Source organism: Tachyglossus aculeatus, chromosome X5, assembly GCF_015852505.1.
Source record: "Tachyglossus aculeatus isolate mTacAcu1 chromosome X5, mTacAcu1.pri, whole genome shotgun sequence".
Lineage (NCBI taxonomy): Eukaryota > Metazoa > Chordata > Mammalia > Monotremata > Tachyglossidae > Tachyglossus > Tachyglossus aculeatus.
Window position 1 is genome coordinate 4,199,903 of NC_052097.1, and position 72,089 is coordinate 4,271,991.

The following is a 72,089-nucleotide window of genomic DNA, read 5'->3' on the forward strand; positions in this document are numbered from 1 at the left end:
CTGTTCTTCTCTGGGATCTACTTCCCCAATCTATTCTCTAGCGGCATCACCTTGAGGGGTGACATCCGTTCTCACTTGCAATAGCCGTGATAAGTCATCTGGGGGTGAATAAGCAGGTAACTCTGATTTTGCAGACTGCTCGGTCGTAGTAATAGTTTTTATTAAGCATTTCCGCTGTGCAGAGCGCTGTACTAAGAGCTGGGAGAGCAGGATTTGGTTTTAACATTGCTAGCTGTGATTATGATATGATTCCACCGTTTGGGGGTTTTCTGTGGTTCATTAGTGGCACCCTGCCATCCACTTTTAATTAAATACAAGAATAATGATAATAATGATCCTGGCATTTATTAAGGGCTTACTATGTGCTAAATGCTGTAGTAATGCAAGGTTGTGAAATCAGGAAGAGTCCTGCACAGGGCTCTCAATCTAAATTATTCCACTACCACCTTTATGGCGATGATTCCCAAATCTCCATCTCCAGCCCTCACCTCTCGCCTTCTTTGCAGTTTCACATTTCCTCCTGCCTTCAGGACATCTCTACCTGGGTGTCCCACTGACACATCAAACTAAACACGTCCCAAACAGAACTCCTTATCTTCCCACCCAAGCCCTGTTTGCTATCTTTCCCATCACTGTAGATAATACCACTATTCTCCCTATCTCACAAGTCCATAACATTGGCATTGTCTCTCCCATTCAACCCACATAATCAATCTGTCCCTAAATCCTGACAGTTCTATCTTCAGGACATTACTAAAATCCGCCCCTTCCTTATGGCATTTATTAGGGGCTTACTATGTGCTAAAAGCTGTGTAATGCAAGGTTATGAAATCAAACACAGGCCCCTGTAGGGGGTCTCAATCTAAATTATCCCCATTTTATAGATGAGGAAACTGAGGTCTAGAAAGGTTAAGTGATTCGCCCAAGGTCACTCAGCAGACAGAGCCTACTCAAATCTCAAATCCGTGTCCCGCCTCCCAGCCCTGCATTATTTCCACTCAGCCACGACCTACAGACCAAACTTTTTCTCACCAATTCACCTCCAGCTTCAAGTATGTGCTATGATCTGGGCAGAAAAAGAGCCTGTCTTTTTCTTTTTCAAGTATAAGCTGATGCCCACATTTGGTGGATAAGGCACAAAAGAAAGTTACTGTTCTGAACCTATCTGTGGATGGAGGACAGACAGTAACCCAAAGCAATGCAAACAAGAAAACGTTTAGGGAGTAAAGATGCTTTGTAAACAATAAGTTGATTTTTCTGATAGTATTCAAGGTGTGTGCTAAACATGGGTCAAATACGCAAGTGGGTGTGAAACAAATGAACCTTCAGTGAGCTATGAACCATCCGATGAGAGAGGAAATGAGATCACTGTCCTCTAAGAGATTACACCTTACAAGTAACCCCCGCATCTTCAGAGTGGCTACACGTTTTCACGCCCCACCCTTTGAATAAACACTTTTCAAGAGAAGATTCTCGCCCCAAACACTGTACTTCACTCAGCCACACTGGACCGGTACCTGAAACAGCCAAAAAAATAAAATAAAATAAAATAAATGAATTAGGAAGGACAAGTTTTGGGTTGAATAGGAGAGGGATAAAACAAACACCTATGTTGATCACACACTCTTTGGAACTTTAAACCTGTTCTCATGGACTTGCGAAAAAAACCACGTACAATGGGCTGGGGTCCTATCTGCTGGGACACCTTAGTTAAGCACTTTATTCCTTGGAAACAGAGTGTTAGGCAAAAGAGCAAGTGCAACGAAACCATAAGAAAGTATGTAAAGTGCTCTCTATTTAAATGATGGTACAAAGACAGAGAGAGAGGCAAAGACGGAAAGCCAAAATAGCACAAAATCAACAATGCAGCCACCCCCTGGCCTGGAAATCCTCCGTAATTAATAATAATAATAATAATAATAATAGCATTTGTTAAGCGCTTACTATGTGCAATGCAATGTATATACCAGTCCACCACTTCAAAGCCTTCAAAGCCTTACTAATGTCACATCTCCTCTGACAGACCTTCCCTGATTAAGCTCCTTTTTCTCTGGTTCCTTCTCCCTTCTGCATCGCCTCTGCGCTTGGACCTCTGACCATTGCACATTTGATAATTTCCCCACCCTCAGCTCCGCAGAAGTTATGTACAATCTTCAAATGGTATTTAATAAATCATTTATTTATACTAATGCCTGTCTCTCCCCCAACCCCGCCACAGACTGTAAGCTCACTGTGGGTAGGGAATGTGTCTATCAGCTCTGTTTTATTGCACACTCCCAAGCACTTAGTACAGTATTCTACCCATAGGAAGTGCTCAATAAAGACCATTGATTATGGTGATAGTCCTCACTCTTCTCAATGGCTCCAATTAAATGCTTAACTGGGATTTCCCATGGCACTACATCTTACACAGAGTCATTCCCAAATGTGTGAGCAGGACAGCGATAATGGAGTGAAGGAATTCTTTCACTCAATCGTATTTATTGAGTGCTTACTGTGTGCACTTGGAAAGTACAACTCAGCAATTGCTAACCGAGTCAGCACTGAAGAGCCCTTCCAGACCCGGGCCTTAAAAATTATTCCCACTTTCCTACTGAGAGCAGACTGTAGGCACCGCCGATCCTAAATAGGACCCCTCAGTCCTAATCCCTGGACAGTGGCTTCCACTGGGATCAGAACCAGAGAGCCTTTGTTCACAACCACAGTCTTCTTTGTTCTTCAGAAACAGCCAAAAAAAAAAATAAAATAAAATAAAATAAATGAATTAGGAAGAACAAGTTTTGGGTTGAATAGGAGAGGAATAAAACAAACACCTATGTTGATCAAACACCAGTTTCTTCTTAGTTCACAGTCTTCCAGACTGTGAGCCCGCTGTTGGGTAGGGACCATCTCTATATGTTGCAAACTTGTACTTCCCAAGCGCTACAGTGCTCTGCACACAGTTAGCGCTTAATAAATATAATTGAATGAATGAATGAGCAACCAACTTTCAGAACTTAATACAGTGCCGGCACATAGTAAGCGCTTAACAAGTACCACTGGAAAAAAACCTTTGAAATCCCTAGACCACAGATCAGCATTTACCCACGGAGACGATGTGATGAACCGAATAATAATAATGATCGTATTTGCTAAGCGCTTACTATGTGCCAAGCACTGTTCTAAGCGCTGGATACATACAAGACATCGTGCAGCTAAAGCGGGGATAATCAGAGAATCAAACAATGGGAATAACGACGGACCATGTCCCACGCTAAGTAGCAGGTAGCCCCCGGATAATCAGATCAGACAATCTAAGAGGTGCAGAAAGAAGAAACCTTATCCTCATTTGACAGATGAGGAAGCTGAGGCTGATCAATGTACTGGCCAAATTGGATCGCTGTTGGCCCACCCCCCTCTTTTTCCTCATTACTCCTCCTGAATTAACCGGAGAATTAGTAGACACATCCTCCCTTTGCTTTTGAAGGAGGTTTAACAGAATAATGAAAAATTTGCAAGTAACTTGTTCCTGTGACTCTTCTACCCAACCTGTTTTTGTGTTAGCACAGGGAAGAAGAAATGACTCAATTTGCTAGGAAACGACTCAATTTGCTGGGAAACTTTTTCACCTAAAATCCCTGGACAGTATTTTCCTGTCTCAATAATATGAGACTGGACTTGTTTGATTTTAAGTCCCCTGTGGGCAGGGAACACATCTTGTGTTTCTGTTGGATTCTTATTACAGTGCCCTGCCTTCCCTAAGTGTTCAGTAAATTACTGTTACTGATACTGCTAATGATGATCTGACCTTATTGTTTGCCCTAGATGGGCTTTCAGTAGCTAAATTTAAGGTGTTTGGGTGAAAAGCAGAGGTGAAAAATAAAGAATGATACATATCTTGCTTTAGGGATGCATTACCATGGAGACTCAAGCCTCGCTTTTGGCTTCCTTATATCAGTGGAGATTTTTCCGTGTGTTCTTGCTAAGAGTTCCTTGATCTGAATCTCCGGAAAATAAGCAGCAGGCCATTTCCTGATAAGGCTCTAGCTGTTGGAATTCCCTTTCCCATGAATAAGATTTCAATGAGAATGCTAAAATGGAGCTGGTCCCTTTTTCTCATTTTTTTAAATGGTATTTGTTAATCACTTACTACATGCCAGGCCCTGTTCTAAACGCTGGGGTAGATACAAGCTAATTGGGTTGGACAAGGTCCCTGTCCCACATGGGGCTCACAGTCTCAGTACCTATTATACAGATGAGGGAACTGAGGCCGGGAGAAGTGAAGTGACTTGCTCAAGCTTGTACAGCAGACAAGTGGTGGAGGTGGAATTAGAATAATAATAATAATAATAATGGCATTTCTTAAGCACTTGCTATGTGCAAAGCACTGTTCTAAGCACTGAGCACTGTTCTAAGTTCTCAGCTAAGAAGTTCTTAGGCCTTTGCTCTGTCCACTGTGCCAAACTGCTTCTCTAGGCTTGCTAGAGTGACCCAGGTCCTATTACAATGATTTTTCCAACCTCAGACCGGGGAAGGCTTATCCCGATGATGCCTGACAAGGATTTAACGGGTCACCTCAAGATGGGTGTCCTGGCTCTTGCAGGCCAGGAGAAAATATGCCTTGGTGTGACAAAAGTTCCATAAAGGGAAATATAGGTCTCTTTCATCCGCTGAGAGGACAGATCCCAAGAGCCTTCCAGGGACCAGGAGACCTCTGGAAACCAGTATTTCAGAATGGAGCTGAGATTATTATTTCCTGTGGTTTTCGCAAGGGATTCGGGGAACTCAGGCCACTGTGCCCCTGTTATTTGTTCTTTTTTTTTTTTCAACTCCTCCCTTGGAAATATTAAGAGTCCATCAAACTCTTCTAGACTGTGAGCCCACTGTTGGGTAGGGACCGCCTCTATATGTTGCCAACTAGTACTTCCCAAGCACCTAGTACAGTGCTCTGCACACAGTAAGTGCTCAATAAATACGATTGAATGAATGAATGAATCAAACTACTGACTCAGAAAAGAGGGCTCAGGTGGCTTGGAACTGGTCTTACCTTGTCCAAAAACAGCGTTCATGTGCACTTTCTCGACGTCCAAGTACCCCAAACTCTTACAGACCACGGCCCCGTCTACAGCATCCCAGTGGTCGTCGCACACGGTGCCCCATTGGCGTTTGTAGTAAATCTCCACTCGCCCCTCGTTTGGGCTTCGGCCCCCGGCTAGGCGAACCGTCGAGGCCGCAGCTGAAGAAAGAGTGACACGAGGAGCGCTGGTTAACGGCGAAGGATTTGCATTATTGAAAGTTCCAAATAGTGTGCGGACCTGGGTTCTAATGCCGCCTCTGCCGCTTGTCTGCTGTGAGACCTTGGGCCAGCCGCTTCGCATCTCTGGGCCACAGTTCCCTCCACTGTAAAAGGGGGATTGACACTGTGAGCCCAAATGTGGCACATGGACTGTGTCCACCCTGATATTTTGTATGCACTCCAGTGCTTATAAAGGTGAATAGCACATAGTAAGCGCTAAATACTATTTAAAAAAATTCATATTAATGTCTGCTGACACCTTTAGACTGTAAACTCATTATGGGCAGGGAATGTGTCTGTTTATTGTTATACTGCACATTCCCAAGTGCTTAGTACTGTGCTCTGCACACAGTAGGACTCAATAAATATGATTAAATGAATGAATGATTGATCAAATGGCATTTAAAAAAAATCCAGAACTACGGGGTCTGGTTGTATATTTTTAACACCACCAATAGTGCAACCAAATGATAATAATAATAATAATTATGGCATTTATTAAGCGCTTACTATGTACATAGCACTGCTCTAAGCACTGGGGAGGTTATAAGGTGATCAGGTTGTCCCATGGGGGGCTCACAGTCTTAATCCCCATTTTACAGATGAGGTAACTGAGGCCCAGAGAACTGAAGTGACTTGCCCAGAGACACACAACTGACAACTGGCAGAGCCAAAACGATCATCTGACCATGTCCCAAGAGGGTCATACCCTAGCCCAAACCCGATGATCAAAAATCACTTCAACTAGATTCAACACTTTAATGTCCACTGTGACTTGAGGCTCTGTATACTGATATTGATGAGAAATGTAGCCAGTTCCACTGCTTCTCTAGATACTTCCCCGAAGAGAATTGTTTCAAGCCCATTCACCAGGGAGGAAAACAAAGAAGCTTCAATTTCAGCCGTCCTGAACAGGGAAGCCGGCATATTTGCAGCTATTAACACAAGTATGATTACTTCTCTTGTTTCTCTCAAAAAATAATTTAATGCTATATAACACATTAATGCGATCCAGGCCAGGCACTCCTAACATATAGGAGCGGAAAACTTATTGGCTATTATGCTGTTCAGACTTTCAATTACAAAATACAACACCTGGGTGACCCAAACCATTCACAGTTTAATTGACTGAGAACAGGGGGGACTGCAAACTTCTGCAGGGAGGGTGATAGGCTGAGAACAAAGAAGTTGGCTTTCATCACCCAATCCAGACTCCGGAAGTCCTATCGAAATGGAAACACATACACTCAAGTGTGGTCAGCCCAATGCATATATTTTTTTTTTTTTTGTTCCTTTTCTGGACCAACAGCAGATCACTGTGCTGGGTGCGGGAAAAGTCGAAGTTACAAATCCCTGCCCTCGAAGTGCTTACAGCAAAATGAAGAGGGGAGGCTGACAGAAGTTCGGACATAGGTAGAGTCGACATTTTTTTTTTTTAAATGGTATTTGCTAAGTGCTTAATATGTGCTAAGCACTGTCCCAAGCGCTGGGGTAGATATAAGCTAATCAGGTTGGACATAGTCCATGTCCCACATCGGACTTACAGGCCACATAGCATTGCAAGGTCACATAGCAAGCAAGTGGTGCAGCTGGGATTAGAACTCAGGTCCTCTGACTCCCAGACTCTTGCTCTGCCGCACTGCTTTTCTGTCATCCACTCAACATTTGTCGACTGTCGGATGTGAGTTGGGCTCTTGCATTGCATTTCTAAAATACTGCCATCTGGAGCGGAGACATTTGGTTTAGAAAAATGAAAACCTATCTGGAAAGATTATTTCCATTAGGGCACCCTTACGTCCAGCTACCAGTTAATCAATGATATTTATGTAGCATCTGATTCATTAATTCATTCAATCGTATTTATTGAGCGCTTACTGTGTGCAGAGCACTGTACTAAGTGCTTGGGAAGTACAAGTTGGCAACATATAAAGACGGTCCCTACCCAACAGCGGGCTCACAGTCTAGAAGGGGGAGACAGACAACAAAACAAAACATATTAACAAAGTAAAATAAATAGAATAAATATGTACAAATAAAATAGAGTAATAAATACGTACAAACATATATATATATATATATATATATATATATATATATATATATGTACAGGTGCTGTGGGAAGGGGTAAGGCGGGGGGTGGGAGGGGAAGAGGAGGAGAGGAAGGAGGGGGCTCAGTCTGTACAGGGCACTGTATTAATTGCTTGGGGAAGTACAACAGAAGCAAAAAGCACACTCTTGCCCTCAGGGAGCTTGTAATCTAATGGGGGAGAGTGGCAGATATATCCAATTTGCAAAGGGTGGGAGAGGATGAAGGGCAAAGCTCTACTGGTAAGAGCAGGAGTATGGAAACATGACCATGAAAAACGAAACAAGTAGGAGAAGCTCAGAAATTTCTACAACACTTTACCCCTCAAGAGCCCTCCCAGGAGATAAACACCTTTGAATAACCATGACAACAAAAAAGATGATGATGATCGTAATAATATTACAATCCATAGATTGTAAGCTCCTTGTTGGCAGGGATCATGTCTGCCAACTCTATTGTAGTCTTCCAAGTACTTAGTACAGTGCTCGGAACATAGTCACTTAACTTCTCTGTGCCTCAGTTCCCTCATCTGTAAAATGGGGATTGACTGTGAGCCCCCCGTGGGGCAACCTGATCACCTTGTATCCCCCCAGTGCTTAGAACAGTGCTTTGCACATAGTAAGTGCTTAATAAATGCTTAATAAAGAAATAAATGATTTCTGGGGAGACCAGGTGGTTTAGTGGATACAGCCTGGGAGTCAGAAGGACCTGGGTTCTAACCCAGCTCCACTACATTTCATTCATTCATTCAATGATATTTATTGAGCACCTACTGTGTGCAGAGCACTGTACTAAGCGCTTGGGAAGTACAAGTTGGCAACATATAGAGACGGTCCCTACCCGACAACAGGTTCACAGTCGAGAAGGGGGAGACGGGTCACTTCACTTCTCTGGGCCTCAATTACCTCATCTGTAAAATGGGGATTAAGAGCGTGACCCCCAAGAGAGACTGTGCCCAACCTGATTAACTTGCATCTACCCCAGCACTACAGTGCTTGGCACTTAACAAGCATCGTAATTACCATTATTATTGCCGATTTCCACTTCGGACATCCCTGGACAGTACCCGAAGCTTTTGCGGATAAAGTCATAGCCGTTGCAATTTGTTCCAACTCTCCTCGGCGCGGCGTTTTGGCCGCCACTCCCGGGCCCGGGCTTCAGTCCTTTGGTTACCACAGTGTTTTGTTTCATTAGTCTGACATTTTGTCCTGACCTCTGATTTGCTCTGTTTAGCCGCTGCCCATATTTCTATCGTAGGCGGGTCTGTTCGGCTCAGACTAACTCTTTGATTTGTGATCTGGTCACACTCGCGTTGCTTTATCTAATGTGACCCCCTGCCTCCATTTCTGCTATCGCCCTGCCAGTAATTGGTGAAGGGGCCAGAGATCCTGGGGATCAAAACAGGGCAGGAGGGGGAATTTGGGGAGACGGAATCCGGGTTTCTAAGGATGGGGGGGGGTGGTCTCAGGCAGGGCTGTTGGAGGAATAATAATAACAATAATGATGGCATTTGTTAAGCGCTTACTATGTGCGAAGCACTGTTCTAAGCGCTGGGGGGGATACAAGGTGATCACGTTGTCCCATGTGGGGCTCACAGTCTTAATCCCCATTTTACAGATGAGGTAACTGAGGCCCAGAGAAGTTAAGGGACTTGCCCAAGGTCACACAGCAGACAAGTGGGGGAGCTGGGATTAGAACCCATGACCTCTGACTCCCAAGCCCGGGCTCTTTCCACTGAACCATGCTAATGGGAGAAAGGGAAACAGACACATAGAGATGCCCAGTTTGTAATAATAATAATAATAATGATGGTATTTTTTAAGTGCTTACTACGTGCCAAGCACTGTTCTAAGTGCTACGGTAGATACAAGGTCATCAGATTGTCCCACGTGGGGGCTCCCCATTTTACAGATGAGGTAACTGAGGCACAGAGAAGTGAAGTGACTTACCCAGGGTCACACAGCTGACAAATGGCGGGGCTGGGGTTAGAACCCACGACCTCTGGCTCCCAAGCCTGTGCTCATTCCACTGAGCCAAGCTGCTTCTCCTGTACCTAAGCTTGCCCTCTAACTGAGAAGCAATGCGTGGCTCAGTGGAAAGAGCCCGGGCTTTGGAGTCAGAGGTCATGGGTTCAAATCCCAGCTCCACCAATTGTCAGCTGTGTGACTTTGGGCAAGTCACTTCAATTCTCTGTGCCTCAGCTACCTCATCTGTACAATGGGGATTGTGAGCCCCCCGTGGGACAACCTGATCACCTTGTAACCTCCCCAGCTCTTAGAACAGTGCTTTGCACATAGTAAGCACTTAATAAATATTATTATTATTATTATTATTATTATTATTACTGGAAAAAGCAAGGGCCTGGGAGTAAGAGGTCCTGGGTTCTAACCCTCGCTCCACCATGTTCCTGCTGTGTGACCTAGGGCAATTCACTTTAATAATAATACTAATAATGGAATTTATTAAGCGCTTACTATGTGCAAAGCACTGTTCTAAGCACTTGGGAGGTTACAAGGTGATCAGGTTGTCCCACAAGGGGCTCACAGTCTTCATCCCCATTTTACAGCTGAGGTAACTGTGGCATAGAGAAGTGAAGGGACTTCCCCAAAGTCACACAGCGGAAAATTGGCAGAGCTGGGATTTGAACCCATGACCTCTGACTCCAAAGCCGGCGTTCTTTCCCCTGAGCCATGCTGCTTCTTTTGAACTTCTCTATGCCTCAGTTCCCTTATATGCAAAATGGGGATTCAAGACCTGTCTCTCTCCTACTTAAGACTGAACCTCATGGTGGACCTAATTATCTTTTATCTACCCCAACGTCTAGTACAGTGCTTGAAATATAGTATGGGCTTAACAAATACCATAGTTGCACATGACTCTACTGCCTCCAACACTTCACTCCCAGGGTTCCCCTTCCCTGATCCCTCACTGCCTCCCAAATCCATCAGTTCTAGGTTTTCGCTATCTTCAAGACCACCTTACAACCCTACCTCCTCCAGGAAGCCTTCCCTGGTCAATTTATTTTGTTTTGTTGTCTGTCTCCCCCTTCTAGACTGTGAGCCCGTTGTTGGGTAGGGACCATCTCTATATGTTGCCGACATGTACTTCCCAAGCGCTTAGTACAGTGCTCTGCACACAGTAAGCGCTCAATAAATACGATTGAACGAATGAATTCATACATGCAGCACGTTAATTCAACACCACCCTTAGCTCTTATGTATTTTATTCCTATCTCAGTATTGACTTTTGTCTTCTGCCTTTATGCTATTCAGCCCAGTGCTAGAAAAGATGTTCTGCACACAGGTGGCGTTCAATAAATACCGCTGATTGATTGGTTACGAACAGGTCTTTACAACCAAACTCAGGTATGTGAGCAGAATGTGATAGTAGTCGTGGTATTTTAGCAAGCCAAAGACCAATCAATCAATCAATCATATTTATTGAGCGCTTACTGTGTGCAGAGCACTGTACTAAGCGCTTGGGAAGTACAAGTTGGCAACATATAGAGACAGTCCCTACCCAACAGTGGGCTCACAGTCTAGAAGGGGGAGACAGAGAACAAAACCAAACATATTAACAAAAGAAAATAAATAGAATAGATATGTACAATCATATTTATTGAGCACTTACCGTGTTCAGAGCACTGTACTGAGCACTTGGAGGAGTATAACAGAGTTGGTAGACATATTCCCTGCCCACAGAGAGCTTACAGTCCAGAGAAGGAGACGAACATTAGTAGAAATACGTAAACTAAGGATATGTATGTAAAGTGCTGTGGGGTTGAGGGAGGGGTGAGTAAAAGGAGGAAATCCAAGTACAAGGGTGATCATCATCATCATTAATCATCTTTATTGAGTGCTTACTTTGTGCAGAGCACTGTACTAAGCACTTGGGAAGTCCAAGTTGGCAACATATAGAGACAGTCCCCACCCAACAGTGGGCTCACAGTCTAAAAGAGGGAGACAAAGAACAAAACCAAACATACTAACAAAATACAATAAATAGAATAGATATGTACAAGTAAAATAGAGTAATAAATATGTACAAACATACATACATATATACAGGTGCTGTGGGGAAGGGAAGGAGGTAAGATGGGGGGGATGGAGAGGAGGACGTGTGGGAGAGGAAGGAAGGGGCTCAGTGTGGGAAGGCCTCCTGGAGGAGGTGAGCTCTCAGTAGGGCCTTGAAGGGAGGAAGAGAGCTAGCTTGGCGGATGGGCAGAGGGAGGGCATTCCAGGCCCGGAATGATGATGGGTGATGCAGAAGGGAGTGGGAGAAGAGGAAGTGGGGGCTTAGTCAGGGAAGGCCTCTTGGAGGAGATGGGCCTTCAATAAGATTTTGAAGGTGGGAAGACTATCCATCTGTTGGATACATAGAGGGAAGGGCATTCCAGGCCAGCGACAGGATGTGGTCGAGAGGTCGGCAGAAAGATCTATGTGATTGAGCCAAAGTGAGTAGGCTCCAGAAGTACCCACACCAATCCACTTTATTTAGCCTTGAGAAAACAGTGTGGCTTTCTCAGATCAAGCTGGAAATTCTCTGGCACAGTAGCACGTGGAAATGGACTTCCTGCCAGAAACTCACCTATCCTGCTTCCCCAAACCTTCACTGGGATTCCGTTCTGTACCAAATGCACGGAAAGAAAGAAGGAAAGACCACAGGTTTTTGGTACTTACGAAAGACGCTTCCCGATCCTCTTTCCCCCTTTTCTCCTTTTGCCCCTTTCAAGCCGGGATTTCCTATCCAAAGAGAATGAGCATCAGAACTTCAAAAATGACATCTGCGGGTCCACAAAAAATACTCGTCCTGAATAGCTGATCACACCAAACCAGGACCCAGCGTGGCCTAGTGGGAAGTGCTTGGGCGTGGGTGTCAGAGGACCTGGGTTCTAATCCCTGCTCTGACAGTTGCCTGCTGGGTGACCTTGGGCAAATCACCACCCTCTCTGTGTCTCAGTTTCCTCGGCTGAAAAATGGAGATTAAATACCTGTTCTCCCTCCCCCTTAGACTGTGAGGCCCATGTGTGGGACTGAGAGATGCCCAGTGCTCAGTTCAGTGCTAGGCACATAGTTGATGCTTAACAAACCATATTAGTATTATAATTATCATTACTTAAGCGCTTAGTACAGTGCTTTGCACACAGTAAGCGCTCAATAAATACAACTGAATAAATTAGTATGTTCCATTGTACTTTCCCAAGCACTTAGTACAGTGCTCTGCACATAGTGCACGTTCCCTGCCCATAATAATAAAAGTATATTCTAAGAGGAGAGACTGACATAAATATAAATAAACAATTTATTATGTAAAGAAACTGAGTCAAGGTCTAAAATATATACAGTTGCTCAGTGCCAGCAGTAGTTAATTGAACATTTGGACACAGTCCATATCTCACATCGGACACACAGTCTTAATCCCCATTTTACAGATGAGGTTACTGAGGCACAGAGAAGTTCAGTGACTTACCCAAGTTCATACACAAGACCACTGGCAGAGCAGGATTAGAACCCAGGTCCTCAAACTCCCAGGCCTGTGCTCTTTCCACTAGACCAGGCTGCTTCTGATATGTTGTCATGGCTTCCCCTAGGGAACGTGCGCTATGTGCAGAGCACTGTACTAAGCGCTTGGGAAAGTACAATGCAACATACTGAGTAATTCATTCAATTGTATTAATTGAGCACTTCAGACATATGTTCTATCAAGTGCTGAGTAACCTCAGTAACCTCATCTGTAAAATGGGAGTTAAGACTGTGAGTCTGATGTGAGATATGGACTGTGTCCAAATGTTAAATTAACTACTGCTGACACCAAGCAACTGTATATTTTTTAGACCTTGACTCAGTTTCCTTACATAATAAATTGTTTGTTTATTTATATTAATGCCTGTCTCTCCTGTTAGAATATATGTTTATTATGGGCAGGGACCGTGAGCTATGTGCAGAGCACTGTACTAAGTGCTTGGGAAAGTACAATGCAACATACTGAGTAATTTATTCAATTGTACTAATTGAATGCTTCAGACATATGTTCTTCCAAATGCTGAGATCTTGGGACAACCCTGAGGTAATAATTATGATAGTAATAACAATAATTTTGGTAGTTGTTAATCGCTTACTGTGTGCCAGTCACTGTATTAAGCGCTGAGGCGGATACAAGCAAATCGGGTTGGACATAGTCCCTGTCCCACATGGGGCTCACAGTCTTAATCCCCATTTTACAGATGAGGGAACTGAGGCCCAAAGAAGCGAAGTGACTTACCCAGGTCCCACAGCAGACAAGTGGTGGAGCCGGAATTAGAACCCAGGTCCTTCTAACTCCCAGGCCCGTGGTCTATCCATTAGGTCATGCTGCTGGTCCTGGGACAGGTGACCTCCAACATCTCTAAAATGGTCCTATCAATCGTATTTATTGAGCACTTACTGTGTGCAGAGCACTGTACTAAGCGCTTAAGTCCTACCACATGACAGCATGACCTAGTGGATAGAGCAAGTCCTGGGAGTCAGAAGGTCATGGGTTCTAATCCTGGCTCCACCACTTGTCTGCTGGGGGTCCTTGGGTGAGTCATTTCACTTCTCTGGGCCTCAGTGACCTCATCTGTAAAATGGGGATTGAGACTGGGAGCCTCATGTGGGACAGGGACTGTGTCCAACCTGATTGGTACGTATCCACCCCAGCACTCAGTACAGTGCCTGGCACATTAATAAGTGCTGACAAGTATCACAGTTCTTCTTCTTCTTACTATTATTATATAATGTTTATAGACAGCCTCGCTTCCTATGCCAGGGACCAATACTTTGATGATAGGGAATACGGAGCATGGTAGTTTTCTATTCCGGTCCCCCCACCAGTTTCTAGCTAGATGGATGTCCGTCACAGTACCTGGCGGTCCTCGAATCCCAGGCGAGCCAACGGATCCTCTAAATCCAGGATAGCCACGAGTTCCTTTTTCCCCTTCAGAACCCAGTCGACAACGTCAGAACAGAGGGACAGAATGGAGACAGAAAGGTCAATTGGTGTGAATTCTTACTTTGGGGGAAAATCTTTTGGAAATCGTGCCCATCCCGCAGAGTTCCGTTCCTCTGTGGAGGCTGCTTCAGGAGAATGTCCCGGGCCCACGTCCCATTACTCAGAAGCCTTGCCGCTGGTTGCCATTTTTAAACATAAATTCCACACAAAGGGCATCCGTCTACGACTAATAAGGCCCGGAACATTCAACGCAGGGTCGTGGGGGGAATGTGGAAAAAAATCCAAACTACAACACGGGTTTTGCCATGTGAAACCAGAGCACTGGCCAGGGAGGGAACCTTTCTCAATGACAGTTTCCTGAAACCACAAGGTCCATCTGGGCTTACCAAAGAGAGGGCTTCGTACTCTTCAAAGTGGCTCAAGGGACGATAAAGTTTCAAATGATAAATGAATCCCCAACCATTGCTGAGTTACGTGCTTTGCACGCAGTTGAATAAATACTATTACCATCAATCAATCAATAGTATTTATTAAGTGCTTACTATGTACAGAGCACTGTACTAAGCGTTTGGGAGAGGATAATATCACAGAATTATTCATTCATTCAATCGTATTTATCGAGCACTTATTTTGTGCAAAGCACTGTACTAAATGATTGGGAGAGTAAACTATAACAGTAAGCAGACACACTGAAGGTCCACAGTGAGCTTAAAGGCTATAGGGGGAGACAGACGTTAATATAAAAACATAAATAAATTAGCAGATACTTTCCCTTCCCATAAGAAGCTTATGGGCTAGAGGGGGAGATGGACATTAATATGAATTAATCATTTATAGATATGTGTATTAGTGCAGTGGGGTTTGGGGGTGGGGTGAATATCAAATGTCCAAAGGTCACAGTAGCATTACTAGTAGTAATACTCTGATGCACTGTACAAAACTCATTAATAGGCTTTATGCTGCTAGGGCTTTATAATAATAATAATAATGATAGTATTTGTTAAGCACTTACTATGTGCAAAGCACTGTTCTAAGCACTGGGGACAGACAAGGTGATTAGGTTGTCCCACATCCGGCTCACAACCTTAATCCCCATTTTACAGATGAGGGAACTGAGGCACAGAGAAGTTAAGTGACTTGACCAAAGTCACACAGCTGACAAGTGGCAGAGCCAAGATTCGAACCCATGACCTCGGACTCCCAAGCCTGGGCTCTTTCCACTAAGCCACGCTGCTTCTCATTCCATCTAATAAGCTCATAGTGAGGAAATGCAGGATCTGGAGGGGAAGATTTTGACAAACACTCTCTATTCAAAGAGAAACCTGTCTTTACAGCTCCTTCTAGATTTGTAATAAGGTGGCAGATGCCATCCCTTCTTGATGGCCCCTACTTTGGCTTGAAAGTCCCAGCAAGCCCCAAACTGCACGACTCCATCATTTTTGACAGCACAACTAAAAATGAAACAAAACCAGAAAAAAAACCCAGCAGATAGATTCAGGACTCTCTTTTGTTTACCTCATGAAAGTCATAAATTGTGAATTCCTTGGATGCACCCGGAAGTTTTAGAACGACTACCCAAAGAGCTCCCAAGGTGCTTTACTCCCAGTGGAAAATTCATAGTCAGGTTATGAAACTTGAGAAAGAGTGGTCCATAATGGAACCACTGGCATACCTTAGATAACTGAGGAAACACTCTGAATTCTTCTAGATAAGACTCAAATGCTCCATTATCCAGATCCTCAGAGCTCAAAGCCAGTCCAGAGACTTTTCCAGAGCCAACTTCTTCCAGTCGATCAATCAATTGCATTTATTCAACGCTAAGTCTGTGCAAAGCACTGTACTACGTGTTCGGGAGAAGACGAATTTAACGGAGTTGGTAGCCATGTCCCTTTTCCTACAACGAACCCCGACAGTTCCCTCGAACGAATGCCACCCGCCTCTTACCCTCTCCGAATTCTGCCCTACATCCCACGGATATGATTTTTAGAATTTCTACCTCATCCATTGGCTTTTTAAAACAGGTTGATGGGAAGGTCAGGTAGAAGCCAAACTCATGCTTTTCATAAAAAAAAATGGCTTTTTTGATGAAACCAGGGCTGGTCAACAAATTGATCACACGCAGAGAGAGAACACACTATGCAATCAAAGCAGAGAAAAATAAGCGGCAAGTATATGGGCTGCTTTCTCTAGCAGGGTGAACCATTCAAGTTCTAATCACACTGTACACTGTAGCCCTCGCCTTCAGACACCAAGCAAGGTTTTTTGGTTCTTGGCCAGGAATAAAATTATCTTCACTGTCTCCTTTAGTCTCTTAAAGAGCGGGGTAAGTTCACGGCATCTGCTTTCTTCTTTGCCCTCTATTATGCTGTTTCATAATGTTGTTTTAGATAGTACGGGATAAAACAAGCAGGAGAAATGGTAACTAGTAGACGGAACCACAGAAAAATACACAGAGCGGCTGACAGCAAAGGTGAAAGTCATTTGTATTCTACTCAGCGTTTAAATCCTGATCCAGTGGGTTGAAACCGATTTACTCCTGTGCAACTCACTGCAAGAAAAACATAATCTAATTCAAGTTGGACTACCAGGTATTTGAGAGATAATGCTGGGTTGTTGTTGTTTTTTTTAATAAAAGTCACCTGAATACATACTGCAAAGATGTCCTTCTTGTCTGCAGCTTCTCAAACACCCTAAAGCATTTTGTTTTGCCCTATGTTTGGATAGGGATCAGAATTTTGATATTCTGTACCACCCCAGGCAGAATTATTAGTTAAACCAAGCTGTTTGGGTACACAGAATAGAGAAGCCGTGTGGCTTGGTGGATAGACCATGAGCTTGGGAGTCAGAAGGACCTGGGTTCTAATCCCAGCTCTGCCACTTGTCTGCTGTGTGACCTTGGGCAAGCCACTTGACTTCTCTGGACCTCAGTTCTCTCATCTGGAAACTGGGGATGAAGACTGTGAGCCCTATGTGGGACAGGGACTGTGTGCAACCCAATTACTTTGTATCTACCCCAGCATTTAATAATAATAATAATGATTTTGGTATTTCTTACATGCTTACTATGTGCAAAGGACTGTTCTAAGCGCTGGGGAGGAAACAAAGTGATCAGGTTGTCCCACGTGGGGCTCACAGTCTTAATCCCCATTTTACAGATGACGTAACTGAGGCACAGAGAAGTTAAGTGATTTGCCCAAAGTCGCACAGCTGACAAGAAGCGGAGCTGGGATTTGAACCCATGTCCTCTGATTCCCAAGCCCATGCTCCTTCCACTGAGCCACGCTGCTTCTCTGCTTCTGCTCGCTCCTTCTCTGTACTACTCTTTAGTACAGAGTAAGCACTTAACAAATACCACAGTAATTAAAATATGTCTTGTCTACGTAAATGTGATTCAACTCCTGTGCTTCCCTACAAATTGCCCAAATTTCATTTAAAGTGACTGAGGAACTTCGGGTTTAGACCATTGAGGGGGGTCAAGAACTAGATTCGGTCATCCACCCCGAATCTGTTGATGCCACCAGGACCCTTTGGGTTTAGGCCTGGGTTAGGGGTGGTTTAGGCTGAGTGAAAGGTTGAGAGTGGGTGAGGGGTTAGGATTGAGGGAAGGAGAAATAGCAGTATTTCCTAAGCGCTTTCTGTGCCTGCAGCACTATACTATATGTATATAGTACATAGTATATGTATATTCATTCATTCATTCATTCAATTATATTTATTGAGTGCTTACTGTGTGCAGAGCACTGTACTAAGCACTTGGGAAGTACAAGTTGGCAATATATAGATTTTATATAGTATATGCATATAGTATATACTATACTATAGTATATGCATAGTATATGTATATAGTATATACTATACTATATATGGAGAAGAAGCATGGCTCAGTGGAAAGGGCCCGGGCTTTGGAGTCAGAGGTCATGAATCCCAGCTCTGCCAACTGTCAGCTGTGTGACTTTGGGCAAGTCACCTAACTTCTCTGTGCCTCAGTAACCTCATCTGTAAAATGGGGATTAAGATTGTGAACCCCACGTGGGACAACCTGATCACCTTGTATCCTCCCCATTGCTTAGAACAGTGCTTTGCACCTAATAAGCACTTGACAAATGCCATTATTATTATTATTATTATTATTTTCTGCACCTCAGTTACCTTATCTGTAAAATGGGGATTAAAATTGTGAGCTCCCCGTGGGACAACCTGATCACCTTGTAACCTCCCCAGTGCTTAGAACAGTGCTTTGCATGTAGTAAGCGCTTAACAAATAACATCAGTATTATTATTATTTTTATTACTAAGCACAGAGAAAGAAGACGGATGGGAATTACACACGGTCCCTGTCCCTTGGGGGGCTCACAGTCTAAGAATAAGAAACAGGGTGAAGGAATTGGTGGTGGACATACATGGAGAAATGAAAGAAGAACATTATAGTGGACTCTCCCAAGCGCTTAGTACAGTCCTCTGCACACAGTAAGCTCTCAATAAATACGACTGATTGAATGAATTAATAAGAGAATAACAAAGTGAGTGAGGTACGGTGGGTAGAGGAGCAGAATTTCAGGCTCCTCGCAGTTCAGAACCAACAGCCACCACTGCTGCCACAGTGAACGCGACAGTAGCTGCCTCCATTTCCACAAGTCTTCTCGCGAAGGGTTGGTGATGGGTCAGTTGGTTTCCAGCCATTCGCAAACGGCCCATCGCCGAGCCAAAAGGAGACCCATTGGTAGGACTCCAGGCCTGCCCGGCCCCCTGTCTTTTCCCAGTATTCCCGGGGAGGGGACCCTACTGGCCCCTTTCCCCCGGCCCTCTCCCATGGATCCACTGACCTTTCTGCCCTGGAAGTCCAACCGCACCCATATCTCCGCGAAAGCCTCTGTCGCCTTTCTCGCCCTTGGGTCCGGGTGGCCCTGGGAAAAAAAGATGGTTGTGGGGGTTAATTGATGCCCTACCCGTTTCACATGATAGCTCTCTCCCCAGCTCGTCATCCCTGCCATGTTCCATGGCGGCTCTCATCTAGTAAGTCAGCCAGTCGATTATACTTATTGAGTGCTTACTGTGTGCGGAGAACTGTACTGACCACTTGGGAGAGTACGATAATAACAATATAATAGAAATACTCATGCCCTGTGCTTATCCCTTGAGACTACTTGGGTCTGTCGTTGACACATCTTCTGGAGACTCTCTCGGCCCTCATGTGCCAAATGTGCAAGCGGACATTTGTGCATGGGAAGGGAAAAGAAACCCCACAGACCTCTATCTGTCACTCAGTCAATCGATCACATTTATTGAGCGCCTACGATATGCAGAGCACTGTACTAAGTGCTTGAGAGAGCACAATGTAGTAGAATTAGCAGACCCGTTCCCTGCCCACAGTGAGTTTACTGTCTAGAGGGGGAGACAGGCATGAATATGAATAAGTAATTTGAAAAATGTAATTTAAAAACCTTCTTTGGGTTTTGAGAGAAAGTCTCCAAAGAAAAAATGTGGGCAAAGGAGGATCTGTCCCTAGAGAAGCAGCGTGGCTCAGTGGAAAGAGCCCGGACTTTGGAGTCAGAGGTCATGTGTTCAAATCCCGGCTCCACCAATTGTCAGCTGTGTGACTTTGGGCAAGTCACTTCACTTCTCTGTGCCTCAGTTCCCTCTTCTGTAAAATGGGGATTAAGACTGTGAGCCCCCTGGGGGACAGCCTGATCACCTTGTAACCTCCCCAGTGCTTAGAACAGTGCTTTGCACATAGTAAGCGCTTAATAAATGCCATCAATATATATATATATATATATTGATGATATATATATATATATGTATAAAATATCTGGGACTTTTTGAGGATGATATATATATGATATATATATATATCATATATATAATATCTGGGACTTTTTGAGGAATGAAGCAAGCACTTAGTTCAGTGCTCTGTGCACAGTTAGGCACTCAGTAAATACAATTGATTGAATGATTGATTGAAGCCTAGATAATTGGACTCTAGAGAATATTCTAATGGAAAATGTGCGGGAACGGGAGTCAGAAGACCCACGCTGTCATTCTGGCTCCACCACCTGTCTGTTCAGTGACCATGGACAAGTCATTTCATCTCACTGACCCTGAGTTTCCTCACCTGTAAAATAGGGACAAATCTGCTTGTCTTTCCCTACCTCATAGCGCTATTGTGAGGGGAGATGAAAATAACTTAGGGGAGAGTGCTCTGGACAATTAAACACGCTCTAGAAGTAAAAGGGCTAATCAAGGTACGTGAGAGAAAGAGAAGAAACCTGGCATGACTGAAGATGGGTTTAAAGCAGTTAATCAGCTTGTCCCATCCTACCTCACCTAACTGCTCTCCTACTCCATCCCAGCCCGCACACTCCGCTCCTCTAGCTCCAGCTTACTAAGCACCGTGCCACAATCTCATCTATCTCACCACCGACCCCTTTCCCACGTCCTCTCTCTAGTCTGGAACTCCCCCCGTGCTCCATATATGCCAGACCACCACACTCTCCTCCTTCAAAGCCTTATTAATGTCACACCTTAATGTCCAAGAAGCCTTCCCCCATTAAGCCCTCTTTTCCCGGACTCACTCTCCCTTCTGTGTCCGACCCAATTTGTTTGTATCCATCCCAGTGCTTAGTATAGTGCCTGGCACAAAGTAAGGGCTTAACAAATACTACAATTATTAGTATTGTTAGAGGACCTGACTCTGTGCATCTGCTTCAGTCCTTCAATCTGATCAGCCCGTGGGTGGGTGTGGGAGTGGACATGTCTCCGAAAATGGACACCTTAGCCAGGGATGGATCTGTGATCTTCGGACATTTGATATTTGCCCCACCCTGACCGTGCAGGATTTATGGACATACCTTTAAATAATATCTTATAAACTGTGGTATTTATTAAGCACTTACCAGGCACTGTCCAAAGCACTGGGGTGGTTACAGGCAAATCAGGTCAGACCCATGTGGGGCTCACACGTGGGACTCACAGTCATAGTAGGAGGAAGACCAGGTATTGAATCCCCATTTTGCAGACGTGGAAACCGAGGCACGGAGAAGTGAAGGGACTTGCCCGAGATCACAGCAGAAAAGGAGCAGAGCCAGGATTAGAACGCAGGTTCCCTATCTCCCAGGCCTGATCTCTTCCCCTCCTTCAAAGAGGGACAAAAGAACAGCCTTTAAGTCCATATCTGTAGTGATTCATTTATTTCTCTTAATGTCTATCTCCTCCTCTAGACTGTATACTCATTGTGGCTGGGAACTTGTCTACCATCTCTGTTATACAGCAGTGCTCTGCACACAAAAAGTGCTCAATAAATATAATTGACTAACTGCCTGGTAGTGTTGGAGAGTGACCCCAAATGATCACTGCTTCCCCCTCTCCCGTTCTCCCGTTCACGCGCCTTCCATTTTAGAGATGCCCCAGAGAACAAACGCCTTTAGCCAATGAACGGAGATTCGAACCGGGTTCCCTGAGGCCACAGCAGCACAGCGAAGAGGAACCAAATAGAAATTAAGTCACCCGGACTTTCGATTGCAAAACTGTTTTCGGTTCTCCCTCCTTATTTTTAATCTTAGGCCGTGACTATGGGGATAGGGAGAGACAGCAGACAGTTCACTGGCCTTGTGGGTTTTTAATCAAGCAGACCTCCCCTGCTTCAGTAGTAGCCCTGGGTGAGTGATAATGGGTAAAAGCGATGCCTTTGGACAGTGTGATCCGATCTTCCCTCCCTTCCAATCTCTTAGAACCTGGATGCTCTGAGATGCTAGTTGCTGGATCCAACTTCCCAACCTCAGTCCGAGCAGAAGAGAACCTGCGGTCTTGTTAACAATAATAATAAGAATAGAAATTGTGGGTTTTTTTGGTGAATTAGTAAGCTATGTGCCAGGCACTGTATTAAGTGCTTGGGTGGATACAAGAAAATTGGATTGACACAGTCCCTGTCCCACATGGGGCTTGGAGTCTTCATCCCCTTTTTAAAGATGAGGTAACTGAGGCCCAGAGAAGTGAAGTGACTTGCCCAACATCACACAGCAGACAAGTGGCAGAGCCGGAATTAGAACCCACATCCTTTTGACTCCCAGGCCCGCTGCTTCTATCAGCAGTCTTGTCTCATGGGCTTGGTCTAGTGGATTGAGGGCAGAATTGGAAGTGAGAAGGTTATGGGTTCTAATCTGCGCTCTGCCACTTGTCTTCTGAGTGACCTTGGTTCAATCACTTCACCTCTTTGGGCCTCATCTGTAAAATGGGGATTAAGACTGTGAGCCCCATGTGGGCCTGGACGACAGGGGACCTGGGTTCTAATCCCGGCTCTGCTCCTTTTCTGCTGTGACCTTGGGCAAGTCCCTTCACTTCTCCGTGCCTCAGTTTCCGCATCTGCAAATGGGGATTCAATACCTGCTCTTCCTCCTACTAGGACTGTGAGTTCCTTCTGGGATGGAAATTGTGTACCACCTGATCAACTCTGTGCCTCAGTTCCCTCATCTGTAAATTGGGGATTAAGACTGTGAATCTCACATGGGACAGAGACTGTTTCCAACCCGATTTCCTTGTATCTACCCTAGAGCTTAATACAGTGCCCGGCACATCATAATAATGATAATAATAATAATTAGGGTACTTCCAAGTGCTTACTATGTGCCAAGCACTGTTCTATGCACTGGGGCAGATACAAGTTAATCAAGTTGGACATGGTCCCTGTCCCACATAGGGACACAATATGTGCTAAATAAATCTAACTGAATGAATGAATTTTGCGCCCCCCAAATGCTCAGTACAGCGCATCACCCCCAGAGGATGTCCAGTAACGCTATTCCTACGATTCCTTACCTTGCATTAGAGTAATATTTTTCAAGGCCATCGAGTGGTCCCAGTCCTTTAATCTCAGGTCACTGGTGATGTTGTCCAAGACACTCATTTCTCCCTTAATTTCCTGTTCCAGATTCACCTGTTGTTCTCTCAGCATCTGCATTTCGGCTGACATATTGTACACATGCCCCCTCAGTTTGGTGATTTCCTGGTGAACACAAGAATGTGGCAGTCATGAGTCAAATACTGGACAACTCCTTTCCTTCCGGGGTGGGGTCACTGTTCGAAAACAGAGAGGGGTTATCCATTGGATTGTGGAGTGAGTTCTGAAAGGCTGTGCATTCAGTCAATCACTGGTATTTACTGAGCGCCTATTGGGTGGAGAACACTGGAGAGCTTAGGAGAGTACAATATCTGAGCAGCAGATCTCAGATATTTTATCATCTCTAGCATTGGCTAGATTGATTGAAACTGATTCAGAGAGGCTCTGCAGAAGCCCCTGGTGACACAGTAATAGAGAGAAAACATATTTGCATATGTTGTAAATACATATTTATTGTACATATTTACTATTCTATTTATTTTATTTTGTTAATATGTTTTGCCTCGTTGTCTGTCTCCCCCTTCTAGACTGTGAGCCCCCTGTTGGGTAGGGACCGTCTCTATATGTTGCCAACTTGGACTTCCCAAGTGCTTAGTACAGTGTTCTGCACACAGTAAGCACTCAATAAATACGATTGAATGAATGAATGAATTGGCGAGCAGCCAATCGTATTTATTAAGCGCTTACTGTGTGCAAAGCACTGTACTAAGCATTTGGGAGAGTACAGTGTAACAATATAGAGGACTGTGGCCTAGTGGAAAAAGTTTGCGATGGAGAGTCAAAAGACCAGATCATCTCTGCCACTCACCGGCTTGGAGGTCACTCAATCTCTCTGGGCCTCAGCTTCCTCATCTATAAAATGGGTTTAAAATATTGGCTCTTCCTATTTATAAGCCTATGAACCCCTGGGATGCTTTTATTAATAATGACACTTATAGTCACAGTATTTGTTGAGCACTTACTATGTGTGTAGCACTCATGTAGACCCTGGATCGGTATGAAATTATCAGGTCAGACATAGTCCCTATCCCACACTGTACTCCCAGCCTAAGTAGGAGGGAGAACAGGTATTAAATTCCCCATTCAAATGAGGAAACTCTGACCCAGAGAAGTTAAATGACTTTCCCAAGGTCACACAGCAGGCAGAGCCAGGATAAGAACCTAGAAGACTCCCACACTTACGCTCTATCCACATCCTCTGAATTACCACAATCTCCGCTTACAATAATGGGGAAGACAAACATGCAAATAACCACAGAAGTAGTCAAAATAATAATGACTGAATACAAAACCGATCAACTGATATGCGAGATTGCTGTGGTTTGATTTTAATAATTATGGGTTGATGTATGCTGGAGTAGGCTGAAGGGTTCATACCACGGACTAATCTGGGCAGGCTCGCTGGAGGAGGTGGGATTTGAGATGGGCTGGTGGGAATCTAGGAAGGCGCAGGGCGAGGCAGAGAGAGCCAACTCTGGAGAGCTTCAGGGAGGAGGAGCAGGAGGGTGGAGTAGGGGTGTAGGGGACTCTCAGCTCTGTTTTTTGGGGTGCTGGGTGTCATCGGACAATGCTGCAGAGGCTGGGCTGAGTCTTTACTCTGCTGGTTCGCTGCGGCCACTCAATTTCCACTGGGAGGTAAATTCATTCAATCGTATTTACTGAGCACTTACTGTGTGCAAACACTGTACTAAGCATTATGAGAGGGCACCAGTGCAAGAGACCACCCCTTACCTCTTTGTATTCAATGACGTTCTGCACATACAAGCCATTCCAGCTCTCTAGGGTGAGTTTGAGATCCGTAAGACTCTGATTGAGCGTCACCAGAGACGTGCTAATCTCCTCAACTGCTTTCCCGTTGGCTTGGACTGAGGCAGACAAGGTGCTGACCTGAAGGAAGACGTCTTGAAATCTGCTTTCGCTCATCTCCCTGAGAGCGTGAAACTCCCCCAAGCTCGTGAGATTCGCTTCTGCTTCCACGATATCCCGAGTCTCTTCCTCCAACGCGCTCACGTGCTCTAAGGTGAATTCTCGGAACCGTTCCTCGTCGCTGTTTTCTTCCCTGGAGGACCCACCTAAGAAGCGTTCAGAGGTGTTGAACTCACTGACTGAACTGTTGGTGCTATTCTTCGTTTCCAACCGCTGCAATTGAGCTGCGTAGTAATAATAATGGTAACATTAATAATAATAATGATAATTGTGGCATTTGTTAAGCGCTTACTACAGTCTCATTGTGGGTAGGGAATGTGTCTGTTATTGTATTGGACTTTCCCAAGGGCTTAGAATAGTGCTTAGCTCACATCTGTCAACAACTGTCAACATCTGCAGGTGAAGTGAAACCAGTAGGGAGGGCCCAGGTATATTTGGAGCACTGAAATCAATCAATCAATCAATCGTATTTATTGAGCGCTTACTGTGTGCAGAGCACTGTACTAAGCGCTTGGGAAGTACAAGTTGGCAACATATAGAGACAGTCCCTACCCAACAGCGGGCTCACAGTCTAAAAGGGGGAGACAGAGAACAAAACCAAACATACTAACAAAATAAAATAAATAGAATAGATATGTACAAGTAAAATAAATAAATAAATAACTAGAGTAATAAATATGTACAAACATATATACATATAAACAGGTGCTGTGGGGAAGGGAAGGAGGTAAGATGGGGGGGATGGAGATCTCCCCGCTTAATGACTTTTACATGTTTACTTCTCTCTCGTTGTGAGGTGGACTAGAAATTCAGGGATGGATGGTATATTTCAGCACCTGCTGTTTCCTTGCCCAATATAACCGAAGTGGCAAAGGAACTGTCAGCTGGTTATTATTCTTACCAAGCAGGCACAATGGGGCCTGTAGTAGTTGTGAAATGGGTAATAAGGGAATAGGAGCAATCTGCCCATTTTTAGCTCATCAACATTAATAATCACCTTTTGGAGTTTCTGTGAAACAAAACCACTTCCGATCAATCACTGTCAGCCTCAGGAGGAGCTGGCTCTGTGACTGGTCTTTTCTGACAGTTTCGGGATTTTTTGCCTCTTGGAGCTTTTGAAGCCTTGGAAATGACTTTGCTGAATCTATTTCAGCTCAAGGCTAGGAGCCGGTGCGAATAATAGTGATTATGGTATTTGTTAAGCGCTTAGTATGTGCCAGGCACTGTACTAAAGCGCTGGGGCGGATAAAAGCAAATCGAGTTGGACACGAGTCCGGCTGTCTGGAGTGAAGTGATGCAAACATAGAGGGTAGGGACCGTCTCTATATATTGCCAACTTGTACTTCCCAAGTGCTTAGTACAGTGCTCTGCGCACAGTAAGCGCTCAATAAATACAACTGAATGAATGAATGAATGAATGAATGAATCTATCCTGCCACCTAGCATGGAATGATGTCACCATCTTTTTCCTAGAGGAGAAACTGATACTGGCAAAGATGAGGGGCTCATCCCAGACCCCTCAAAATTTCTGGTTCTCAGGACCTGGATCACATCAGATGTAGATGCCTCTCACGCTTTCTTTTTTTTGTAACCAAAAGTCTTCTCAATGTACAATGAAGACAAAGTGGAAACAGAGATGGGTTTCAATCTCCTTTGGACCAGGAAGGACAGAGAGATAATAGAGCAAATGTTATCCACTCATCTGTGGTCTCTACCTTCAAAACCCCCTTCCTCCAGGAAATCTTCCCAACACCCTAATGCCATCAATCCGCAAGCCATTCTTAGCACTTTAGGTTCCTATTTATCTCATCTATTTCCTCCTACCAAGGTTCTCTTGCTCTCTGCTTCACCTTTATCCCACTATCATTCCCTGTTTGTGTCTGTCTGTCTTTCCGTTTCCCCCCATTATGTTGTAAGCGCCCCAAGGACAAGAACTGTGTGTCTTCTTTCTGCAGTAGGCTCCATAGAATTCAGTACAGGGCTCTGCACTGAATAGGCTTTCGATACAATGTTAAGGGATCAATCAATCAATTGCATTTATTGAGCACTTACTGTATACAGAGAGCTGTCATTACGGAGATTACAACACAACAGAGTTAGGAGACACATTCCCTGCCCACAACAAGTTTACAGTCAAGGGAGGGGGAATTGAATTGAAGAGATTTAATCATCAATTAAAGAGAAAGAGACACGCCACTTTATAAGGAGGGATTTGTGGGAAATAAGCACCAAAACTCTTGCACCCAATTCTTCGCTGGAAGGATAGGTTTTGAGCTGAGCCTGGCTAGGATTAGGTACTATGACTCAATAGTATCTTTTTTAAGTCATTTCCTAGATGGAATTTATTTTAGTGTCTGTCTCCCCTACTAAATTGTAAACTCTTAAGGACAGGGATCACATCTTTTTCTTATGGCATTTATTAAGAGCTTAATCTGTGTCAAACACTGTTCTACTAATTCTCTTGTGCTCTGCCAAGTGCCCATTACAGGTTTCTGCATACAGAGGTGCTCAGTAGATAAGATTGATTGATGGATGGATTGAATTTTAATAGCAATGAGAACATAAAGGTTTAACAGACTGACAAGTCTTATTAAGAAAAGTAGACAACCCTTTCATGCCATCACAAGTGCAGACAACAGTTTGAAGTTTATAGCTTATACTGTGATTGGCTACAGGACTATTCTAAATTCTTCCTTTTCTAAGCTGCTTTAAAAGGGAATTTAAAACTTTTTGGGAAAATGTCTCTCCATCTGTTCAATCCCATGATTTTACCCAATACCTTTGTGAGTCGAGTGAGCTATCAGATATTCTTCTACTGGCTCCTCATATTAAAATTATTTCTGAAGACTCTTATGGTGACCACTCTTCAGAAACTTACACAGGAATTGACCTGTTGAATGAAAAATCTGACCTTCTTGCACCCTCCAAAAGAGTAGATATTTAAAGCCCACATCTATGAATTTGGGTGGGTTACGGATTAAAAAAGGATCATTTTGCAAATCTGGGGGGGGCACTTTTTTAAAAAATGGTATTTGTTAAGCACTATGTGCCAGGCACTGTTCTAAGTGCTGGGGTAGATACAAGGTAATCAGACTGGACACAGTCCACATGATGATAATGGAATTTGTTAAGCGCTTACTATGTGCGAAGCATTGTTCTAAGCGCTGGGAAGGTTACAAGGTGATCAGGTTGTCCCACGTGGGGCTCACAGTCTTCATCCCCATGTTACAGATGAGGGAACTGAGGGCCAGAGAAGTGAAGTGACTTGCCCAAAGTCTTCCAGCTGACAATTAGCGGAGCCGGGATTTGAACCTATGACTTCTGACGCCAAAGCCCGGGCTCTTTCCACTGAGCCACGCTGCTCCTCATCATCTCACCCCCATTTTACAGGTGAGATAACTGAGGCCCAGAGAAGCAAAGTGCCTTGCCCAAGGTCACACAGCAGACAAGTGGCAGAGCCGGGATTGGAACCCAGGTTCTAATTTAGAGCCCAACTTCACCTTCACCTTCACCTTCACCTTCACCAACTTATCCTGCTACTTGTTTTCTTACAGATTGTACCCAGAGACCCAGCCAGAGCAGGACATGACATGAGAGAGAGCAAGTGTCCTCTGAGCAAACCACTAGCACTATAATCACTTCCTCCCCTCAGGTTCTCTGTCTCCAGGTCTCCTTGCCTAGAACTGTTTAGGATAGGATGCTTAGTGATCGTCATCATCTTTCATGGGATGTTTAATGTGCTCTTTAATGACTTCAACTTTAAAGACTGTCCTCTTTTCGTGCTCCTGAAGTCAATCTCTTAACAACCCCCAGGGCTCTGTCTCCTCCCTATCTCTGTCCCCACAAGAACCCACAATTTTGACTGGACAGTCTGTCAGGCTTAGATTAAATGAGAAGCAGCATGGCCTAATGGTTAGAGCACGGGCCCAGGAGTCAGAAAGACCCAGGTTCTAATCCCGGCTCTGCCACGGGTCAGCCGTGAGACTTTGGGCAAGTCACTTAACTACTCTGTGCCTCAGTTACCTCACTGGAAAATGGGGATTAAGATTGTGAGCCCCACGTGGGACAACCTGATCATCTTGTATCCTCCCCAGTGCTTAGAACAGTGCTTTTCACATAGTAAGCGCTTAACAAGCACTATCATTATTATTATTATTCTGTGCCTCAGTTACCTCATCTAGAAAATGGGGATTAAGTCTGTGAGCCCCACGTGGGACACCTTTATTACCTTGTACCTACCTCAGCATTTAGAACAGTGCTTTGCATATAGTAAGTGCTTAATAAATGACATTATTATTATTATTACCATTTAATTGATTGATTGACTCGAAGCTTTTTGTGGGCAGGAGACATATCTACCAAATCAGATGTACTGTACTCTCTCAAGTGCTTAGTACAGTGCTCTGCACCAAGTTCTAATCCTGGCCCCGCCACTCGTTTGCTGTATGACCTTGGGTTGTGTTTATGACTGTGAGCTCCCGTGTGGGACATGGACTGTGTCCAACCTGATTACCTCCTATCTACCTCAGGGCCTACTAAAGTGACTAGCACATAGTAAGTGCTTTAAAAATATCATTAAAAAAACAATCCTTTTTCCCTGCTTATGTTCATTCATTCATTCATTCAGTCGTATTTATTGAGCGCTTACTGTGTGCAGAGCACTGTACTAGGCGCTTGTGAAGTACAAGTTGGCAACATTTTCAGGATGAAAGCTCGCTTAAGAACGATTTAATGGAGGAAGCAAAATCCGGTGCATTGTCATGCAAACAAAAATATCAGTGTGGAAAGGCAAGGGTGTTTTACCAGCTAAAAATCCAATCACTGGAATAAGAACGACGAACACGAGGAGATACAGACTCATCAGGGCAATTTTCAAAGACTTCAGTTTTCCTTGAACACCCGTGACATTTTTTTGATCTGAAGAAGAAAAGAAAAAAAAAAGCCCCAAACTCAATTCACACAGCAATATGATGTTATCTCTCTTGCCCAAAGGAAAATACATTAAATTTGATTTTTCCACATTTGTGTAAATTTAAGTAGCCTATGGCTTAATGGGGGCCACGGGAGTTTGCAAAGAGGGGGTTCCTTTCTTCCCCGCGACTCTTAGGGAACGTCATTCATCCATCCAATCCTATTTACTGAGTGCTTACTGGGTGCAGAGCACTGCACTAACCTCCTGGGAGAGTACCAAATCACAAACTGACACATTCCCTGCCCTTAATGAGTTTACAGCCTTGAGGGGGGATTTAGCCAGAGCCCTCCCGTTTGGTGGTGAAGTTTTCAGAGAGGCAGGGAGGAGAAAGGAAGGAGGAAGTAAGGAGAGAAAATGGGGCAACCAACTCTATAGCCTTCATCAAGTAGGTGTCCATGCAGGCTTAGGAAATACTTGAACTAAAGTATTCATCCTCCCCCTCTCTCCACCTTCTCTCCACTTCCTCCTCCCCCTCTACTCTTCCTCCATTACCTTTCTCCCTCTCTTCTTTATTTGCTCTTTCGCCCTCATTCACTCTCTCCCTATGTACCCATTTCTCCCTTCCTCATTTTCAATCTCCCCCTTATAATAATAGTAATAATAACAATAATGATTTGTGGCATTTGTTAAGCACTTACTATGTGCCAGGCACCGGGGTAGATAATGATGGCATTTATTAAGCGCTTACTATGTGCAAAGCACTGTTTTAAGCGCTGGAAGATAATCGGGTTGGACACAGCCCCTGGGGCTCCCAGTCTCAATCCCTGGTTTACAGTTGAGGGAACTGAGGCTCAGAGACTAATAATAATAATAATGGTGGTATTTGTTAAGCGCTTACTATGTACAAAGCACTGTTCTAAGTGCTGGGGAGGTTACAAGATGATCAGGTTGTCCCACAGGGGGTTCACAGGTTTAATCCCCATTTTACAGATGAGGTAACTGAGGCACAGAGAAGTTAAGTGACTTGCCCAAAGTCACACAGCTGAAAGTTGTTGGAGCTGGGATTTGAACCCATGACCTCTGACTCCAAAGCTTGTGCTCTTTCCACTGAGCCACGCTGCTTCTCTGTGAAGTGAGAAATGAGAAGAGAAGTGAACTGACTTGCCCAAGGTCATACAGTCAACACATAGTAGAGCCATGATTAGAACCCAGGTCTTTGGAGAAGCAGCATGGCTCAGTGGAAAGAGCCTGGGCTTTGGAGTCAGAGGTCATGGGTTCAAATCCCAGCTCCACCACTTATCAGCTGTGTGACTTTGGGCAAGTCACTTCACTTCTCGGGGCCTCAGTTGCCTCATCTGTAAAATGGGGATGAAGACTGTGAGCCCCCAGTGGGACAACCTGATCACCTTGTTAACCTCCCCAGCGCTTAGAACAGTGCTTTGCACATAGTAAGTGCTCAATAAATGCTATTATTATTATTGTTATTATTATTATTATTATTTCTCACTCCCAAGCCTGTGCTCTCTCCACTGGCCTCTCTCTTTCTCTTCCTTATTTGCTCTTTCTCCCTCATTCATCCTCTCCCTCTGTACTTATTTCTCTCTACCTCATTTTCAATCTCTCCCCTCTATCCCTCCCCTCCTTCGGCCACAGTTAAAGTGCACTATGGTACAACCAAAGACCGCCCCTAAACCACCACAACTTCTCAAACTCTACACAATGCCAACCACAACTTCTCTAATCCCTCTAAATGCTACTTACCACTTCCCCCCCCCCCGCTTTTTTTTTTAAAAAAAAAGTATTTTTTCAACGCTTACTATGTGTCAGGCCCTGTACTAAGCACTGAGTGTAGATGCAAACGAATCAGGTTGGACACAGTTCCCGTCCCACATGGGGCTCACAGTCTTCATCCCCATTTAACAGGTGAGGTAACTGAGGCCCAGAAAAGTGAAGTGACTTGCCCAAAGTCACACAGCAGAAACATGGTGGAGCTGGAATTAGAACCCTGGTCCTTCTGATTCCCAGGCCCATGCTCTAACCACTAAGCCACACTGCTCACAATGCAGCCCACCTCATCACATTAGAGAAGCAGCGTGGCTCAGTAGAAAGAGCCTGGGCTCTGGAGTCAGAGGTCATGGGTTCTAATCCCAGCTCTACCACTGTCTCTGTATGTTGCCGACTTGTACTTCCCAAGTGCTTAGTAGAGTGCTCTGCACACAGTAAGCGCTCAATAAATATGATTGAATGAATGAATCACAATAGAACGCTTTCCTTCCTAATTTCAGCAATTTTCCCCCTCATCTACCCGGTTTAAAATTGCTTAGTCCGTGCTCTAATAGAAGCACTGTGGCTTAGTTGAAAGGTCACGGGCTTGGGAGTCAGAGGTTCTGTGTTCAAATCCCAGCTCCACCAACTGTCAGCTGTGTGACTTTGGGCAAGTCACTTAACTTCTCTGTGGCTCATTTACCTCATCTGTAAAAGGAGGATGAAGACTGTGAGCCCCACGTGGGACAACCTGATCACCTTGTAAACTCCACAGCGCTTAGAACAGTGCTTTGGACATAGTAAGTGCTTAAAATATGCCATTATTATTAACTTCTCTGTGCTTCAGTTATCTCATTTGCAAAATGGGTATTCATTCATTCATTCATTCAATCGTATTTATTGAGCACTTACTGTGTGCAGAGCACTGTACTAAGCACTTGGGAAGTACAAGTTGGCAACATATAGAGACGGTCCGTACCCAACAACGGGCTCACAGTCTAGAATTCAATTCAATTCCTGTGCTCTCTTCAGCTTAGAATGTGAGCTCCATGTAGGACCGGATCATCTTGTAACTATGCTAACACAGCGCGTAATAGTAATAATAATAATGATGATGAAAATAATAATAATGATACTAATAATAATAATGGCATTTGGTAAACACTTACTATGTGGCAAGCACTGTTCTAAGTGCTGGGGTAGATACAAGATAATCAGGTTGTCCCATGTGGGGCTCACAGGCTTCATCCCCATTTTGCAGATGAGGTAACAGAGACACAGAGATGTTAAGTGACTTGTCCAGTCACACAGCTGATAAGAGGCAAAGCCGGGATTAGAACCCATGACCTCAGACTACCAAGCCCGGGCTCTTTCCACTAAGCCACGCTGCTTCTCTAGTACATAGTGCATAGTAAGCACTTAACAAATACTACACTTAGGATAATTATTTCTGTAAACCTGGAATGGAGAGAGCTCGGAAATGAAGTCCTTACAGTAAACTGAACCTTGACCGTATCAAAAGCCAGATAATTTGAGGGGAGGCAGTCTCTACAATTCTCCCAGGACTGAAAGAGCCCTTCTCTCAAGGTTCTTAGGGTCTAATGGAGGAGATGAGCAAACATAATCACAGATAATGAACCCTGCCTTACTTGGAAGTAACGCAGTCATCGAACGAGCATCAAACTTCACCGAATCCGCACAGCCGTCCGAAAGGGACGCGTCATCGAACGGGTCCAGAAATTTACCCCACTTCTCCATATCTCTGTCTAAAAGAAAGGATAATACAGTCACGAACTTAAATGACGGTGTCAGGCTTTCCTTTGGAGATACGATGCTACGGGAAAATGCAACTGGGGATTAAAAAAAAGTCATTTAACGGATTCCAAAAGAAACACTTATATAAGGGATTCAGCTTCAGTGGAGCTTTGAAAGGTCAAGGTCAAAAATAATAATTTGAGGAAGTTAAGTGCTTGTTACGTGTCAAGCAAATGCTAATGTCTGGGGCAGATAAAATACTTTCAGTTCAAATATAGTCCCTGCCCCAAATGGGGCTCACAGTTTTCAGGTGAGAGAGGTATTTAATTCCCATTTTACAAATGAGGAAACGGAGGCCCAGAGATGTTAAATGATGTGCCCAAGGCACAACAGGCAAGTGGTGGATCCAAATCAGATCCCAGCTCTCCTGACTCCCCGACTGTGGCTTTTCCACTAAACCCTGCAGTTGAAATGAAGTAAACGCATTCAATGCATTTCCCGAATCTACAATCTGCTTCTTCGGCAGGGACCACATATCTCCGTTTCTTGCTCGACAGCCATTGCTACCTGTGAATTCATCCACTCAATCGTATTTATTGGGCTCCCACAGGGTGCCCAGCACTGTACTAAGCACTCGGGAGAGTACAATACAGCAATCAACGGACACATTCCCTGCCCACAATGAGCTTACAGTCTGTGAACACGGGGACCTCTTCTGAACCTCGGAAATCGGGCTCCGCGGATGAGGGAAGCGGGGCTCTGAACGTAGAAGTACCAAGCAGACAGGGGCCCACCTGTAGTATCATATAATAATAATAATAATAATAATAATAATAATGGCATTTATTAAGCGCTTACTATGTGCAAAGCACTGTTCTAAGTGCTGGGGAATTTACAAGGTGATCAGGTTGTCCCACGTGGGGCTCACAGTCTTAATCCCCATTTTACAAAGGAATCCCCATTTTACAGAGGGCCATATCTGGGCCATCTGGAGACAGTCCAATTAAAAAACACCAGCTGGTCACCAAAGGAAGACGAAGAGGTGCAAAACGGCTGCTTCTGGGCCAATGATTTATCCCCTGTGGACAGCACTCACATACACACCTATAAATTTTTTATTTATGTTGATGTCTGTCTCCCCCTCTAGACTGTAAGCTCTCTGTAGGCAGGGAATGTGACTACCAACTCTTGTATTGCACTCTCCCAAGAACTAAGTATGGTGCTCTGCACACAGGAAGCATAAATTAGATGCCAGTGATTTCCCCCTCTTGACAGGGAGCTCATTATAGGCAGGGAACATGTCTGCTAATTCTGTCATACTGGACTCTCATAAGCGCTTAGTACAGTGCTCTGCACATTGTAAGCGCTCAATAAATACCATTGATTGATTGATTGCTTGATTCTCTTTTAGCCCTCTGTTTTACATCGTGAATTCCAGTGAATTCTACACGTCCTGGTGAAGCCAGGTGCGATCTGACGGCGTTCATCTGGATAATTCAACCATCAAAGTACTTCTTCCTTGGCTCTGAAAATAAGGTGACAAGAGCTGGGGAAAGCCCAAGCCTCTCTACACCCTCTCTTCATGAATCTTATTTGTTGCTTTAATTCTTTCCACCTTGATAAATTTCTTTGCCAGCTCAAGTTTGTTTTTCCAAAGCCTTTAAACTTTGATCTCTCTTCTACTGGTTTATAGAGATGGAAATAAATATTCTGGAGATCCTGCGAATACTGCCTGTGGCTCACCTTGGCTGATTTATGATACCGGGAGGGATGAGAAAAGACCGAAAAATGCTGTTATTATTATTATAATAATAAAGCATGATGGATGGAAATGGCCCCCTCATGGATCAACCATGAGCCATGTGAAATCTCTTCTTGTTTGTGAGGACAATGAATAGAGATGCCTCAGTGTTCTGCAGGATGGGATGGGCTTGAGATTTTCCAGAAACATCCAAGAGTATAGCAGAACCCTTCTCCATTAAGTCCAATTTGGGTATCACTCCAAGTCGGGAGTCGGAGGACCTGGGTTCTAATCCTGGCTCTGTCACATATCTGATTTGTGACCTTGGGCAAGTCACTTAACTTTTCTGTGCCTCAGTTACCTCATCTGGAAGGTGGGGATTAATAATGTGAGCCCCTTATGGGACAGGGACGGTGCCCAATCTGATTAGCTTGTATCTACCCCAGAGTTTAGAACAGTGCCTGGTGCATTGAAAGCGCTTGACAAATACGATGAAAAGAAAGTGGGCATTCAGTAAATACTAGTACAACGTGGTATCCGCATGAATGATTTCTCAATCCAACAATGAGTCCACTTCTGAATCTTTACTGAACAGTGATTGTGGGGAGTTATGTCCATTAGACATACTTCCCTCATGTCCACTCCAACGCTTAATACAGTGGTTGGCTCATGATAAGCATTTAATAAGTTCAGTAATGATGATAATAAGAGAGACCCAATCCCTGCTCTACAGGAGATTATAATCAATTGGTCCATCAATCATATTTATTTAGCACTTACTGTGTGCAGAGTACTGTACTAAGCGCTTGAGAGAGTACGATTTAATAAAGTTGGTAAACACATTCATTCATTCAATCATATTATTGAGCATTCACTGTGAGCAAAGAACTGTACTAAGCGCTTGGGAGAGTACAATACAACAATACACAGACACGTTCCCCTCCCACAACAGGCTTAGAGGGGAAAGCAGACATTAATATAAATAAATGATGGCTCAACCAATCAGTTTTATTTATTGAGTGCTTCCTGTGTGCAGAGCCCTGTACTAAGCGCTTGGGAGAGTACACTACAACAGAGTTGGTAGACACATTCCCTGACCCTAAGTGCTGTGGAGCTGAGGGTGGGGTGAATAAAAGGAGCAAATCCAAGTGTAAGAGTGATGCAGAAGGGAGTAGGAGAAGGGGAAATGAGGGGCTCAGTCGGGCCTCTTGGAGGAGATTTGTCTCCAATAAGGCTATGACTACAAACTAACAGAGAAGATGAGCTCTGAATTATAGATAAGAGATAAAGGAAAAAAGACTAGATGGACACAAAGGAGCGTAAATAGGAGAGTATGACTATTGATACAGGAAAAAATGCTATGGGTGGAAAAATGCTCAGGTGCCAGATGTTGGATTACGACATGTAGAAAAGAAAATTAATTTGGGAAGATTCCCCCTGGGAGAGGTGGAATTTTAGGAAGATATGAGATAGGGGGCAAAGCTGTGGACTTGCAGATCTGATGTTGGATTTGGAGTTCCTGGAACGAAGAAGAGGGTAAGAAAGGAGATGGAATAGGCCAACTTGAAAATACAGCCCAGAATGAGGTTACTTGGGAGAGTCAAAGAGTGTAAGCTAGAGAGGACTGGGAAAATGTGTTGACGAGTACAAGAGAGTGAGAGATGAGTGAGTGCCTTAAAGCCAATGGTCTTGGGATGCAGTATGCGCCTAAACACCACAATTGTAATTTTTTTTATGTGCTTCTACTTGATAGGCAGAAGAATGGGCAACCACTGGAGGTTTGGAGGAGTGGAAAATAGTCTTTCGGAAAAACGAACAGGGCAGAAAGTGGAGTCGGTGCTGATGAGAGGAAAGGCTGTGAAGCAGGGGAAATAAAAACCTAACCATTTCAGCTAACGCCACCATCCCTGCCTCCAGTGACTGAGGCCTGAACACTGGGATTTTGACAGAGGATTGTGAAACCGGCTGTGCGTGTCAGAGCTTTTTAAAGCTCATTTCCAAGAGAAGTGAAACTCCATGGTTCAGCATCATCCTCTTAGGAAGAGACACTCAAAAGTGGAATCGCATTTACACATTGTCTTCGGGAAGCAAAATGTTGAAGAATATCACATTTCAACAGTTGAACATTGTTATTTTTTGCTTTTTGTTTTTATTCCTTTTCAGGCAGTGGGGCTCCGGGGAAAGAGCACGGGCTTTGGAGTCAGAGGCCGTGGGTTCGAATCCCGGATCCGCCACAGGTCTGCTGTGTGACCTTTAACTTCTCTGAGCCTCAGTTACCTCATCTGTATAATGGGGATTAAGACTGTGAGCCCCACGTGGGACAACTTGATCACCTTGTATCCCCCCAGCGCTTAGGACATTGCTTTGCCCATGGTAAGTGCTTAACAAACGCTATCATTATAATTATTTTTTTTTCCCACAAGAGCACTTCACTGCTTTCTTACAACCCAGGCCACATACTGCGCTCCTCTAATTCCAACCTACTCACTGTACCTACAATTTGTCTCTGTCGCCGCCAGCCTCTTGCCCACATTCTGCCTCTGGCCTGGAGTGACCTCTCTCTTCATTTCCGACAATCACTCTCCCCACCTTCAACGCCTTACTGAAAGTACACCTCCTCCAAGAGGCCTTCCCTGACTAAGCCCTCCTTTCCTCTTCTCCCGCTCCCTTCTGCACCGCCCTCGTTTCCTTGCTTTATTCATCTCCTGCCCCAGCCCCACAGCACTTGTGTCCATAGCTGTAACTGATTTATTTATATTAATGTCTGTCTCCCACTGTAGGCTGTAAGCTCCTTGTGGCCAGGGAATGTGTCTACTAACTCTGTTATACTGTGCTCTCCCAAGCACTTAGTACAGTGCTCTGCACACAGTAAATGCTCATAAATACCATTGATTGATTGATTGATTCAAAAGAGGTAAATCCTCTCGGCTCTCCACATAGAATCAAACTCGCTCTTCAATCACATCTTTCTGGCAAGATCTGGACCAGTGTCAGACCAATATCACTAGATTGGAAGTTCCTTGACATCTATCAACTTGATGGCATTGTACTTCCCAAGCGCTTAGTACAGTGCTCTGCACACAGTAAGCGCTCAATAAATACGATTGAATGAATGAATTGTACTCTCCCAAGTGCTTGGTACAGTGATAAGTGCTCAATAAATACCACTGATTAATGTAGCTCTCCATTTCCCAAGTACCATTCCTCTAATCTATGAAGCGTGTACCCTTATATCCTGGAATCTGGTGAACACACACAAGCAGATGCTGGAATACACACAAGTACGTATTTAGTGGTGAAATTCTTTCCCTGCTAAGCTCATTATGGGCAGCGAACCTGACCGCTAACTCTCCTGCACTGTATTCTCCCAAGCACCCAGTACAGTGCTCTGCACATAGGACACACTCAACAAATACAATCGATTGATTTGACTGCTAGATTTTTTTTTAACCTTGGAAACCCTAGGAACCGTGAATTCTTTCTTGAAACCTCACACTGTAAATTTTTGACCACTCAACCCATCTCAGACGCTCTGCAAAAAACATTACTAGTATAACATGGGTGGTTTTTATTATATGACAGAGCTAGGCATTCTAAGTCGATATAAATTTACTTGAATTATATAAGATTGAAGCAGTGATTAATTCTATCAAAAATATAGTTTTTTGAATACAGTTTTTAGAAGCAGGGAGGCTTAGTGGCAAGAGCCGGGCTCGGGAGTAAGAGGACGTGGGTTCATATCCCAGCTCCGCTCTGCTGTGTGACCTTAGGCAAGTCACTTAACTTCTCTGTGCCTCAGTTACCTCATCTTCAAAATGGGGATTGCAACTGTGAGCCCCACGTGGGACAACCTGATTACCTTGACTCTACCCCATCACTTAGAACAGTGTTTGGCACAGAGTAAGCGCTTTAACAAATACTATCATCATTATTATTATTATTATTATTATTTTATAGTTATTTGTGAAAAGTCCGGTAAATTTTAAGCTGTACTACAATCCATCTTGATGACTTTGAGTAGGACCAAACAAATGACTTGCTTTAAGATCAAAGATGTTGACTGGACCCCCTCTAAAATACCCAAGACCACAAGAAGACCCTCTGTGTATTCTCTCCTCACTCCTAGGATTTTTCACATTCATGTCTCAGAAGCCGAATAAGGAATACATAATTCCATTAACTCACCATGAATTTTAAGCACATCTGATTCCATCCTCTGTGCAAAGGAGACATTGTGAATGGAGAAGACCATTTAGAAGATGAGCATGCCAAAATGAAAAAGTACCCCTTCATTTCTAGAGCATGCCCAACACTAAACTTTGGTCGTGTATCTCCCCAGATCTTTACACTTTCTCTTTATCAGGGTAGGGTTTCTACCAAGAGACTTCCTGGCTTTTGACGCTTCCCAAAGTGAAACAACAGGAAGCCTGTTATAATATTATAAGTCTGATAGAAGAATCAAATTTAAAGTGACAGCAATCCCCCTCTAACGCTTTGGTAAAAACTGCCCAAACCTTTCTCAAGAACATTACCGTACACACGTGAGAGAAGAGACTAGTTTACCTCGAGTCCTACGGCAAGCACAGTGGAATTATCCTCCTCCTTCTTCTAATAATGAAACAACAACAACAAAAAAGAGCTCCACCACATGATGTTTTTAGTAGCTGCCTTTTAAGGACTAAGAGGGATCCATTGACAGTTCGCCAATGAGTGTGGTGGCCCAAACCTCCTGATTCCTGGACCGTCAGCGGGGGGCTGGGCTGGATCCACAGTTGGGAGATGGGGGGATTCTGCCGGGAGGACCACCTGAGATATTTTTCCAGAGGGAGAGGCCCGGCCAAATGGCTGGCTTTTGTGGGTGGTCAAGAGCACGGCGGCTACCAAGGCAACACCCTGTCAGGTGGTGATAGCATGGGGCACTGTGGGTAGGATACTGAGAGGATTTTGGCTAGCACAGCACTGGCCAGGAACCCTAGAATCAATTCCTCATCATCTATGCGCTCGGGTCCGCACCCCTTAAGCACTTTGATATTCAAGTCCCCCCAACCCCCCAGCACTTCCACCCAATCCTTACAAAACAGACACCCAGGACAGTGCTCTGTTAACAAGAGGCACTCAGTACAGCACTCTGCCTAGAGCAGGCACCCAAAACAGCTCTCTGCCCACAGCAGACATCTAATACAGTGCGCTGCACACAGTTAGGCACCCAGGAGATATGCACACTGCACAAGATGTCTAGTACACACTCTGCACATAATAGGCACCAAGGAAAGTGCTCTGCACACAATAGGTACTTCAGCCTCCTCTCTGATCTCCCATCCTCCTGCCTCTCCCCACTTCAGTCTATACTTCACGCTGCTGCCCGGATCATCTTTGTGCAGAAACGCTCTGGGCATGTTACTTCCCTTCTCAAAAATCTCCAGTGGCTGCCAGTCAACCAATGCATCAAGCAAAAACTCCTCACTCTCGGCTTCAAGGCTGTCCATCCCCTCACTCCCTCCTACCTCACCTCTCTTCTCTCCTTCTCCAGCCCAGCCCACACTCTCCGCTCCTCTGCCTCGGCTAACCTCCTCACTGTGCCTCGTTCTCGCCTATCCCACCGTCGACCCCCGGCCCACGTCCTCCCCCCGGCCTAGAATGCCCTCCCTCCGCACATCCTCCAAACTAGCTCTCTTCCTCCTTTCAAAGCCCTACTGAGAGCTCACCTTCTCCAGGAGGCCTTCCCAGACTGAGCCCCCTTTTTCCTCTCTTCCTCCCTATCCCCCCAGCCCTACCTCCTTCCCCTCCCCACAGCACCTGTATATATGTTTGTACAGATTTATTACTCTATTTATTTTACTTGTACATATTTACTATTCTATTTATTTTGTTAATGATGTTCATTTAGCTTTAATTGTATTTGTTCTGACGACTTGACACCTGTCCACATGTTTTGTTTTGTTGTCTGTCTCCCCCTTCAAGACTGTGAGCCGGTTGTTGGGTAGGGACCGTCTCTATATGTTGCCAACTTGTACTTCCCAAGCACTTAGTACAGTGCTTTGCACACAGTAAGCACTCAATAAATATGATTGAATGAATGTATGAACAAGAGACACTCAGTACAGCACTCTGCCTAGAGCAGGCACCCAAAACAGCTCTCCACACACCGCAGACATCTAATACAGTGCTCTGCACAGGTATTGTAGGCCTTCTCATCTATCAGGTCAGAGTTACCACTTTTTTTTTCCCCACTCTTCAGTCTCCTGGATGTGCATTTTTACCTCTTCCAAAGTATGGCAAAAAATGGCAGCAGTTCACAGACAAATAAGTCTCCTCTTCTTCCCTGACCACAACCGAGGTCACTCGGATTCAGCCTCCTCCCTTCCCTACCCAGGCTCATCCCTCCTGCGGGAAGCAGAGAGCAGTAAACAAAGCCCCAACGGGCTCTCACACACTTCTTTTCTTTTGGGGTTGCCAAAAACAGAAATCGGGACTCTCTGCAACTGCATGCAAAAGGAAACCAGGAACTGTGGAGGGGAGGTCGATCCGAGAGAAAATGGCCACGTTGCCTTGTTTTGAATTTTCTAGAATCATGGTAGATTTTGCAACTGGAATTATCACAAAACAATCTTCAGTTTATCTCTTAGAAAAGCACAGCCCCTTTTAGCAGAGACAAAGTACGGTTTTTATGGGGCAAGGGGAGTGGAAATTCAGAAACGGCCCCCTAAGGTCTGGACTTCAATACCCTCTATCCTGAATAATTACATATTCCTCCCAGGAAGGTGGTCTGCTCTGGGTCCTTAGTAAAGTTGTTCCCTGGGCCTCAGTTTTCCCATCTGTAAAATGGGGATAATGATACCTGCCTCTTCCTACCTTGAAGGGATTTTCTGAGGACTAAAATGAGGTGACTGGTGTGGAAACACACTAAAAAAACTGAAAAAAAAAGCTAAAAAAAGTTATTATTTTCTGAATTTATATATCCTTTAAAACTGAGGTCGGGGCCGGGTGGGAGGTGCAGAGGAGGGGAATTCACCATTTTCCAGCTTCTGAATGGCTTCTAGGTCATGCTTCTCATTTGAGCATCCCATTTGACTTCGGGTCAGTATAAAAAAATCTAAGTTAGTCTACATTAGTTTAGCATTTATGTGGTTCGGATGAGCAAAAAAAAAGGAATCCTTTTTCCATAAAAATAGAATTCTACTGGATAAAGGCAGATGTCAGACACCCCAAAGAAATACAAGTAAGGACATAAAGGACATGCGACTAAGAGCATGTAGCAATTCCTGGAAATCACGAGATGGCGGGTCTCCCCAAAATGGAGTCAATCATGCTAAGCTCCACTTGTCCCAGCTGTCCCTCCTCTTAGGTTTTCTCACACGGAACCATTGGCTACCTGCCTAGTCTGACACCCAGAGAGGTTTAAGTGACTTGTTCAAGGTTTCACAGCAGACATGTGGTGGAGCTGGGATTAGAACCCAGGTCCTAATGACTCCTAGGCCTGTGCTCTATTCATTAAGCTACACTGCTTCTCCCTGTGTGAGGCTATTCAGAAATTACAATGGAGCCAGAAGACAAGACCTTCGAGGAGCTTACCAAGAGGTCTCCCCTGACTAAACCCTTCTTTAGCCTTCTCTCACTACCCTCTATGTCAGCCTGACTTGCTTCCTTTATTCATGCCCCTCCCAGCCCCACAGCACAAATATAATTTATCTATTCATATTATTGTCTGTCTCCTCCTCTAGAATGCAAGCTCGTTGTGGGCAGGGAATGTTTCTGTTATTTTGGTACACTGTCCTCTCCCAAGTGCTTAGTACAGTCCTCTACACACAGTAAGCTCAATAAACATGACTGACTTACAGTTTAGCAGGGCAGATGGACACGAACTAATTTACACACTGACTTCTCCTCCCTCCCCAAGCCCCCTATAACTGATATAAACATCTTCAACTCAGTTCCTTTCTCCTACTGTAATTTATTTTAATGCCACTCTTCCCCACTAGATCATTGCTCATGGAGGGCAAAGATTGTGTCTACTTATCATACTGTACTGTCCAAGCACTCAGAGTGGTGCTCTGCCCACCGTAAGCACTCAAATACCTCTGACTGACTGACTGACTGGCAGAAGAGGAGAAAGGAAAAATGGATTTGGAAATGACAAAGACCTCAAATTGTATCATATTGCAGGGAGATAATTACTAGCAGCCTCTCTCTACCTCACGGGAGTGTTGAGGATAAAACAAAATCATTTCTATGAAAATGCTTTGGCAAAATTAAAGGGCTGTACAAACTCAAGCTATTATTACTACAAGGTACTATTCTGAAAGATCATTTTTTGCATATTTTTCAATTTCCATATAAAATCGTAACATAGCATCCTGGGAGACTGGGGGGGAAAAGCCCCGCAAAACATTTAGGTATGATTTAACCATGCTCCAGATGAAATCAGTTCAATAGGCAGATTTTAAATCCCTTTCCAATATGCAGTTTTTCAATATGCAGGGATTGTCTGAAAAATAATCTTCTTGCATTCATAACTCACAGGAACCATGCTGAAATTTTCCATGCTTTGCCTAAGCATAAAGACAAATTATGGAAACGGAGAAAAATGCATTCGACCATTTTCGAGTTCCTGGAGTTCTATGAAATATACTTATTTCACTCTAAAGGTAAATTTTCAAGACAGAAGATTGAAAAAACAGGAGAAGAAAGCCTGTAACTTCCGAGAGGAAGAGAACCGTCGTACGTTTGCCTCAAGGAGATTAAAAGAAATGATTTCAGAAGAGTTTGGAACAAGTATATTAGGGCACCTTGAAGGAAGTATAGAATACAAAGAGGGAGAGATGGGGGAAGCGAAAGAGAGCTAGAGATGACACTATTATCATTAATACTTAGAAATCAAACAGTTAATACTAGGTTATGATAAAAGCCAGTGTTACTAATTAAAATACAAAAAACTGTACACAAGTTCCTATGAGGTTTTCATCATATGCTTTCTTTCCTAGTAATAGTACTTGATAGGGCACTTATTTCAGGAGAAAATAACAGCGCCTACAATCCTGCCTTATCTCACAAGCCCATAACCTTGGCATTGTCCTCAACTCATCTCTCTCATTCGACCCCCAGATTCAATCTGCCACCAAACCCTGTCGGCTCTAGCTTCGGCGGCCCCGTTAAAATCCTCCCTTTCCTCTCCATCCAAACTGCTATCATGCCTATCCAAGCACTTATCCCATCCCACCTTGACAACTGCATCTGCCTCCTTACTGACCTTCCTGCCTCCTGTCTCTTCCCACTCCAGTCCCTACTTCACTCTGCTGCTTGGATCATTTTTCTACAAAAAAATTTCAGTTGATGTTTCCCCACTCCTCAAGAGTCTTCAGTGGTTGCCCATCCTCTGCCACATCAAAGAAAACCTCACTCCCATTGACTTCAAAGCCCTCAATCAGCTCCCTCATCTGCATCCCAGTCCACACGCTTCACTCCTCTAATGCCAAACTTGATCTCTTCTATCTCACTGCCAACCCCTCACCCACATCCTGCCTCCGGCCTGCAACTCTCTGCTTCTTCATGTCTGACAGACCAAAGCCTTCCCCAAGAGACCTTCCCCTAATAAACCCCTTTTCCCCTACTCCCTCTCCCTTCTGCATCACCTTTGCACTTGGATTTGTGCACTTTATTCACCCCCACCCTAAATCCCACAGCATTATGTTCATATCCCTAATTTATTTACATGCCTGTCTCCCCCTCTTGACGGTGAGGTCCTTGTGGTCAGGGACCATGTCTCTCAATTTGGTCATATTGTACTAATACAGAAAAACTGGTACTAATACAGAAAAACTGGTTGATCGATAATTCAGTAATAATAATTCAAGCCCCATGGATGGTGGTGAAAAGACTTGAGGGTGATGGAGAAAGATGGGTAGTCACCAGATGGTTTTTAGGAGTGGAGCTATGGATAGTGGGTGATGTTTTCTACCTCTTTGCTCATTCTTGGTGTTGCGAAGGCCAAGGGTTGAGACAGGGCACTCAAGAACAGCTGACACTGTATCCATGAAATCGGAGGAGAGAAAAGTCTGAATAAAAGGGAAGGGTTTGATCATAAAAGAAAGCAGATTGTGTCAGGAGCAGGCACTCAGACAAGTAAGGAAAAGATTAGGGTCAGGATGATGGACCAGAGGAAAACCACAGAGAGTTAGCATTTGGCCAGAGATACCAGGAGAGGAAGTGATGACTGCAAAAATCTGAAGGGTCAAAAATACCTCTGACTCAGAGGGCTTTGGTTCTAATGCTGGCTCTGCCACTTCCCTGCCGTGTGACTTTGGGCAAGTCACTCCACTAGGCCTCAGTTACCTCATCTGTAGGGCAGAAGGCCTGTTCCGAGATAAAAAGTTTGGCTTGCAAAATACTAACCACGAGGAGGTGTGTCACACAGCACACATGACCAACCAATCACAGAAGGACACAGATGGAGATGAGAATCAATATCAGTAGACCCTGACAATCAATGGACCTGAGGGAGGGTGAAGACTCGTTTTGGGTGACCCTGTCCCTGACAGAGATCACTGATGGATCATTCATTCAGTCAATCGTATTGATTGAGTGCCTACTGTGTGCACTGTACCTAAGCACTTGGGAGGGGTACAAAGCAATCGATGAGGCACCCTTACTTGACCGGTTCAATCAATCATATTTATCGAGAGCTTACTATGTGCAGAGCTCTGAAAGAGCTTGGGGGAGTACGGAGATACAACAGACACATTTCTGGTCTACAACGAACTTACAGTCTAGAGGATGAGCTTACAGTCTCCAGGTTGGCCATAAAGTGGCAACTGCTGCTTCTGAGCACCTCCTTGTTGTAGTCTTGGGGTCCCCCTCTCCCCTATCCCCAGTGACTGAATGAAGCTGTTTCTGAGTGCCTTCTTGGTGTGGCTTTGCAACGTGGGCCTTCTTGACCTATCTCTCTCGACACTAAGAAGATGGTCTGTCCCTACACATTAGGATGGGGTTCCAAGAAGGCAACCATCACACAGTTAACTGTGGTATTTGTTAAGGGCTTACTATGTACCTCTAGACTGTGAGTCCGTTGTTGGGTAGGGACCATCTCTATATGTTGCCAACTTGTACTTCCCAAGCGCTTAGTACAGTGCTCTGCACACAGTAAGCGCTCAATAAATACGATTGAATGAATGAATGAATGCACCTAGAACTATTCTAAGCGCTGGGATAGATACAAGGTGTTCAGTTTGGACACAGTCCCTGTCCCGCATGGGGCTTATAGTCTTAAGCCCCATTTTCCAGATGAGGTGACTGAGGCCGAGACAAGTGTAGTGATTTGCCCAAGATCACACTGCAGACATGTGGCAAAGCCAGGATTAGAACCCACATCTTCTAATTCCCGGGCCTGTGCTCTTTCCATTACGCCATGCTACTTCTCTAGGCAACACTGTGGTTCTCCCCACACTCTGGTGTCACTGAAAGAGGCAAAGTCCTGGACTGGATGAATCACTGGTCAGACCCAGAAATACGGATTCTTAAAGGCTCTAGATGTACATATTTGCCATGCTCTTACTTTCAATAAGACTAACTCCATGGCACTTTTCTACCTACAAAAACTCTTCCCTTTAGGTGCATCATGTAAACTTCCGGGTGGTTGTTTTTTCACTAAATCTTTTAACGGGTCCTGAGATAATTCCCATATAACCTCCTTTCTAATTTTCCAAGTTCTTATCTTGTGTCTTTTATGCCACCAGTTAGGACAATTCAGTAACTAAACGAGGCCTATAAAACTTACAGAGCCGTGACTCATTTACTTTTTTTCCCTTTAATCTTGAATGTGGGCCTTTGAAAATGTTTGAAAATCAATCTACAGAACTATATATTACAAGAATGGAAATTCTCCTCCCTATTACAACCGTTATATCTCTGAAGCGGTCCAACAGGTTAATTAATCCTTTCTTCTAACTCTTCATAATCAACCTCAAGCATTATTAATTTCAGTAGGCTCTGTGATTTTCAGGTTTCTGAATTTTTTTAATATATGTGAAATTATGCCTGCTCGTTTTCCTTTACATCTAAGAAGCTTTTGAAAATGTCAGCTTGAAGGAAGACCACCGTTCCTTGTAAATTCTCCTTGAATGTTTAGAAGGACTTTTTTTAAGAGTATTTGTTAAGCACTTACTATGTGCCAGACACTGTTAATTGGTTCATTTGGGTTGGATTCACCACATATGTTCTCCTTGGTGTAACTACAGAGAGAGTGGAATTTCTCCTCCTCCTGCCTCCTTCATTCCCAAAGAAAACTGATAACTAGACTTCAGTTACAGAATCACTCCACCAATTCTTGTAGTTGATTTATGAGAAATAACACTGGTCTTCTGAAACCTTGATGTTACTACTTTAATTACCTATTTGGTTCATGTCACTATACTACAACCAGAGTAATCTCTTGCCTTCAGGACACCTCCAATGGGATAGATCACTGGAACCTCGAACTTAAATCTAAAACTTTACTCATTTCCCTCCAAAACCACCTCCTCTTCCTAAATTTCCCATCACTGTCAATAACAGCACAATCCCCCTTGTATCCCAGAATTCTTCAGCCTTGGTGTCATCCTTGTCTCCTCAAAGCTCTCAAATTCAAGCTACTGCTAAATCCTGCTGTTGTTCTATGCAACATTTCCCCTCCCTCTCCTGTCACCTGGGTCTGAGATCTTGTCATATCACAGCTAGATTATTGTATCCTCCTCCTCCGTCTCCCTGCCTCCAAGCCTTTAGTACAAGCTGGATCATCTTCTCAAAGCATTTCTCATCACAGGTCCCCCTCCTCCTCACAAACCCCTTAATCCTTCCCCATTCCCCTCCAGATCAACCAAAAATAGGGCTTGATCCACCAGTTTGAGACGGTGACCCCCATGCAGGACAAGAACTGTGTCTAAGCGGATTAACTGGAATCTACCCCAGTGCTTAGAACAGGGCTTGACACATAGTAAGTACTTATATGTAATAATAATAAGAAGAATAATGATAAACTCCTCAGTTGGCTTCAAGGCTCTCCATTAACTTTTCCCATCTTACATATCACCTCATCATATGCTAATCTTTTTACCTCTCAAGTTTACCCTTCCAACTGTGCCTCACTTTCAGCTCTCTTGTCTTTATCTCTTCACTCAAGATGTTCTTTCAGCCTGACATTCCACACACTTCCAAACAGTCAATAGCCCTCCACATATTTAAATCCTGCTTCTTTTAACAACTCTGCCCTGATTATCTCTCAACAGTCCATGTCATAACACAAAAGGGGAGAAGCTGAGGAAAGTCAGGAATCAGAGGAAGGAGAAAGAGTGAGAGAGGCAAAGAGAAAGTGCGAAGGAAGTAAAGAGAAGGAAAAGGAGAAAGAATGGGGAAGAGAGCCAAGAGACATAACGGAAAAGAGAGAAATTGAGAGAGGGACAGAGGAAGGGGAAAGACAAAAGAGGAAGGGGAAAGAGAAAGAGGGAAGGGAAAAGAGGAAGGGGAAAGAGAAAGAGGAAAGGAGAAAGAGATTGAACATGAATGAGAATGATAATATGAATGACTCAAGGGGCCACAATGAGGAAAATCCAGGAGGACAGAAAGAGAAAACAAAGAATCGGATATTCCTTCAGTCACTGATAGGCGATGAAAAGAAGTGTGTCTTTTGTAAGAAGCCCTCTTGCCTACTTCAGCCTGCTGATGAATTGGAGAACTTTTTCTAGTCTTTAACCCAAAATACTCTAATTTCTACTTTGCAAAGATCTAGCATCAATACATTATATAGAGCTAATGCTTTTCTGATAAAAAAGGATCCAATATGAGATTCGGTTAGCAAATGAACTTTCATAATTCAAAGAGATAGGAAGGAAACTGTATTAAAAGAGACAAGATAACCGTAGAAACAGATAAAGGGCAATGGAGTGAAACAAATAGAGAAACTGAAAGAACAGTTTAACTTCTCCCTGAATTAACAATCCCTGTCATAATACTCCCCATTTTTAAAGCAGGCTTTAAAGAAGTATAGCTGATAAAGCCTGGGCCCGAGAGTCAGAAGGACCTGGGTTCTAATCCCAGCTCTGCCTCACATCTGCTGTGTGACTTTGGGCAAGTCGCAACTTCTCTGGGCCTCAGTTACCTCATCAATAAAATGAGGATTAACAGTGTGACACCCATGTAGGATAAGGGACTGTGTCCAACCTGATCAACATGGTTCATAGTAAACGCTTAACAAGTACCATAATTCTTATTAGGCATCTCTCTATAGACTGGCTGACAAAAGTCACTGGACAGGTAATTATGCATTTCCACCTTTGATTATTAATTCATTCATTCATTCAATCGTATTTATTGAGCGCTTACTGTGTGCAGAGCACTGTACTAAGCGCTTGGGAAGTACAAGTTGGCAACATATAGAGACGGTCCCTACCCAACAGCGGGCTCACAGTCTAGAAGGGGGAGACAGACAACAAAACAAAACCTATTAGCAAAATAAAATAAATAGAATAAATATGTACAAATAAAATAGAGTAATAAATAGGTACAAACATATATACAGGTGCTGTGGGGAGGGGAAAGAGGTAAGGCGGGGGGGATGGGGAGGGGGCTCAGTGTGGGAAGGCCTCCTGGAGGAGGTGAGCTATCAGTAGGGCTTTGAAGAGAGGAAGAGAGCTAGCTTGGCGGATGTGCGGAGGGAGGGCATTTTGGCCAGGGGAGGACGTGGGCCGGGGGTCGACGGCGGGACAGGCGAGAACGAGGCACGGTGAGGAGATTAGCGGCAGAGGAGCGGAGGGTGCGGGCTGGGCTGTAGAAGGAGAGAAGGGAGGTGAGGTAGGAGGCGGTGAGGTGATGGACAGCCTTGAAGCCGAGGGTGTGAAAAATTATTTTCAAAGAGGCACTAAAGACTGACAACAAACCGACTTGCATTTCATTCAAAAGGATTTCTAAAATCAGAAGAACCTGAGCAACGCAAAGTAGCTTACAAAAACAGAAACCATCTGGTGCATTCGACCAATAGCTGCCACAACTCTTCTCCAGTTGTTTGGAAAGAAAAGTTCCTTTTACAAGTAGTATACCTCCCAATTGAACTTCATGATCAATTGCTTTTACAGACTTTTTTTGCTTTCCAAAGATTCAATGGGTCAAAGTGATTATCATCTTAGAAATGGATGTTATCTTTAGGTGAATACATTTCCCTAAATTCTGCAGTGTGGCCCGTAAAAGTGTATTCTAAGATCTATTGATTGGATTGGCAGAAGGGCTGAGTTGGCTTATCTCATAAGTAGAAAGAAGCAAACTATTTGGAGAACCGGTTGTGATTCTATAGGGGAATCCACATATTAAAGATAGCTTTGTCCAGATAATAGGTCTCAACCAGGCCCAGCTGAAAGATTTAAAGAATGGAAAAATCCTCCAGAGAAACTCACTTAATAGTCTCATTCTGTCAGATTTAGTGCACAAACTGTTCTTCATTCCTTCTGTTCGTTTCCTTTATTCAAATTCATCTCCTACTGGCCCCGAGTTAACCACCATGGAGAGTTCTAAGCCTGCATTACAACACATCAGTGGACCCATTTGCATGTTTTAAAGCAATAAGCAGGCTTAATGCTCACAATAATACCTTAGATCGCTGCTGTGCTTCATCCCAGAGGATCAGAACATTTCATATACGGGTTGAAATGTGTTTCCCCAGGCACCCTGGAAGTGCAGCCACTGTGGCTAATAATGAAGAGAAGTGCAGTGGGAGGATGGGAAACAGGTTAAAAATATCACCTGCAACTCAACAGAGAGAAGGATTGGGGTGTTTTGTTAAGTACCTGTTACTTTTGTTAAGCACCTGTCTACCTGTTTTGTCACCTGTCTACATGTTTTGTTTTGTTGTCTGTTTCCCCCTTCTAGACTGTGAGCCCCTTGTTGGGTAGAAACCGTCTCTATATGTTGCCAACTTGTATTCATTCATTCATTCAATCGCATTTATTGAGTGCTTACTGTGTGCAGAGCACTGTACTAAGCGCTTAGGAAGTACAAGTTGGGAAGTTGTACTTCCCAAGCGCTTAGTACAGTGCTCTGCACACTGTAAGTGCTCAAAAAATACAATTGAATGATTGACTGACAATGAATGGAGTACCAGGCACGATAATAATAATAATAATGATGATGGTATTTGTTAAGCGCTTACTATGGGCAAAGCACTGACTAAGCACTGGGGTGGATACAAGCATACCGCGCTGGGCTGAGTTCTTGTTCCATGTGGGGCTCACAGTCTCAATCCCTATTTTACAGGTGAGATAACTGAGGCCCAGAGAAGTGAAGCAACTTGTCCAAGGTCACAAAGCAGACAAGTGGCAGAGCCAGGATGAGAATCCATGACCTTTTGACTCCAGGCCCACGCTCAATCCACTATGCCAGCGGTGGGCTCATTCCACAAGGTGCTAGTCCCTCTCTAGACGAGTAAGGTGGATCTGCCTGAGGCCGGGGGATGGGATAAGCCCCAGAAGTTTGGTGGCTGAGAAGGAGTGTGGTCTAATGGAGCCTGCACTCCCAGAGGCCTGTAGGGGAGAGAGTGGCCTGACACCCGATACTCATTTTAGGCTCTAGGATTTCCACAGTGAACTTCTTCGCGTGTCCTTCTCAAGCAGATAGATTACATCATGTAACATAGCGTGCCCCTCTTGCTTCCAGGGTGGTGAAGGGGTGTTTGGTATACATTCATTCATTCATTCAATCGTATTTATTGAGCGCTTACTGTGTACAAAGCACTGTACTAAGCGCTTGGGAAGTACAAGTTGGCAACATATAGAGATGGTCCCTTCCCAACAGTGGGCTCACAGGCTAGAAGACTTTAGCCACCCCTCAAAATTTTGCCCCGTTCGGTGCTGATCAATTCCGGGCTACTATTCTCCAGAAGCTACTTGCCTATGGCTAGTCTGTCAGTCACGCGGGGTTTAGATAAACTTTGAGAAGAAATATCACTGGGGATTTCCCCCCACCCCCCACAGTACTGTGAGCCCTAAAGTTGATTTGCCCCTTTTGTTCCAAACATCGTGTCCATTTTCTATTCATTCATTCATTCAATTGTGTTCATTGAGTGCTTACAGTGTTCAGAGCACTGTACTAAGCACTTGGGAAGTACAAGTCAGCAACATATAGAGACGGTGCCTAATAATAATAATAATAATAATGATGATGATGGCATTTATTAAGCGCTTACTATGTGCAAAGCACTATTCTAAGCGCTGGAGAAGTTACAAGGTGATCAGGTTGTCCCAAGTGGGGCTCACAGCCTTAATCCCCATTTTACAGATGAGGTAACTGAGGCACAGAGAAGGTAAGTGACTCGCCCAAAGTCACACAGCTGACAAGAGGCGGAGCCAGGATTTGAACCCGTGACTTCTGACTCCAAAGCCCGGGCTCTTTCCACTGTGCCATGCTGCTTCTCTACCCAACAGTGGGCTCACGGTATAGTCGGGTGGGCCAATAAGAGACACTTTATAAATCTTAATTGAAGATGGCAAATCCAAAAAGGCAGATGGAAGCTTCTCGTTCTGCGTGAAGGACTGCTGTGGGGAACCCCACAATATATCATTTTCTACATCACTTCAGGATGGGAAAACTCATTTGGAGGTGATGTCAGAAGTCAAGTTTGGGCAAACACTGGAGTCAGGGAATGCCAGTGAGTGTAACCCCCTTGAGAGTCAGAGAAACTGATTCCCTGAAACAAGCTATCAGGACAGAAGGGTGGGGAATGTATCTATTTGTTGCATTGTACTCTCCCAAGCGAGTTAAGTGCTCAATAAACACTAACCCAGATCCTAACACTAACCCCGATCCTGCTGCCCTTGGGAAACTCCATTTCCTGCTATTTTAGAAGATTCTAACAAGCTATTGAAAGGAAAGTAGGTGGACTTTGTAGTGGGTTTCATGCCCTTATGGCTTGTTCACAAGTTGGCTTGCCAGGTCTCTTCATAAACCTGGAAGCAATTGGTTGAGGAATAGAAAACCTAGTGGCACTAATGCCCTCAAACCATCCTTTGCTTTTAATCATCCTTTGCTTTTATCCACCTCGGCCTCCAAGAATCTGAGACCTATGCACTCCTAGCTGGACACTCTGTTTCTTGGATGTAATCCGAGATGAGCTCCCGAAATTCCTGCTGCATTTATCACCAAGAGGGGACTTCATGCAGGAAATCACTTTCTCGATCCGTTTCCTTCCTCCGATAAATAAGCGGCTAGGGCATGATTTTCGGAAGGGGACTTCATGCAAGATCCGTTTCCTTCCTCCGATAAATAAGAGGCTAGGGCATGATTTTCAGAAGACATCTCATAGTAAAGCACAACACACGGGAGGGAAATTGGAACCATTTTTTAACCCACGATATAAGCCTTGGAAACAAATGTAGCGATCAACGGATTAATGAGAAGTAAACTGTGGAGATCAAGAAGTTTGGCTTTGTTAAGATGTGGTTTTCAAAGTGCTGCTGAAAGTGTGACTTCCTCAGTCGGGCGGAGCTGAAAAGCAATTCGTAATTCCTTGCTTCAACCTTTCACGGCAGCTCACCCCGTGATGGAGAACAGTAAGTACTCTTCAGGTGAGAACATCTAGAAAAATGGCATTTGGGGCTTGTGTCTGCCCTGCTTCAAAATGCTCCCTCTCCATTTAGCGTCTGCTTGTGGGGAAAGTTCTGAACTAAGCACTGGGGTAGAGAGTGCTCAGAATTAGCCCCTGGCTAACGGTCAAAAAAGGAAGGGTTGGGTGGAGAGGAGGGGGTGGAGAATTAGCAACAGACACACAAGGAAAGATGAAACCAGAAACAAAGAGAAGTGTGGCCAAATGGAAAGACCCTCAAACATAGAAAGGAGATTTGTGCTGTAATCCCAGCTCCTCCATTTACTTTCTGTGTGACCCTGGGCAAGTCACTTACCAGTTTTGTTTTGAAGGGTATTTGTTAATTACTTCCTACATACCATGCACTGTAGTAAGCACAGGGCAGACCTAAGATAATCAAGCTGGGCACGGCCCATGTCCTACACGGGGCTCACAGTCTTAATCCCCATTTGACGGATGAGGTAACTGAGGCACGGAAGAGTTAAGTGACTTGCCCAAGGTCACACAGCAGACAAGAGGCGGAGCTGGGATTAGAACTCAGGTCCTCTGACCCCCACGCCTGTGCTCCTTCTGCTACGCCCCACTGCTTCTTGAACGTCTCTGTGCTTCTGTTTCCTCATCTGTAATGTGGGGATGAATACCCGTTCTCCTTCTCAGACTGTGAGACTTAGGGTGGGCAGGGGCTGTGTCGGTTCTGATTACATCACATCTACCCCAGTGCTTAGAACAGTGCTTGGCCCTCAGTAAGCCCTTAATACCACAGTTATTATTATTTCTATGTCCTTCCCTCTGCCCTGGAATGCCCTCCTTCCTCGAAGCCGACAATGACTCTCCCCCGCTTCAAATCTTCATTGAAGGCCCAACTCCTCCAAGAGGCCTTCCCTGACTAAGCCCTCCTTTCCCCTTCTCCCACTCCCTTCTGCACTGCCCTGACTTGTTCCCTTTATTCATTCCCCTTTTCAACCCCACAGCACTTATGTCCATATCTGTAGTTTATTCATTTATATTAATGTCTGTCTCCCCTTCTAGACCATAAGCTCACTGTGGGCAAAGAATGTGTTTGTTATATTGTACTCTTCCAAGTGTTTAGTATGGTGCTCTGCACACAGAAAGCGCTCACTAAGTAAGATTGAAAGAATAACAGGAACACCTTCCCTTTCATTCATCGGAGAAGCAGCCTGGAGGAGGCTACGCAAGAAGGGAGACCTGCTCTCCTATGAATGGAGAATTATCCTTACAGGTGTAACTGGGAAGGCTGGCACAGGTTCATATGCAGGAAGTGGTGACAAGGAAGCACAGAGGAAGAGGAGGAAGCCCTCTGGGAAACCGGGAAGCAGCCTGGCCTAGTGGAGAGATTTATTTATGTTAATATCTGCCTCCCCCTCCAGACGGTAAGCTCGTTGTGGGCAAGATACCAGAAGACCTGGTTCTAATCCTGGCTCTGCCAATTGCTTGCTGTGTGACCTTGGACAAGTCACTTCACTTCTCTGCATCTCAGTTTCCTCAACTGCAAAATGGGGAGTTAATCCCACTCCCACTACTTAGACTGTGAGATCTATGCAGGACGGGGACTTTGACCAACGTAATAAACTTGCATCTACCCCAGTGCTTAGAACAGTGCTTGACACGTAGTAACAGTGCTTTGCACACAAAAAGTCCTCAATAAATATGATTGAATGAATAAATGATTAGCTCTTAAAAACCTTAACAGAAAAAGCAAAACCAAACAAAAAACAGCAGGAAATGTGATCATGGAGGCGGACAAATGACAGCCTTGAGCCCCAGTGATTGAGTCTCACTGGAGTGGAAGGGCCTCAATTTCTCACTGTGTGACCTTAGACGAGTCACTTAAATTCTCTGTGTCTCGGTTTCCTGAACTGCAAAACGGTGATATCTGTTCTCTCTCCTACTTAGACTGTGAGCCCGACGTGGGACAGGGATTCTGTCTGACCTATGCTCTGCACACAGTAAGCGCTCAATAAATACGATTGATTGATTGATTGATTGTACCTACCCCAGCACTTGGAAATGTGTTTGACATATGGTAAGCACTTAACAAATACCATGGGAAAAAAAAGGGGTACAGGTTCAACTGGGGGATGCCATAAGCAAGTGGGACATGGGAAGGGCAGATGAATTTGGTGATGCGACTTAGGGGCAACTGAAAGGAAAATAGCCAGAGAGCAAGAACGCTTTCATTCATTTCTAATTTTTCTGGTCTCTCATTAGGACTCTGCATACCCTTCTCATCAGTGATGGGCGGAGGTCAGAGCCTCGGGAACGCAAAGCAACTTCTGCTGAAGAAGCGGCATTGCATAATGGGTAGAGCACAGGCCTAGGAGTCAGAAGGTCATGGGTTCTAATCCCGGCTCCACCACTTGTCTGCTTGGGTAAGTCACTTCACTTCTCTGGACCTCAGTTACCTCATTTGTAAAATGAGGCCCTCGTGGACAGGGACTGTATCCACCCCAGCATTTAGTAATAATAATAATGATGGCATTTATTAGGCGCTTGCTATGTGCAAAGCACTGTTCTAAGCGCTGGAAAAACGCGACTCTGGTGGAACTCGAACCCACAACCTTTGAATTGCCTCCTCTACACTAGAAGTCCAATGCGCCATCCATTGCGCCACAGAACCAGATATAATAATAAAAAATAAATAATAATGATGGCATTTATTAAGTGCTTACTATGTGCAAAGCACTGTTCTAAGCGCAGGGGAGGTTACAAGGCAATCAGATTGTCCCTCGGGGGACTCACAGTCTTAATCCCCACTTTACAGATGAGGTAACTGAGGCCCAGAGAAGTGAAGTGACTTGCCCAAAGTCACACAGCTGACAATGGGCAAAGCCGGGATTTGAACCCATGACCTCTGACTCCAAAGCCCGGGCTCTTTTCCACTGAGCCACGCTCAGTGGCATTTGTTAAGTGCTTACTATGTGCAAAGCACTGTTCTAATACAAGGTGATCAGGTTGTCCCAAGTGGGGCTCACAGTCTTCATCCCCATTTTACAGATGAGGTAACTGAGGCTCCGAGAAGTTAAGTGACTTGCCTAAGGTCACACAGCAGACATGTGGCAGAGCCGACATTTGAACCCATGACCTCTGACTCCAAAGCCCGTGCTCTTTCCAGTGAGCCACGCTGCTTCAGTGCTTGTCACATAGTAAGAGCTTAACAAATGCCACAATTATCATTATCATTATTATTATTATTTGGACAATCCTCCAGGAAACACAGTCGCATCACCCACTGCAAACCTACACCGTCTGAGAAATCCCTCTCCAGGTGAACTTTTAATTTGTCCTGAGGTGCTGAAATGCATGCAAACAAAGTTTTCTTTATCTTCCTTTAAGGTCATCATCTCTTTGTCCTCCGTATGTCTGTTGCCAGAGATTCATTAATTCTAAGGATCCGTGCATTCTTTTGCACTCATTATTTTACCCATTCCGGGCCAGATTAGGGTACAAGGGTTGAATACTCTTTTTTTATTTATAGAAGTGTCTCCTAAAAACTAACAGCCTATGAGATAACTCCTTACACAACAACACTTGATGTATTACACCTTGGTAGTATCTGACAACCCTTACTCCCTAGTGATGTAATTCTTCTCTAATAATTTAGTCTGAGTCTATTAAAAGACAATTACAGATAATGCATCCAGGCAAGTGATGAAGGATGTCCAGAACAGTACTTGTAGAGAGGTTATCAAAACACGATTCGCAAAATAGAACTGTGCTATTGATTTTTTAATCATTCTGAAAACAGACTGTTCTATAGATTTTTTTTTAAGGATTGAACATAACTAGAAGAAGATGGAAATGGATTTCCCCTTTGCTGCTTCATATGTCATAATAATAGATTTTTTTTATAGCAAGGTAAAGAGCATAGGCAGAAACTTTGAGGTTTGTCTTGCTTACTATAGTTCTAGGCTTAATGTGTTATCGATCTCTTCCTTCAGTTTTGAACCAATTATTATATTGGACGACACCTACTATAATTTTGACCCGTCTCTTCGGCTCTGTCTATAAATTAATGCAAAATCTGGAGACCAAGTTCAGCGCTCCTAGATTACGGCCGACACTGTAAGATCTGCTTTTTAACTAAGAAGATGACATATATCCCATCATCAGTGGTCTTCAAATTCACTGTCCTCCAGTTGGGAAGACTCTCCTCTTCACAATTCAAAATGGGTTTCACTTGAGGCCAATAAGCAGAATCAGTGTCGATTTAGGAGAATCAAATTCTCACAAGAGGCCACCTATCTATTTCCCCTTCCCGACTGTCCAAATTTGTTTCCATCCCTTCCACCACCATTTTGGTATTCTCATTTTAGCGACAGGGCTAATTCAGCATATGTCTACATATGTAGTGGTAGTAGCTGTAGTTGGAGTAATGGAAATTAAATGCTGAAGAGTAGATATGGGCCCTGATTGTCAAGGAGTTGACTTACATGCCGAATTCAGGATTTTGATCACTCTAGTTTTTTCATGGTTGTCCTCCATGCCTCCCCACCCCATTTACAGTGTAAGATCCTTGCAGGCAGGGAAAATATCTTCTCGTCCTATTCCTTCCCAACAGCTCAGTACACTGCTGTGCTCTCAATGGGTGCTCAATAAATACCCTTTTTCCTCTCCTCCTTCCCCTCCCCACAGCACCTGTATATATGTTTGTACAGATTTATTACTCTATTTTACTTGTACATATTTACTATTCTATATATATACATATATATTTACTATTCTATCTATATACATATTCTATTTATTGTGTTAATGTGCTGCATCTAGCTTTATTTCTATTTGTTCTGATGACTTGACACCTGTCCACATGTTTTGTTTTATTGTCTGTCTCCCCCTTCTAGACTGTGAGCCCGTTGTTGGGTAGGGACCGTCTCTACATGTTGCCGACTTGTACTTCCCAAGCGCTTAGTTCAGTGCTCTGCACACAGTAAGCGCTCAATAAATACGATTGAATGAATGAACCCCAAATACCTGGATTTCCTATCTACCAGTTCTCGCCTCTACCCACTGCAGTCTGGCTTTTGACCCCTTCATTATTATTAGTTTGATTACTGTGGTTATTACTATGGGGCTATAATAATAATTATTATTATTATTACTGTTAATTTAATTAATAATGGTATTTGTTAAGTGCTTACTATGTGCAAAGCACTGTTCTAAGCGCTGGGAGGGGATACAAGGTGATGAGGTTGTCCCATGTCGGGCTCACAGTCTTAATCCCCATTTTACAGATGAGGTAACTGAGGCTCAGAGAAGTTAAGCGACTTGCCCAAGGTCACACAGCAGACATGTGGCGGTGCCGGGATTGGAACCCATGACCTCTGACTCCAAAGCCCGGCTCTTTCCACTGAGCCACGCTTACTCTGTATCAAGCACTGGGCTAGATACTAGATAATCAGTACCTACATGGGGCTCACAGTCCAAATAGGAAGAACTGGTTTGAATCTCCATTTTACTGATGAGGAAACTGAGACAACGAGAAGTTAAATGACTTGCCCAAGTCGTACAGCAGACAAGTCATGGAGCTGGGATTACAACCCAAGTCCTTCTGATTCCCAGGCCCAAGCTTTATTCAGTGAGCCACCCTGCTTCGGTTACATTGATATGGTCACCTCGGAGCCATTTGTCTCATAGTAGGCTTCCAATTTAAATTAACAGACCGTTCTCCATCTCTCCTGAGGATAGAAGACAAAGACATTCACCGCAACGACGGCTGAGAGGATTTAGAAGAGGGACAGATTATGGGGAAAAATTTCTTCGATCTCATTTTCCTTAGAATTTTAAAAATAGGATGGATTTTCTTCTGTCTGCGATGGTTTAAGGATGGTGCCACCTCAAGTCAGGTGACAATGCTAAATCGCCCCTAAATAATCCCTTGCATCCATATGATTCTCTAGGGGAGTAGAAAGATATCTCCCAAAGAAAAGTATTGTTGCAGCTGCTTTCTACACTTTACTTACTTACTGCAAGCTTGTTATGGACAGGGAATGTGACTGCTAATTCTGTTGTACTCATTCATTCATTCATTCAATCGTATTTATTGAGCGCTTACTGTGTGCAGCGCACTGTACTAAGCGCTTGGGAAGTACAAGTTGGCAACATATAGGGACGGTCCCTATCTAACAGTGGGCTCGCAGTCTAGAAGGGGTTCACAGTCTAGAAGGAATACAATGATGGCATTTGTTAAGCGCTTACTATGTGCAAAGCTCTGTTCCAAGCGCTGGGGGAGACACAAGGTGATCAGGTTGTACTCTCCCAAGCGCTTAGTACAGTGCTGCACACATACAGTGCTTAGAACAGTGCTTTACACATAGTAAGCACTTAATAAATGCCGTCATTATTATTAGTAGTAGCAAGCGCTCAAAAAACCACCATGGATTGAAGTGCTTAACAAATACCATTGAAATAAGAAAAATAAACACGCCTTGCTTCTGCTGTATTCGCATTAGTGCTTTGTATTAAGTAGGCACTCAGTAAATACACCGACCGATTGGTAGAATGCTATGCAGAGTCAGAAGAAATGTTTATACACAGGTCTGACAAACTGATCAAGAGGTATGTACTTTACCGTGAGTTTTCCTGAAAATAGAAGTTTCCAGGATTCTCACCCCTACACTCTAGGAGAATAGAACGCAGTTTCACATCCATTTGTATAACTACTGAAACCATTATCCACTTGGGGTTCCAAATCCCTAAGTGATATAAAACCAGTGAGTAAATGGAAAGAATTGGCAGTCGTTTAAAATTTCCCTGCTGTTTTCTTTCTGATCGATAAAGTGTTAGTGTAAATGGAGGCGTTGTTGGGAAATAACGGTGCTCCCCAAAGCAAAACACCCGTCTATCAACTAATTTACAGAAAAACTGAGCTAGGTTTATTAATTTTTCAAGGGCTATTATGCATTCGATGGTAAAATTTGTAATAAAATGCCGAGTTGGAAGAGTGTAATTTAATAGGGAAATAACACTCTCTTTAGAAAAGCTGAAAATGAAATCAGAATTACTCTACAGGCAATATCAAAATATTGCCTGATGATGGATAAAGATGACATTTACAAGGTTTGTGGTAATGTGGAATAGTGAAGTTTTGAGGAAATTAATCTAATATTTGAGACGGATCATTTTTCACAGACGCTGGGCCATAATTCAGCTGTCTCCTCCTGACAAGGTCAAAATTTACCACAGTGTACACCGGGAGCCATTTCATCTCATCTTAAATCAGTTTCTGCATAGTTTCAGCTACGTAACTTAATCCTCTAGCAAGCACAGTATCTTTCGCTATTATTGAAAACATGAAAACTCTTGGAAAACTTCTAGTTCCATGAAACCAGAGAGACCCTCTCCATTCAACCTGCAACTCTTCCTCACCAAAAAAGAAAAGGTTAGAATACCTAGATTTGGAACAAAACTCATTTGAATTATCAGCATTTGGGTTTGCATTCATATTCCTGGGAATGGCAACATGGAGAAACAAAGTCAGCTGTTTCGTTCAGCATGTCAATTTCATTACAGGCTAACGTACAATGTTTAAAAAGTCTAATAAGAGGAGCTCACTCTGTGGCCTAGTGGAAAAAGCCCGGGCCTGAGATTCAGATGATTTGGGTTCTAATTCTGACTCCACCACTTGTCTGCTGGGTCATGTGGGCAAGTAACTTCACTTCTCTGTGCTTCAGTTACCACACCTGTAAAATGGGGATACAATCCCTGTTCTCTCTCCTACTTGGACTGTGATCCCCTATCTATCCCAGTACTTAGTACAGTGCTTGGTATGTGTTAAATGTCTCCTATGTTCCAGGAAAAATACCAAGCGCTAGGGTAAACACAAGCTAATTACTGGACAAAGTCCATGTAGTGCATGTGGCTCACAGCCTTAACCCCCATTTTACAGATGAAGAGACTGAGGCACAGAGAAATGAAGTGACTAGCCCAATGTCACACAGCAAACAAGTGGCGGAGCTGGAATTAGATGCCAGGTCCTTCCGACTCCCCCGCCTGTGCTCTATCCACTAGGCCACACTGCTTCTCATGTCTTCCTTCCTCTCGCACCCCAAATGTATCCACTCCAGGTGACTTTCTTTCCTTTTCACAAGGAATGATTCAAATCTCTTCAGAGACGGTGCATGAATTATGCATTCTAATACATAAATATCTGTTCCTTTCTCAATGTATATTATTACTCCTTTTTCCAAAAGTGCCTATTGCATATCAGTGCAAAGCATTTAATTCTACAGTGTATTGAGTTGTTTGGAAAAATAGAGAAATTCCACCGGCCCTGAACGACTACATGGCATAGTGGATAGAGAATGGGCCTGGAATTCAAGGTCATGGGTTCTAATTCCGCCTGTGCCACTTGTCTGCTGTGTGGCCTTGGGGAAGTCACTTTATTTCCCTGTGCCTCAGTTACCTCATCTGTAAAATGGGGATTAAGACTGTGAACCACATGCGGGACAGGAACTGCATCCAGCCCAATTTGCATGTATCCACCCCAGCGCTTAGTACAGTGCCCGGTACATAGTGAGCGCTTAACAAATACCACAATCATTACTATTATTATTAAAGAGCCCCCCTCCCCACTCCACCATCCCATCTCTCGGGTGCTTTAATCTACATCAGCTATGGTGTTTATGCCAAAGCACTGTGCTAAGTGCTGGAAGAGACTCCAATATCATAATAATAATAACAACAATAATAATAATAATTGTGGTACTTGTTAAGCGCTTATTCTATACCAGGCATTATACTAAGTGCTGGGGAGAATACAAGCAAATCGTGTTGAGCTGTGTCCTGTCCCAAATGGGGCTCACATGCTCAATCCCCATTTTACAGATGAGGTAACTGAGGTCCACAGAAGTGAAGTGACTTATCTGAGGTCACCTAGCAGAAAAGTGGCAGAGCCAGGATGAGAACCCATGACCTTCTGACTCCCAAGCCTGTGCTCTAGCTTCTGACATGCGATGACCCCACTCTCTGTTTGTCGGCAATCCTGGGATCACTGACTTTAGACCGAGATTCAAAGACAGAAGAAAAATCACGTTTAAAAAAAAAATAATGATTACAACCCTAATGGTAAAGTCAGCAAGGGTGCGGAATTAGCATATCTCTTCAAAATGATCATCACTGAAGCTCCTTTTGCCACTTAACCTAGAAAGGCAGGACTCTGAAGTGATTGTTCACGTTTAACGTCTCCATCTATCTTTTCATGCTTTTGACTTTCCTATCCATCCCAGAAATGATCCCCATCAACTGCGTGAGCCATTAGCCCCGACTAGATTACATTCCATCCGGGCCTTCTTGGGTTTTCTAATTTCACCCGAGTCAAATGGTGATGATCTCACTGGGTCGTGGCCTCTGAAGCTTAATAATAATAATAATAATGATAATAATTGCATTAATTAAATGGTTACTATGTGCAAAGCACTGTTCTAAGCACTGGGGAGGTTACAAGGTGCTCAGATTGTCCCATGGGGGGCTCACAGTCTTAATCCCCATTTCACAGATGGGGTAACTGAGGCACAGAGAAGTGAAGTGACTTGCCCAAAGTCACACAGCTGACAATTGGGGGAGCTGGGATTTGAACCCATGACCTCTGACTCCAAAGCCCGGGCTCTTTCCCCTGAGCCACGCTGCTTCACGCTGCTTATCCACCTTCTGCTCTCAGACCCCTCAGGCGCACAGGGAGGTGAATAAAGAGATTCGTGTTTAAAATTTCCCTCTTTCTCCCTGGGATAATGGAGGAGTGATTATCCTCAGTTGCTCAGGGTTGTTGTTTTCAAGCAATATGGGCAGATGTGGTTAATTATGGGTTCACGGCAACGGCAGAGGATATGGATCCATCTCTCTTTTTATGGAGTCTCATTATAGAAACCCATAAAATGTGTTCCCTGAAAATAATTACCGATTGCAATCTGCCTTAAAACATCAAAAATGTGCTGTTCAGGCGGGGAGAGGAAATGACAGAAAAACGGCATTGAAATGATCATTTGAACAACAAAATTGTCGGCCCTGAACGGGCCTATCTATTCTATTGTATTGCGCCCTTCCAACCACTTAGAAAGCAGTCTGCGTACAGTAAGCACTCAATAAATGCCATTTATTGGTTGACTGATTGATTGGCAATACCCTGCCGTTCTTGTTCGGCAACCCCAAGGACCTGGCGGGGAATTATAGTTACCTGGAAATGCCCAAAGAAAGGGGCTCTCATCAAAAATTAATAGCATTCGTTAAGCACTTACAATGCCCTAATCACTGGGGTTGCTTCCTTCATTCATTCAATCATATTTATTGAGCGCTTACTGTGTGCAGAGCATTGTACTAAGTGCTTGGGAAGTACAAGTTGGCAACATATAGAGATGGTCCCTACCCAACAGCGGGCTCACAGTCTAGAAGGGGGAGACAGATAACACAACAAAATATATTAACAAAATAAAATAAATAGAATAGTAAATATGTACAAGTAAAATAAATAGAGTAATAAATCTGTAAAGACATATATACAGGTGCTGTGGGAAGGGGAAGGAGGTAGGACGGGGGGAGGGGCAGGATGGAGAGAGGAAGGAGGGGGCTCAGTCTGGGAAGGCTTCCTGGAGGAGGTGAGTGCTCAGTAGGGCTTTGAAGGGAGGTAGAGAGCTAGCCTGGCGGATAATAATAATAATGGCATTTAATAATGGCATTTAATAAGCATTTACGCAAGGTCATGAGATTAGACACCATCCCTGTTCCACATGGGGCTCCCAGAGAATCTTATCTCCGCTTCCCCAATGGGGATACTGAGGCCCAGAGTTAAAGGATTTGCCCACCATCACACAGCACGCTAAGTGGAGGAGCTTGGACTTGAACTCAGGTCTTCTGCCTCCCAATCCAGGGCTTTATCCACCAGTCCACACTGCCTCCCCAGGGAAAAAGAGTTGATGCAATAGTTGTGTTGTAGCTCTGTCTTCTAGAGAGAGCCAGGCAACGGGGTCTGGTGGAAGGCGGAGGGGGCCTGGATTCAGGATGACTTCTGCCCCTGGGGTAGCTGTGTGACCTTGGGCAAAGTCACTTAGCTTCTCTGGACCTCAGTTTCTTCATCTATGAAATGGGGGTAATGACACTTGGCTCCCCCTTACCTCACAAGGATGTGGTGACGATACACTGAAACTGCTGATGTCTCTCCCCTCTCAAAGCCTTATTGAAGGCCCATCTCCTCCAAGAGGCCTTCCCTCACTAAGCCCTCCTTTCCTTTTCTCCCTCTCCCTTCTGTGTTGCCCTGACTTGCTCCTGTCACTCATTTCCCCTCCTAGCCCCACAGCAATTATGTTCATATCTGTCATTTATTTATTTCTATTAAAGTCAGTTTTCCCCTTCATTCATTCAATCTTATTTATTGAGCACTTACTGTGTGCAGAGCACCATACTAAGCGCTTGGGAATCGTATTTATTGAGCACTTACTGTGTGCAGAGCACTATACTAAGCACTTGTACTGTAATTGGGAAGTACAAGTTGGCAACATATAGAGACGGTCCCTACCCTTCAACGGGCTCACAGTCTAGAAGGGGGAGACAGACAACAAAACAAAACATGTAGACAGGTGTCAAAATCGTCAGAACAAATAGAATTAAAGCCATATGCACATCGTTAACAAAATAAATTAAACTGTGAGCTAGATGAGGGCAGGGAATGTGCCTGCTTACTGTTCTATTGTACTCTCCCAAGCACTTAGTACAGTGTTCTGCACACATTTAGCCATCAGTAAATACGAATGCATGCATGAATGAATGAATGAAAAGTGCCATGGAAAAATGAGTGCTGTAGAAATTTGGAATAGTATTGTTATAAGAGGAGTCTGAGCATTTACAGAGGCAAGCTATTTGATGTCTATGCATCAAGCTCAACTCAACCAGATTTGGAAAAAGAAATGGACACTGGGAGAAGTGATTATTATTATTATTATTCTGCCATTATTCTTTATTCTTTATTATTTATTCTGCCATTCTCCCGCTATGTGACCAAGGGCAAGTGACTTAATTTCTCTCAAGCCTCTGTCTCCTCATCTTTAAAGTGAGAATAAGATCCCTGCTCTCCCTCCCATGTAGGATGTGAAACTATATGGGACAAAGATGGCATCCTCTCTCATTATCTTGTCTCCATCCCACTGCTTCGCAAAGAGCTTGGTACATGGTAAGGGTTGAATAAATACTATTTTTATTCAGTCCCTGACACAGTCGCCTTTCTTTGAAATAACACTAGGTTGGGATTGAGGCAGAAGCACCAGTCTGTGCAGAGACTGTGACTTTGGATGGATGCCTTCTGCAGTTTAAAAATCATTCCCCGGCTTCCCATTTTCATTAAACCATTCTTCAAAAGGTTTCCTTTGAGCAGAACGTTTGTATGAAGGGAGAATTTCAAAGTGAAAGTCTTAGTTTTCAATCTGAAAAACCTTGTGTTTTTCCGAAGACGAAAGCCCAGCTCCGTCTCCTTTGTTTAGCACAATGTACACCAGTAATAAATGGCAACCACTCTTGGCATCGCCACTTGAGACTAGTGCAGAAAATCTGCCATTCTTATCATAGGCCGTATAAGGCTATAAAGTACATTTTGAAGTCAATAATGAATTGGAAGAGCATAATGAGACGTACGGCATAAAGATTGAGATGGAGTTTAGTATTGTGCTTCCTCTCCAGTGTTAGTAATTAGTATTCTTCTTAAATGGCTCCTACTGATATACACAAAATAGGGTGAAGGGATGAAAAAATTCATAGGAAAAACATCTCAATGAAAATTCTAAAAGATTTGAATGCCCATGGATTTTTTTTTTTATTTAGGAGGAACCTTTAGAGGGGAAGAAATCCATGTGCTGCCAGTTTCAAAGATGAATATCACTGACTTGTGTGGTGTCTCATTAACATTTATAAAACATGGCCAACCACTTTACAATGAGTGGGTCATCATCAAAAACCAGTAAAGTCTCCTTAATCTTTTATCCGGGGGTCCAAAAGAGATGTGAACCAAGAGGAATCCCGGGGGAAACATCACCATGGGATTTCAATAATAATACAATTATTGTAATAATAATACAATAATACAATTGTAATACAGTTGTGTCCTATTTGATTTATCTTGCATCTACCCCCATGCCTAGTAGAGTGCCTGGCACATAGTAAACACTTAACATATCTTATTATTAATATTAATTATTATTATAAATCATAGTAATAGTGTATTTCTTAAGTGCTTGCTATGTACCAGGCACTGTAAAAAGCACTGCAGTAGATACAGGGAGATCAGATTCATTCAATCATATTTATTGAGCGCTTACTGTGTGCAGAGCACTGTACTAAGCGCTTGGGAAATACAATTAAGAACATATGGAGTTGGTCAGATACAATCTCAGTCAAACATGGGGCCCACAGTCTAAGGTATTTGTCAAGAACTTACTTGGTGCTAAGCACTGGGACATTACCAGGATGACCCGATCATACACAATCCCTATCCAGCAGAGGACTCCCAGCCTAACGTATTTGTTAAACTCTTACTAGGTGCCAAGCACTGTGCTAAATACCAAGGTCAATACAGGATAATCAGATGGGACCCAGTCCCTGTCTCACCAGGAACAGCAATAATTGCAGTGTTGAAGCATCCTCTGCCCACAATAATAATTGTGGTATTTAAATGTTTACTTTATGCCGAGCACTTTTCTAAGCGCTGGGATAGACACAAGGTTATCAGATTGTCCCACATGGGGCTCACAGTCTTAATCCCCATTTTGCAGATGAGGTAACTGAGGCCCAGAGAAGTTAAGTGACTTACCCGAAGAGGCGGAGCCAGAATTAGAACCCATGACTTCTGACTCCCAAGCCTGTGCTCTTTCCACTGAGCCACACTGCCTCTCATCGAGCGGCAGAACCAAGACTACAAACCAAGTCTCCTCACTTTCAGTCCCAATCTCTTTCCACTAGGCCATGCTGTCTTCTCCAAGGAAAAAGCTAAGATAATAATAATAATAATAATAATGATACTATAATAATTATGGTACTTGTTAGGCATTTACCATGTGCCAAGCACTGTCTGTTTCCCCCCGACTGTAGACTGTAAGCCCTTTGTGGGCAGGGACTGTCTGTTTATTGTTGTAGTGTACTCTCCCAAGCCCTTAGAACAAAGGTTTGCACACAGTAAGTGCTCAATAAATACTCCTGAAAGAATGAATCAAGTTAATCAGGTTGGACCCATTTTGTTATCTCCTTTTGCAATCAGCCTGATTTCCCCCCCAATACCATTTCCTCCACCCACTTCCTCACTACAGGGGAAGGTGAGAAGCCAGGGTCTCCCCAGGAATGTCGCCCAACCCAGAACAGGGAGGGTCTTTCCCTCAGAACCATAAGTAATAATAATAATTGTGGTATTGGTTAAGCGCTTATTACATGCCAGGCACTGTTCTAAAGTGCTGGATGCTTCAGAGTTCTCAGACCTTTGTTTTGGTCAGTCTGGAATCAGAATCCTAACCAATCAATCAATCAGTGGTATTTATCGAGCACTTACTCCGTGCGTGGCTTAGTGGATAAAGCACGGGCCTGGGAGTTTGCCACTTGTCTGCTGAGGGACCTTGGGCAAACCACTTCACTTCTCTGGGCCTCAGTTACTTCATCTGGAAAATGGGGATTAGGTCTGTGAGCCCAGTGTGGGACACGGACTGTGTCCAACCTGATTAACTTCAACCTACGCCAGTGCTTATCATCATCATCATCATCAATCATATTTATTGAGCGCTTCCTGTGTGCAGAGCACTGTACTAAGCGCTTGGGAAGTACAAGTTGGCAACATATAGAGACAGTCCCTACCCAACAGTGGGCTCACAGTCTAAAATATAGCTTATATGAGCTTATAACAGTGCTTGGCACACAGTAAGTGCTTAACAAGTACTATAATTATTACTAATTATTATTAGGTTCAGAGCACAGTACTAAGCGCAGAGGAGAGAACAGTACAGCAGAATTAGCAGATACACTCCCAGCCCATAACGATCGTCACCCATTCCCCAGATAGCGTTGAGAACCGACCGATGACCACAATTACCCGATACCTTCTCACTAATTCCTGGCCCCACCATCGATACACCATTGGTGCTCATAAAATCGCTCCATTTTAGCTGGAAAAAGCGCCTCACGAGAACCCAATGGACTCTACCGAAGCAGGTGTGTTACAGAACTACACTGTAGACTGTCCCATTAAACTCTTAAGCTCCTTGTCTGCCAACTGTTATATCGTACTCTCCCAAGCGCTTAGTACAGTGCTCTGCACACAGCAAGCACCCAATAAATACCACTGACTGATGGAATATGGTCTCGTTTCACCACTGACATTCTCCCACCCATCCACCTCCAGGCATCAGTTTGATCGTCCTCTCCTTTACCCAATCTTTTTGAATTCTTTTTTTCTCTTTCACAGGTCCTGAGATTCTTGGAAATAAAAACCTTCAAGTGTGGGGAAAAAAAAATCTAGGGTCTTTTGCTGACTTGATAATGCAGAAATACCATGTTTTACAGATGGTTACATCCTAGAAAATGCAAGCCCAGAAGAAAAAGAAAAAGAACCAGTAGTTCTGACACCAGATGACTATGACAGAGAAGCAGATGCCATTCTCCGACGATGATTTTGGTGTTTACAGACTTCTGGCACATTTGGGGTAGTTACCTAGTTTTGTGGCTCTCACGAAACCATTTTATTCTGGAATTTTCTTCCCGGTCTAAAAAACATCAAGATGCCCCTCTCTCCCCATCACCACCACATGGACACGGGCAATATGTCTACACGGATTTGGCCGTACCTCAAATAGCCATTTCTTTTCTTCCTGCCTTTATGTTGGGGTTTGCAAAGTGTCTGCAGGACTCTAATCCAGCTTCTGGAGTCACTGAGTCAACCTGCACGAGAGAAGAGAAATCTCACGATTAATAATAATAACAATGATGATAATAACCAAGTTGACTCTTTTGATTAACAGGAATGGGCGTATTTTTTTTTGTCAGATGATAGGTTATTAAAGTAAAGGGGGAAAAAAGGCCGCCTTTATTTTTTTAAGAGAAATAAAGGGACTGCTCCATGCCAATCTGTTGATGAAATGGTACTTAGAGTCCACCCTTGCTCTTCAGCTCTGTGCTCCCACTGTGAGGCGGGACAAGCACAAACACAGGGACAGACAGCCTCCATGCAGACCAGAATTTCTCCTCAGGGATTCAAACAATGCCTTGTTAAGTGTGGGAACCTTTTAATACAGATGCTGCTGGGAACCTGGCTTGTCAAAGCAGTGACAGCTCCTTGATGACTGGGGAATAAAAAGCCTTACATTCCAAAATCGTTTACAATGACACCAGAGTCTTCAGCATGGCTTGGTGGTAAGAGCCCGGGTTTGGGACTCAGAAGACATAGGTTCTAATCCCAGGTCCGCCACTTGTCTGCTGTGTGACCTTGGGCAAGTCACTTCACTTCTCTGGGCCTCACCTCATCTGTAAAATTCATTTCATTCATTCAATTGGATTTATTGAGCGCTTACTGTGTGCAGAGCACTGTACTAAGCACTTGGGAAGTACAAGTTGGCAACATATAGAGATGGTCCCTACCCAACAGTGGGCTCACAGTCTAGGGGATTAGGACTGTGAGCCCCACGTGGGACAACCTGATTACCTTGTAACTACCCCAGCGCATAGAACAGTGCTTGGCACATAGTAACCACTTAACAAATATTATTAGTATTATTATTATTGTTATTATTATTATTATTATTCTGGGCTGAGGTGAATGGCCTCTTACGCTAGATTTAGAAGATATTCAATCAGCCCATTTGCTGGCCATGACATTTCCAGGATAATGGAAATAGTTGGGTGATAGGTTATTCATTCAATCATACTGTTGGGTAGGGACCATCTCTATATGCTCCCAACTTGTACTTCCCAAACGCTTAGTACAGTGCTCTGCACACAGTAAGTGCTCAATAAATACAATTGAATGAATGAATGAATGAATTTATTGAGCGCTTAACTGTGTGCAGAACACTTTAAATCGCTTGGAAAAGTCCAATATAACAATAAACTAACACATTCCCTGCTCACACAGAGCTTACAGTCTAGTGGTTAAGCACTCCACCAGCTTAATCATCTCCTCATTCATTCAATCATATTTATTGAGCATTTATTGTGTGCAGAGCACTGTACTACCACTGTTCCCCAGACCATGCTCTCCGCACTTCCCCAGACAACTTATTTTTTATCCCTCATTCTCACTCTTTTTTTTTTTTAATGGTACTTGTTAAACACTTCCTCCGTGCCCGGCACTGTCCCCATTTTGCAGATGAGGAAACTGAGGCCCAGAGAGCAAGGTGACACAACAAGCTGGGATTCAAACCCAAGTTTTCTGACTTGCAGTCCTGTGCTCTGCCCACTTTATTAAGCTTTCCCTCATTCCCTAGGAAGCTGTCCAAGATCAGCTCCAGGTAATAAGGGTCTGGATGGCAGGGGCACAGATCTTTACCTGGGGCCTTGGAAAATCCAGTTCCAAATAGGTTCCCGGGGAGCATCTTCCCGTGGTTGCCACGGTAACCTGATTCCACCTCAGGGACCTCAACCGAAGACTGCAAATTGAAGAGGGGCAGGGAATGGGCTTCCGGCAGCCCTGCTCTGATGTCCATCTGTAACCCGAAGCAAAGCAAGGAGGAGCTGAGCCAATTAGCCTCACGCTGAGTGTCTACAGTAAGCCAGCCCTGCAGAGAGCAAGTGGGGTGATGAAGCTACTGCCAGTAAGCTCTACAAACTGCCTACATGTTTTACTGGCACGTAATGAAGCTCAGAAATGCCTCCTTAAGCCATGCCAGATGTCCAGGGGGAAACTAGAGAGGAAGTTGGTGGGCGATTCCGAGGTAACTGTTCAGACCTCAGCCCCACCACCACAGGCCTGAGTCACGCGATTGGTGCTGGAAAAAGAAGCGAGGGAAAAGTGGCCTTCTCTTGGATGCTACAGCTTGTCTTGTGCTGGACAATTCATATTATTATCATTAATAAAAATAATAGTAATAATTTGAGGTCTTTGCTCAGCGCTTGATACGTTCCAAACACTCCCTAAACGATGAGGTAGATAAAAGTTGATCAGTTTGAACAGAGTTCTCGGTCCACACAGGGCGATCAGTCCAAAGAGT

The 72,089-nt window shown here is 44.0% G+C and overlaps 1 protein-coding gene across 1 annotated transcript; it reads right to left on the reverse strand.

Moving 5' to 3' along the window:
* Window positions 1–752: 752 nt before the first annotated feature.
* Window positions 753–33,638, reverse strand: MSR1 (macrophage scavenger receptor 1). The gene is made up of 9 exons (XM_038769265.1): window positions 33,475–33,638; window positions 29,953–30,066; window positions 24,955–25,373; window positions 23,142–23,328; window positions 19,154–19,234; window positions 14,244–14,315; window positions 12,041–12,103; window positions 5,027–5,215; window positions 753–1,517 (listed from the first exon to the last, which is right to left on the reverse strand). The coding sequence occupies exons 1-9, from the start codon at window positions 33,581–33,583 to the stop codon at window positions 1,384–1,386; spliced, it is 1,368 nt and encodes a 455-aa protein (XP_038625193.1). The 5' UTR covers window positions 33,584–33,638; the 3' UTR covers window positions 753–1,383.
* Between the last annotated feature and the right edge of the window lie 38,451 nt (window positions 33,639–72,089).

Excerpts from the sequence above, each read along its gene's own strand:
- MSR1 (XM_038769265.1), bottom strand. The coding sequence starts at position 33,583 with ATGGAGAAGTGGGGTAAATTTCTGGACCCGTTCGATGACGCGTCCCTT. Across the intron at positions 19,235-23,141 it reads AAATATTACTCTAATGCAAG|GGCCACCCGGACCCAAGGGC; the intron begins GTAAGGAATCGT and ends TTTTTTTCCCAG. Across the intron at positions 1,518-5,026 it reads GAACGCTGTTTTTGGACAAG|GTACCGGTCCAGTGTGGCTG; the intron begins GTAAGACCAGTT and ends TGGCTGTTTCAG.